Below are 72,089 nucleotides of genomic sequence, written 5' to 3'. Positions count from 1 at the left end.
AGCGTACACATGTGGTATTAAGAGACACTGGTATTACAAATTGCCTGTAAGTGTAATTACCCTTGTTGCTAATTGCGCCCCCGTGAAAGTGGCACTGCCCGTGCCATGACAATCCACAGCCACTTCAACCTTGCTGATCAATTATTTCCACTCTTGAATAATTAATAACAGCTTAATTGTCCACATTGCTCAGGGCCTCATTTACATCAGCGGTGGCACCGTGAGCTCTGGTTTATTCATGCTCTTGTTGCACATGATATTTTCACTTTTTTGAAAAGCGGCTTTTCATTACATCTAATTGCACAGATGTAAATCAGAGTGTTCACATGGTTATAATCCACAGCCGTTGTGACCCAACCGATCAATTATTAAAAGCCATTTGCCTTTGACTCAGTCACTGACACACTGCATGGACGGCGGGAGCGTGTAGCTACTAGGGGAACACCAGGGGGTCCCGGCCCCAGTGGAGCGTCGGGTTCAGACGCCTGCACACTTACTTTCAACCTGTCACTAGTAGTCACTGATGACCTTTAAAGCCCCCACCCCCTCCCGAGGCTAAAGTAAATTAGCATGTGTCTCCAAGGAGCTCCTTTACAGCATGTCTCATGAACGTGTGTTTGTCAAATGGAAGCAGAGCCGCTGTAGCATTCAGAGAGATTCAGGAAGAGCAGGCAGGCGGGTGGGCGGGTGGGCGATAGCAGGAACACTTAGGATAACGATGCGTTCAAAGGCTGAATGCAATGCGCCACACAAGCAGGGAGAAACCAAATGCAAATGCCATCATGCACGGCAGGTCAATGAATGGTTTGATGACTGTGGTGATGATGATGATGCCGTTGCCTTCACAGACTACAGATCTCTGACCAATTACAGAGGGAGCCTTGAACAACAGAGTCATAAGTATAAATCTAGTTTCCATTTGGCCGCCTGACACTGAGAACACTTGAGGCCTTGTGTCTTGACTCAGTTGTTGGAACCAGGCTGCTGATAAGATTACCTTTATGTGAATTTTTTTTATTGATTATTATTTACATAAAACATAAGTTAGAGTGATTAATTTTAACACTTCTTTGTAAAATAAAGCTTTCATTCCTTCTCCTTACAGGAAAATCTGGCAAAACATGCTAGCAAACAGAATAATTGAGCTTTTTCCCTTTTACACTAGCTTATCATTTGAACTCAGTGGCTCGGTCAAAACGCACCACCGTCCTCGTCCTTTCAGTCGTCATTTGCTCTGTAAATAATACTTGTGTCTGTCATTTCCTCATCAGCATTCAAACGCACAGAAAACCACTGAACAGCAGGACAGACGGGCCTTGAACGTACTCTTCCTCGCACAGATGTGCCTCGCCGTGGCGTCTCCCAGACAAACAGGCTAAGTCACCCAGAGACTAGTCAGACAGGAAATTACATGAGGAATAAGAGATAGTTTGTGTGCTTCTCTGTGTCGGCTTAAGGGAACAGTGGGGAGGGCACTTTACTAGACAGTGCGAGAGGTGGTGCGATGGCACTGGATCCATGGCAGCTGTTTCCTTCAATGTTTCATGCTCATAGCCACAGCTGCTCTCCAAATGAGAGTTAATATTGCAGGGTGGGCCGTCCACCCTGGGTTGAGGCTTGTCGCATGGCCTGAATGTCAAACTCCACCCAGCAGGGTGACACGGACTCAAAGGACACACTGTGTGATTTTTCGCCTCTCCCATTTTGCCCTATCCTCCCCGTTGATGTGTCTTTCTGCCTCACTGGATCTTTCGCCCCTTCCCCAAACGGACAAGGGTGAAATCTCTATTTTCCATGGCCGCACCAAAGTGGTTTCAGCATTAAATGAAAAATAAATGAGGAAATAAAAGACATTGTCTTGTTGCAGTCAGGAGGACTGCGTGTGGACAACGGGGTTTGACTTGTATGCGTCTCTGAAGGTCGTGGTTCATACTAATATTTCATAGGAAAGCCAGACCCCCCCCCCCCCCCCCGCTCAGGTTTTATTGTTTTCTGAGCGTCATTAGATAATGTTTAGATGCAAACGCAATGATGAATGTGGTTAAATCCACAATGCACTATTTGAAAATTCACATTTTTTACAGATTTCCATTTTTATTGAATGCATTCAATGGATGACACTGCATCTTATTTCCAACAATTAAAATTTAGACCATGGAGAATATCAATCTAAATCAAAACTAGTTTATTTAATATTATGGCTTTTGAAAATTAAATCTAGAATCCTAATCGCCTGTATTAGTTGACCTACCTGTTTTTATTCCAGTCAGAGGAGGGATTCTGACCTGGAAATGGACGTAGTTACAAGATAAGAAATGATATCTCATCCGTTTGTCCATCCATCATGAACAAAAGCAAAAGTACTTCATAAAACCATCCCAAATCTTCAATTTCCAATTATTAGCTTCTAGCCAAGACGCAGTAGCTATCAAACAATTCACATGGGGTTGAGCAGCAAAGAGATGGTTCTGTGGTACGAATGAGACTACAATTAGATCAATACTTTACTGACACCTGCAGGGAAACTATGACAATATGCAGTAAAGTGCAACAGGTGGGACTCACACTGGTGTTGAGGCTTTAGCCTTTTGTGTACATTGGGCATTGGCAATCCCAGTAATTTACAATCATTCATTTACTCGAATGAGCAAGTTGTAACGGAAATAAAAAAAACATTCACTTGAACTGATAATTCAGTTTTCAATCCATCTGTCTGACAGAAGAGAATGTGTGCTTGAATGTTCCCGCTCCTTCCAGAGCTTCTATTCTCCATATATGTGGACTAAACTCAGACGAAGGACTCCTGCATAGATTGCCACAGACCCGTGTTACTGTAATGATAATATCCATAGTGATGGAAGTAGGGTGCAGCTCGACCCTCTGTTGTGTTTCACTGCAACATCAGACACACACACTGCGATGGCAGCGATGAGCATAATTTGAAGTGTCCTGTCTGTGGCGGTGCAGCAGCATAAAGGAAACAGCTGCTGAAATATCACAGACGTCCTCCTCATGTCTCCCGGTATCTATCACACACACACACACACACAGCGGCCGTCTCGGCACAGAGAGGGAGGACATCTGCAAAATGGCCTCGGACGCTCAACCCTACTGATGTGTGCGCCGCTGTGATGTCGCCTCTTGCTGGCTGGATGACAAGCACGCTGCTGTGATGCGCCCCCCCCCCCCTTCATGCTGTTTTCTTTGTGTGCTGTGTGATGAAACAGAAACAGGAAACGGTGCTCAGAGTCTCCGTTTGAAGAGATTGTTCAGATGTTTCGTCGTCCTCTGGTCCAGGAATGGTCCAGGCCTTTTTTCAGGTCACCGTGCTTCCTGTCGTCCTCTCAGCTGTAGTTCATGTGACTGTACCTGGGATGGCGCTCTAGACCTCCTGGAGATGTCAATGCAGCTTGTGTGTGTTTGGCCTAGATGCAGCCCTCAAGTCCTCAGAGTTTGTCTTAATCAGCGTGAAGCTAACTGCAGCCGGTTAAAGACAAAATGAATGTAGGAAAATAAACGCCAATAAATAGCTTCAATGAAAGAAGCTGTCAAGCCTCCGTATATCGCCAAACATCTGGTTGTTAACACATAATAATGATTGCACCACATCATAGACCAGATGGAAAATGGATTGTTTCACCAGAAAGCACTTTTTGTCACCTGATCAACATTTTATTCTCAGTGGGGATTTTACATTTCCGGAGCCTTTAGCATTCCCAATATCGTCTCATCACACTCTGTGTGGAAGCAGAAACGCCTGCCAAGTGATTTCTCATAGAGCTCCATACATCTCCACACCTGCTGTGCTGCAGCTCCTCAGAGGGAAGTGCAACACTCCTCACAGTTACTTACAACAAGACATTAAAAAGAATGTAAAGAGAGGTCAATGGAATCTGGATCCTATTTAAGGAGCTCCGGTGGAAGGGAGCTCAACCTGATGTTCTGGAATCTGAATATCCAGAGAGGTGGAGTGTGTTATTTGACTGATGTCATAGTTTTTTCAGGGATAAAAATGTCGCTGCACACAGCATTTTTACTGATCTCTTTTTTTCCACTTTTTAACTTAAGCTCAGATCTCAGATGAGCTCACACTGTTCTGACATTGTCGCCTCACAGACATTTACATTTTTCAAACGTAGTTATATTAGTTATGTAGTAATTTAGAACATTCTTTTAACTTGGATATATATTTTTTTGTAGATCAATGCTGATTACAGATTTGTAATTTACATTGAACTACTGTACATACGTTTTAGTGGAGTATGTTGTGTTTCTGAAGTGTGAACTTCTCATCGTTTCCTGCATTGACATGGATCGAGTGGTGAAGCTTATTTATTTTCCACTTTGTTTCCACATACAACAATAAAAGATGAATTAGATGTCATATTCATCACACTCAAAAAATTATCTAAATTTCCTGCAAATATATTTCTGTTTTTTTGACACCTATTTCCAATCTTACACGTTGGGAAGATGTGACATTCAAGTATCTATAATGAGAAAACAAAGGGCACGATGATGCCGGGATAGTCAGAGTTGAATTATTTCTGTGGCAGGTATGTTGATTATCTAATGACTTCACACGGCTGCACATAAACCCTACAGTGGCTCCACACCCGGGTTCACCGGGTGCAGTCGTTTCTTCACGCTTCCTTTCACATATGGCCATCTTCAAAGAACAAGCTCTCTCCTAGAGTTGGTTTCCCATCAGGCCAGAGCTCACCGGGCGACGCTGAGCTGCATCAACAGTGACAAAGGTCTATTGAATAATTATCTTTGGAATTAATACATTAGCCTAAACTCAAGCAAATGTCAGGAGATCGGCGTGTCTGGAGATGAGATGGGAGGCGCTGGGCTTCATTAATCACATCCTCCAAACCAGTGCGGGCAGAAGAAAAGGATTCTTACAGAGAGCTGTCATTACAATCACATTGGTCATTTTCAATATCTAATTCACCATCACCATTGCGTCTCTTTAACCAGATCCGGACAGGAAATTAACTCCTTCACTGCTGACATGCTTTAGCGTGAATAATAGACAGGCATATGCAAAACAAGGAGTTTCAGCCACATGGTTTTACTGTCATGGTAATCTGCTCAAAGAGCAAGTAATCTTAGCTGCATGAACTCCGCTACACGGTAACCATGGGAACCATGAGGTTCTGAGTATGTTCTCAGAACATGTCACATCTGCTTAAACGTTTTTCAGATTCAATTGTACATTTGTGTAAAACTACAGTTAACAAAAGGTTTAACAGTTTAATATATTAAGATGACAAACTGGATACATTTTTGTTGCATTTTCTTTTAATCAGTTAACATTTTTTGAATATAGACTACAATTGTGAGATGTTTATTTACGTCAGTTACCACCGGCAACGAGGTTGTTTTCACCTGCGTAGGGTTGTTTGTCTGCCTATTAGCAAGATATCTATAAAGGTTCCGGACAGATCTGGATGACATTTTCATGAAATGGTGGTGAATCTTACCTGGAACAGTCAATTACGTTTTGGTGATGATCCACAAGAGATCCTGGATTCTGGATCACTTTGAAATGTTTGAAAACACTGCAGTCAGACACACATTTTTGTAGCTCTATTATCTCGGTTGATTATTGACTGATGGTTATGGAATTGTACACAGTCATGTAGGGTGGGGCTCTCTATCTCACCACTGAATTTCATTGCGATCCAGATTTTCCTCATTTGCATTTACTTATAAGGCTTTTTCAAAAAATTATATTGTAAAATATGCATTTAATTCACTCACCAAAAATCACAGTAGTAAAGGGGGCTGATATGCACTAGCATGCAAAATGTTTTCTGGATCTACTCCAGAATGAGGTCAGGAATAAATCTTAAATTTTAACATTAAACCGCATTTGTGAGGGTTGCTATGGTGACCTTTGCTGCAGGTTGATTTCTGCCCTGCACAGCTGCGGAGGCATTGTTGAACTGAACGAGAAGCACCTGTTACACATCTCACCTAATCAGCTGGACAGTTCTCTTCTAGAATATCCTCTGTTTCCTCAGTATTTTCTGGCTCTCCCGTTCTATGTGTCGTCCCATATTCCCTAGTTCTATCTTTAAAACCTGAGACGGATCCAGTTAAAATTGGGGTAGATTTCCGCAACAAACAGATTTGTTGTATCTTCAAAAGCTATGAATCTAGATCCGGAAGAATCTGCCATTACTGAAAGTGTACATTTTGTGAACAACTCCTAAACTAATAATGATATCAGTTTGTTTTCATGGTTAAGGAATGTAAAAATATACATAAAATAACTGTAGGGCCTTTATTTTTGGTGTCAATCACAATATAAGGAGAGTGAGGTGTTCGGCGGAGGTCTGTGCTGGACCTGGAATATAATGTAAATAGAAAATAGAAACTATGCAGTTGAAAGAATAAACTTTTTAATTTAATTAAACTCCCACTAAAGCATGATGGACATTTCCCATGACATGAACATCAGTTTGCCATGAGTCCCACACACCAAAACCAGATCCCGCTCGCTAAAAAGTGCGTTTACATTATTCACTAGTATGAATAAATCACTCCCGACTCTGGATTGTGCAGCATATGTGAGGTCTAAATTGTGTTCATCTGCCATGCCCAACATCTGTTGCGCCTGTGGAGCGCCTCTCAGTGGTGACCTCGCCCAAGCCAGGGATGTGATGATGAAATATACATGACAACTGCAGGGAATAAAACAGGATGGCTGGTGGGATATTGATGATCCTTCTTCCTGTCTCTTGCGCTGGTATTGCCCTTCCTTTTTTGTTTCCCAGGACTGGTCCTTTATTATGTGACGGTTCCAGGGTCAGAAGAGCTCACATACATCTCTGATCACACTCTAATTACATACAACAGCTGAAGATTACTTTGCAGAAGGGTGATTCTGGAAATGATTAACCGTTTAAATGAGGTAAATAATGTTTTACAGAATGACACTTATTTAAATGAGCTGCATAACACCAATTATTCCCATCTTTATTGATAAGCTAGATATTTAAGCAGCTGTCAGGCAAAAGGGCGAGGACAAAGATATCAGAGCAACAATAAGACAAGTAAGGATGTTCAGGAATTACTGTTAGTGATACTAAAAATCCACTCTTGCCAAGTGATATTTGCATCTAACGCATAATGTAAATCTAAACCAAGGCATCTCCCTTTTCCCATCAGGTCCCTGCAAATAAAAGCAACAGTCCCATAAAGGTTAAATTCTCACAATGTGACTACGCTTTTGAATCACATCTTTATTATTGTCACTGAAGAAAGCCGATGCTTACGGTGGGCTTTCTGCAGCATCTGGACAAATTCCTTTTGATGTTTTATCAAATTTCAACCATGGTTTGATCTTAGCACAGTGATCTGATTACCATTGATCCCCTACTGTAAGATTGGAGGTCACATAAGTGTGGTTATTCTATTAGAGATGGCAACAATATCTCTAGGAAAATGAAGGATTATCAAGCACATGCAATACAAATGAAAACACGTATGTGTTTTCAGTCTCGATAACATGCATGTGATCTTTATAGAGCACTGGTTCATCGCTCTGAGGATGAAGATACCTGGATTTTCCACTGATCCCATTGGCTGCAATCCCCTTAGAGCTTAGACAATGAGCAATGTGTGTAGAGAGTTTAGGCGATATAATGATATGATATATGATGAATTGAAATTTTCTACATGGTAGCTGGTAGCAGTAAGAAGTACTCAGTTTCATTTTTCACTGTCGGCATGATTAATGTCTCCACAATAAATAGACACACAGTGATTCTGCTGGTTTCAGATCCTAACCCTGGGGGGGCTTTATATCGGTGGCTGCCGAGATTCGAAGGTAAAGGTTGCTAGTGAAGCGAGTGGAAGGTTTCTGATGAGGTCGACCAGCGGCAAGAGGCTTCCTTAGGTGAGAAGATGTCGAGGGAACCCAGCGCTGGAGACGGATTTCTACGGTTCCCTGGGGGGACACTCTCACTTTATCTTGTCATTCTCCTTCATCCATCCAGGCAGATGAGATGACTTAGGCTGTCCCAGCCAATCGTCCAAGAAGGATTTGATAAAAGAGTAAGTCAATGAGCAGGAGAAATGTCCTGTGATAATGATGTATGTGGGGTAAATTATCCACTGTCAGCTTGTGAGGGTTGGTGGTGTAACATTTGTATTAGTTGCCACTAGAAAAGGATGGAAAGGAACAGAAATCATTGCTTTGGTAATTTTGGTGAATCATCTCAAAAAATGCATCTAATTAAACTTATAAGTACTTTGGTGAATGTGACTGTGCTGATCCTAACTGCATCAATGAGCTAGCGTAGCCTATAGCAAGCACTGTTTTTATTTTAAGACTTGTACAAAAGCCAATATAAATGTGACTTTGTGGTCTCAGGATGAGTAAAGTCTTGCATTCTTCTTCTTCTGGGAAATAGCTTCACTGTTGAGGCTGCCTTGTCCTAAAATGAATATTGGCCTCTTCACATTTCTCTTTGCACCCAAAATAAGTAAAGAAGACGCATGACAAGGTAATTATTGAAGTGTCTGTAGAGCGGGGTTGGCTGTTTCCAGCTAAATGTCTCCTGCAGGCTCCAGAATAAGAAGAGTATCAGTGTTGTCAGTCATTTACTGCATAGTTACAGGATCTGTAATCTGTATTTAAATGTGTGTCTTAAATGAAAATTAAAGAATGTAAGTGTAAAACATTTTAAATTGAATTGTATTGTCTCACTTAATGCTGCTCTTCATCCGGAACCAGAGATGCCAAAACTATTAGTGATAAAAAAAAATGCTACTACAAATAAGAGATTACTAAAGGAAATGATAAATAATTGAAGAATCACAAAAACGAAATAAAACATGATGCCATAGATGAGTAGTATATCATATCGTGGATAATGCATGACTGCAGCAGATTTAGATGTCACTGATCAAAGTTTTACAGTGTAGCTATGGTAAAGATATTTAGAGACTCGTGCTGATTTTTCATTTTGTGTTCAATTATTTATGTTATTATGCAAATATTAATTATGTAAATATGATTAGAAGGAAATTGTATATCTAACTTATCTAATATTTGGAATCAATGTCATAATTTTGTCGTGGTTAAGTCACTCACTTCTATGAATGTATACTTATACTCTGTAGGTGGAATGCGTAAAAGTTAGTTACAAAAAAATACATTTTGATCTTTATTTTTTTGCCTGAAAGATTAAGAAGTTCTATTTTCTATGCGTGTCCATGTTGAACATGCCAAAATCCTCTGCAGCTACTTCCTTTATAATCTGGTGGTTTTGGGAGTTTATTTGCAAAACAGGAGAATCTTAATTATTAAATATAATTGTTTGAACACACAACGGAGCTGAGGTAAAACAAAAGCAGGCCAGCGGGGTTAGAGGAGGAGACAGCCTGTGTGTGTGTGTGTTGGACACCAACAATCTGGGATCAGACGTGTGGTTTGATTGGGCATTTCTCGCTCTGAGTCTCCGCTGGTCGTGTGTTATGCTGTTGATCTGGGAATCTGACCTTGACATGACTGACAATACCCGTGGTATTAAACTGCTTCATCTATAGATGTCTGTAAAGCGGGGTGAAATTCAGGATGGGCACTCTTCACCACACACTTCAGATGGTAGCAAGCAAAATCCCGCCAGCCTCATGAATAAATCATTTTACTCATCCTCACGCCAAACTGTGCTACAATGAGCTTGACTGTGTTTTTGCCATTTAAATTTACGGAGCCCATTTTCATGCAAATGGGAAATTTATTGTCACAAACCGAGCAACGCTGGCAGTAACACCTAATCCTAATGAATCCCAAGTACGGCTGTATTTCCGTGCTGCAATAGCTCACTAATCAAGTTTTAGTTTGGAATGTGATTCATAAAGGTACAATTCATGGCCTCCTGACTTCCACTCCACCGGAGTCGGGGGGGTCTCGATGGCTGCGGCAGAGGGATTGATGAAGTCATCCATCAGCTTGATCGCCAACATTCGACCAAATGAAAATGATTATCAAATTACTGTGGTCGAGCTGTTAAGAGACCCCAGACTCATAAAACTTGGAAGTTTAGAGCGTTTCTGGACCCACTCAATTAAAAAGTAGGAGAGAATCGCTTATACGTGCTTTTAGTTTGAGTTATGGTGGTTAGTTAGCACAGTCGCTCCTCAGCGGTGCTCCTGAGTCCACGGCGTAATTACTTAAGCAATTACACACGAAACCTTTGAAAGAATCAAAGGTTTCTCTTCTGATGACCTTTAAAAAGGGCAGAAAAGTTCAGTGAAAAGTTGGACTGGGAGGCTATTCATATGAAACTGGTCAGATGATAATCCTTAAAGCCTCCCACAACTGACAAAAAATGTTTAGTCCACAAGCCAATTTAATCAAAACCTGAAAATGAATTCAGCCTCTTATCGTGTTTATCGATTTGTTTTTCACGTTTTTCACATCAGACGTATTCAACACTCGTATATTGTTTTCTACTGGCATGACTGGTTTTTGAATGCTTAAGCTTCCCTTTATAAATACACGGGATGTAATCGTTCAACAGTAATTTCATTTAATCCCTGGGTAAACAAAAACGATCCTGTCGCCACAGAGGAAAGTAAACGCCTAAAGTTATCTTAATTTCATCTTAATCTTAAACAAGTATTCAACTAGCGCATCGTTCAAGTCAGAGAGGTTATTATTGCTAAACAAACAAACACACACACAGGCATGACCACCTTCACACATGCAATCTGTTGTCATTGAGCTAAAGGCCTGATGCCACAAAAGCTAAACCATACAACAACAACATGGGTGTCATTAACATTTTCTAATGCTGCCGAAAGGTTTAGTTTTTCATTTAAAAATATATTTAAAAAAATGTCAAATTTAGCTAAATTAGTTATTTTTGTATTTTGCATCCTTCCAATAACAGACGAAACAGTAAAAGGTCGACAACTGATTCTCACATATTGATCTGTTGCAAACTGTAAATCTAACAACCCCTTCAGTAAATAGTTATTGTCTAATAAAAGAAGGTGATTTGATTCCTCGAGTTTTCATATCATGAGCTTGCTTTTCTATAATTGACCAGATTTTAATAGTGAACCTGCTTTGGTTCAGTTTCAACACAGTTGCAATACATTTGTTGAGTGAATTATTCTTTGACAATATTTTTTTTATAATGGTCAAATATATGCACTGCTTAAAACAAGGATTATGTGGGACCAGTCCTCTATTTTCAACATCAGCATATTCATTATTTTTATTTCATTCTTAAAATAATCTCTGCAGTTAATATTGTTTTACAACACAACTTTTAGTGAAAGCGTAAAATATTTATTTTAAACATGCAACACTCAAAATCCAACTCTGTACTACTGCGTATTTGTTTAATCCCTCCATAGATATGAAAACAAACAAACTTTGCAGTAGTTTGGAAGTTCCTGAGGCTGAATCCAGTTCATTTGAGACAAAGTTCATGAAACTTGAGAAAAACAATTCAATTAAATTAAAACATTCACCACGTGGAAGCAAACTGAGCTTTCAATTCCTGTGTTTGTTGTTTCTTGCTTTGAGGTCCTCCTTTCACCTTTAGCCAAGAAACCTGGTCTCAGGTAAGACCTTTAGCGCTAACTGATAACTGGCCGTGATGTGACGCTCCATGGAGGAGAGGAGAATGACAACAACAGGAATTCCCTGAGCGCTTTTGTCCCTTTGTTTTGAACAGCTACTTTAATTACCACCAAATGACCCGAGGGACAAGGTGACAAACATGTTGTTGACTGTTTGCACATGAAATAGTTTGCGTTCAAAAGCCGGCAGGCTGAGCTAATACCAACCAGCCTCAGCAGATTAGACATTTTGGGAGGTGTCAATCAGAAGAAGCCCTGCTTTGTACCTTTGTCCAGTCACTGACCTGTGGACCAATAAGAGATGAGAGCGCACCTTTCCCCCTTCGCTCTCTCTTCGCTGTGTCCTTCTCTCCTTCCATTCGCTGAGGATCAAGCCTCCATAATAATCCCTGGATTTTATATCCACCAAAACAGCTTGGGCCCATCAGCAAATTGCGGTGGCATATGGTATAGGTTTATGATTCATCTGGCACAGCCATAGCGATGAGAGCCCCGTCATCCACGAGCAAACACCAGGAAAATATCGTTACGCTCAACGATGCCAGCCATGGAGGGAAGGGGCACCGGGCAGGTGGGAGGGCCGCGTCGGCTCGGCTGACATTGTAAACAGCATTTCAGATCTGTCCCCCCCCTGCAGTCTGGACCGGATTAGGGGCTGTTGCTGGGAGTGGTCGCTCCAAGAGGGAGAAACGGGCGCGACTGAAAACCTCAAATGGCAAGTTTCAGATCTGTAATACATTTAGGATAGAAGCATGAGATGAAAAGATTTCATCATGACAAACTGCATTTACAAACATAGGACAGATCACTGTCGTGTAATGAGACTGAACTAGGAAGGACGCATGAGAGACCAAGCGGTCCACCAAGCTAATGAGGAGTTACACATTACAAAGATTTATCAACAGTTTTATTTTAAAAAAAATTAATCTAATTGACACTAGAATCTGTACTCTCATCCATTCATTCATTTTCTTAACCGCTTAATTTGAAACCATGGGATCTACTGGAGCCTATTCCAGCAGTCTGCAGCCGGGCGGCGGGGCACACCCTGGACAAGCCGCCAGTTCATCACATCGCCACACATAGACAGACAATCATTCATTCACACACGCACACACACACACACTCACACCTATGGGCAATGTAGTGGAACCAGTTCATCTAAGCTGCGTGTTTTTGGTTGTTGGAGGAAGTCGGAGAACCCGGAGAGAACCCACACAGACACGGGGAGAACATGCAACCTCCTCACAGAAAGGCCCCAAATTGGATTTGAACCTGTGACCTTCTTGCTGTAAGGCAACAGCGCTTCCCATTGCACCACTCTGCTGCCTCAAAACATTACTTTCTATAAAGATGGATCTTTATTTGATCTAAACATCCATCCATCCATCCATCCAATTTCTTTTGGAGGAGACAATCATCTAGTCTAAAGGTGCTTATCCACCTAGCGGGTCACGGGTGTTTCTGGAGCCTAGCCCACCTGACTCGGGGCGAGAGGCGGGGTACACCCTGGATGAGACACCAGCCCACCGTGAGGCCACTATAAAAACAAACATACACACACACTAACTTTTCATTGTGTGTTCATTTCATTTGAAGTGAAGCTGCTGGAGCTGCTCCACCTTCACCGCCGCCTAGCGTCATTGAATCTGAGACAGCGGAACGTGTTTCAGGAAGTCCATTTTAATTAATGTCCTAATGAGTTAAACGTCGGCCAAGACACAACTATTGTTCCCCGACTGGATATGAAGTGTGCCATCATAGCCAGCAGCCATTTAAACTCTGATCTTTATAGTCACCTGCAATTCCGTCTCGGGCGGGCGTCTCACATTTAGCACCCATGCTGGTTTGTTTCAGATGGAGTGTGAGCAGCCATGCCATTCGGACGAGCAACGTTGACGGTGTGAGGATCGTTAACAAGATAATCGAGTCGCACAGCTCAAGGGCTCCTGTGGACTGGTGGATTTGACCTACGCATCACCTTGAGTCTTCACTGATAGTCTCTTCCTTATGTGTAATCCTGTGTAAACACTAAAGGAGTAGAATTCCAAGAAACATTTTAAATCAGTTTCTATCTTATCTTCCACTTTCTCCTGCAAAACATGAAAGCCTATCCCAGCTTACTATGGGCGAGGGTGAGGTACACCTCAGACGCGTCGACAGCGCATCGTGGGGGGTAATCTATACTCAGAGTTTTTGAAATAAGATGCATCACTAGAATAGTGAATCCGACAACAGAAGGTCTTCTATAAAACGAGTTGGGGGCTTGCATCCCGAATACAGACAAACATACTGTACATGTGTATTTCTTAAAGGCCGAGTTAGCTCAGCTGCCATTAGTGTGCGTTCACCCGCAGACATGATCCACCACATTAGCACCATTTCCAAACATCTGCTGGGGAAGTCAGAAGTGATCTACTGCCTCCTCTGCCCAGGCCTCTCTGGACATGTGACGTGATTACACAGAAACACCTCCAGCCAAAGTTTCCCTCTGCCTTCATTAAAGCACGATGCAGAGCCTGCTGGCAAGGTGACTCCACCCGGGTTTGCCACAGCTCCACCCCCATTGCGCCAGCGCGCAGGGCTCCGGTGTGATTGGTCCAGAAGGCCTTCCATCACTGGCTGGGTCAGTGCCGGTTCAGACGGGGAGCAGCAGTGACCGTAAAACTGCCTTCCTGGATCTGCTGCTCAGAGGAGGGCTGCCATGAGCTGACAGTCAGTGTGTCGGAGGTTTATCATTAGCAGGCTCCAGACGGCTCTGCGACCCCTCCGGCCGGACAGGTGATCTCCAATGGCCGTCTGACTCAACATATGCCCCCCCCCCCCGCAGAGCTTCAACACACATATTGTGCCATCATTATTTCATAGCTAGCAGGAGCCTCTCTGAGATTTAGGTGCAGAAGCAGGTTGCTGTGTAGAGAGTTATCTTTTCTGAGCAGCAATAGGTGGGAGACGGAAATAAAATGCCAACATGGCATCTGCAGCCTTTCGCCTGCGCGGACCATCTGTTCATTTCAGAGCACATCCACACAATATTTCCAAGAAAGTACTAGAGGGAAATTATTTTTTCAGTTTAAAACTGGACATTGTGTTCCTGGCTTTTGGAAGAGATGACCAGATACCTTACTTGCCTGCTTTATTCCACATCGCCTCTCTAACCCGCCTACCAAATATGAAATGCTTCTGAACTGACTTTTAAGGTCATGCTATACTTTTCCCAGTGGTTAGTTAAAAGCTGCTGAGTTTATTTTTTATTTTTTTTATGGCTGCAGCTGAGGAAATACTTCATCATCCTCCATTGTTGATCCTGTTTGAATACCGAGTGAAGACACGGTTTTTCCTGATGGCTTCATGTGTTTTTGTTCTAATTTTCTTACTCATACAGTGCACAAGATTCTGTAAATCTTGTGCACTGATGTCTTATCATTATACTGCGCATAAATCAGTACCACATACATTCTTATCATGCTCTGTAGCAGCTAGTGCTACACACTATACTACATATTGCTTGATGCCAACTTTTAATCAACAGTTTTGTCCCGCAGGCTCCAATAGTCAGCACTGTCATTGGTTTAAAGCCCTTATGTGGCAAGTTAGATGCATGTGGGAGATGGACGATTCAGTTTTACACTTTTTCATCCCTTAAATGTACAGAATATGTAATAAAAAGAAGTCATATCCACTTAGATAGTAAAAGAAAATTAAATTGTCCGTAGATAAAATATTTGAGAAAATATATTGACTTGCACAATTGGTTGAAACAATTTGAAAGGTTGTTGCTTCATGGCTCATTGTGATTCCATTTTTACGGTGCACACAAGTACCAACATCTTCCGTGCAATATACTAGGACTTATATTACACACATTGTGTGTTAATGCTTACCTTCCTCCTCTCATATACGTGTGCACCATCACTGACATACAGTCTAATCATCTTACAGCAGCGCTAAATCTTTATCAGCATGCATATAGTATAATGAGCTTTAAAATTCACAGGGAACTCACAGAAAAAGAGCATCAACAAAAAAGCTCTGAAATCCCAAACCGTCAAGCTCTCCTAATCCCCCCCCCCTTGCATTCTCGCTGAACAGCAGCCCTGCATGTCGCCCGAGAAGAGGATTTAGTTGTAATGCTCTCAGAAAGACAATGCATAAAATCAAGTGTCAACTCTAACAAGCTGTTCTTAGGGCGACTGGTCTGCCGTCTCAGTCCGACAGAGTCTGAGCTCGGCCTCTGAAATGCATATTTGCAGTGTTTGAGCCCACAGTTACCCCAATTTCAGAGACAACTGTGCAAATGAGGATAACCTGGGAAGCCAGACGGGCTTTAAGAGGGCAACAGCTGTTTAAGTCCGTTCGCTGCCTGCCAGAGAAACTTTATCAGGGGGGTTGAGACTTTATGACAGCTAAGCCCCCCCCATCAAATTGCGAAAACAGAACCCTGTGGCACAGCTCAGGATGGATTTAGGAGTTTGTTCAGTGTTTTCTTCGCTGAGTATTAATATAAAAATAGGTGACGGCAAAGACCTTCGGATGCTGCTGTGCCAGCTTTATTCCAAAGAGCATGGGAGCCTTCTCATCGAATTCATTAGCAAATAAATAAACTCTCTCCTCAGAAATCAGACATACAATTCATTTTTCTTATTGTGTCCTTTGTATATTTGCGAATTTTATGCCTGCTCAAAAAAGAATATTTGCTGTGTCAAAGCTTCTTTAAACAGACAACATCTTCTGGGTAGTTTAGCTGCTTTCTTAAGAGAGAGAATTTAGTTTGTTATGATGTGTGCCTTAAGCCGTGGGCCTTCTCACGATTTTATTATGCTCGCATAATGACAATAAAGTGTCTTGAATCTTGAATCTTGAATCTTGAATCTTATTCTGCTCTCGAATGGCAGTGAAGGAGAACACCTACATATCACATGACGTTGAAGCTTGAATGGCAGAATGGCCACGCTGCAGAAGGAAAAGCAATGGCTGTCCAGTCATTTAGAAATTGTTTGAATCCTGTGTGCTTATTTATAATCACTTATCTTTAAATAAATATTTAGATTCATCTTATATTAACTTAAAAGCTCAACAAAATTCAGTATAGTAGCATTCAGGGTGCTGCTCTGTGAGCCAATAATCTGTTCTTCAAAGCATGTATTTAACTTCTAGCAGTGAAGTGTTGCTACGTTTCCTTGTGAAGGTGATGGAAATGAGGAAGACCTTTGTGCGTAAAATCACTTTCAGAACATCAGCTATTGTCTTTAAGGTTTTGAACATCTGAAATGTGGGAGCTGCATTTGTTTTTGTAGAAAAAACAAATGACAAGACAAAACTCAGGCAGGTCTGATCATTGTCAAAGAGGAAGTCACACTTCCCGTTCCGTGTCGAGACAACTGCCAATTATTGCTCTGATGTCTTATTTATTTGTCACAGCAACAGCTTGACAAAATGAAACAGCGGTCAGACTTTCAGTGGCAGAGATGAAATGAAACGTGATTAAAGAAATGTCACAAGAGGAGTTAGTGTTAGTTAAACCTACATCTGAAACTCAAACTTCAACGTAAAGGACAGGCGCACGCACGCACACACACACCCCTCAGCTAGTATCTCATCACAGCATGCAAATGTGGACAAAGCAGAAAGTGTACGGGCGCATATTTTTTACTAAATACAAGACCTCATTTTTGGGGCATTGAAGACCTTGAAGGGATTTTGAACCCATGAGGGTGTGTGTGTGTGTGTGTGTGTGTGTGTGGTGCCTCCGGTGACTGACTTCACAGGGGGAGAGGCTGTACCATGTCCACTCCTCTGTCCACACACACTCTGTATAATCACGTTCCCTGTCGGGCCCTATAAATCTGCCAGGGCCCAATTAAAGATTGCCTTCAGCATGTCCACCCCTACCAGCACACACACACACACACGCACACATGCGTGAAAGAAGAGAGAATAAACACTGCTCGCTTTTCAATGAATGTATATTTGACACAACAAACTGCAGTGTAAAACAATGACAGAAAATGTTTGACTACAAACAGAAACAGTGTAAAACTCGTAACAAAAATACAAGGCTCTGCTCAAAAAGTTGTTTTTGATATTTTGTTTTGAACGCACACAGGTGCAGCTTGTGTGACGTAAAGGAGCGCTGTGAAACTGTACAATTTTAAAGAAATAAAATCATAAATTACATAATATACAATTTACTTCATCCAAGAAAGCAAAGATAGAGCCACAAGTGTGGCGGATCTAGCGCTTTATGTTTTTCATGTTTTAGAGTGAAGAAGCTGCGAAACAATTAATATGAATAAATGTTTTTTTTTAAACACTTAAAATAATACAATAAAAAAACCATAAACAACAAAAGCGTCGATTCAAAGGAAAACACAAAGATACGCAACAATTTCCTTTGTTTTCTTATCGCTGACAACGGGTGTTACAAATGAACACGGTGTGTGATGATGCGGGGGGGGGGGGGGGGGGGGCATGTGATGTGCTCCTAGCAGGGCGGCTTGTGTTGCGACTGCTATGTAAATACGCCATTAGCTTGGGCTAATGACATCCCTGTGCTCTTGGTTGAGACACAAATACTTGATCTAGACGCTAAAACTTCCTGGTCCGCCGCCCGCCCAAGACGAGGCTGATGAGCCGACTAAATGTCAGCTTGCAAAATTATGCAAGAGGCTAAAAGCTTTTAGGTCAGACTTGAGCAACAGCGAACCCTGAGGATTTCACGTGGAATTATTTATGTTGCAGCAATCAGGAAGAGGGGGGAAACGACGCAATAATGAGAGCGCCATGTTGGCACCACCCTTCTCGCGTGCTCCCGTGTCTACTGGACGTGAGACGAGCACCCGTTCCCCCCCAAACTTGATGGTTGTTGAACTTATTTTTAGTGTCATTTGATAAGCATCCCTGCTTGCACGGAGACATCCCACTGACCCAGCCACTGGTCATTGTCTATACCGCTTCCCGTCAAAGCCGGTGCATTTTGTCAGGTTTCGACTCGAATATCCATTTTGCATCTGAAGTACGGTATCCGAAGTGACTGGATCATTCGAGCCTTTTTCTTCAGATGCCCCCCCCCTCCCCCCCCACAGTCCTTGCACTCACAATAACATCATTTGGGATTGGCGTCATGACAGCCGCTTGAGAAATCCACCAAATATATAAATATACATCCCTTGGTTTTTGGGGTGAGGGAGTTGGGGGTGGTGTGGGGGTACGTAATTTCTGGAAATGAACAATACTTATCCGTCCATCGCATCCGTTGCTTTGGGTTTGCGTTTTGGACTTGGAGCACCATCAGCATGGCACATTGTCCTCTTTTTTTTGGCCTGTGAATAGCAGTAATAGGTCATTCAATGTCAAAAGGCAAAAAAAAAGAGACAGCCAAGTCTTCACAGGCTGCTGCTTGCTGTTGCCTTTAATTATTTTAATTAAACTTTGATATTCCGGCGCTGAGAGAACTAGTGAGTTGAGACGCAGCCAGGAGCCCACTGTGGATTGAGACGGAGGGCAGAGGACTTGGTTGAGACAGCCGCATCTACATCTTAGAGGTCTTCCCGATAGGCCTGTTTCTCGGCTGAGATGTGCTATGCCTTACCGAACAGGGAGCAGACTGCGATGGAAACGGGGCAAAAGAAAAAAAAAACCCCACCAAGCGCCATGTCAAGGTCTTGAAGGCATCAATCCCTCAAACCAAGCTGGAGAGCATCGTGGTCAGGGGGCCGTCCTGCGGTCGAATAACGCTCTATTAATTTTCTTGTGCCGAGTGCATAATGAAAGGAAGGTGTCTTTAAAAAACCTAAAGTCTCGGTGCCTTTCAATACCTTGGGGCATGCTGTCTACAATTTGTCATGCGTGTGCAATTCTCAGTGTTAAAATGACAAGAGAAGCCAGTCAAAGTGCGGCCGCCAGGCACAGCACTGGCGAAGTTGGAGAGGGTTCGTGATGAGACATCGCCAAAAGGCAACGGACTTCTGCACTTGTGAGGCCCACTGGGATTATTCCGACTTCTGTGCCAAAGGCAGGAAGCCTCTTTCTCTCCTTTTTTTTTTTTAAAGATAGCGTCCGTCTGTGTCCATAAAATTAGGTTTTCAACAGAAGGCAAAATAAGGTCAGAATATGTTAAATCTTTGGTACGCATGAAAAGCTAACCGGCTCTGAGAGCTGACTTCTGGTTGCGTTGTGCTTCTGCTGGCCTTTTATTAATTTTTTATTATTATTCATAATCTAAAAATAATTTGGTAATGGAAATAACTTGATGAATAAGAGTTATTGTTTCGCCCCGTGTGCCTTAAAGCTTTAAAAACAGAGAATCAGTCAAGGAAGTTTGTGCAGAGCGGAGAGAACCGATCGTGGTTTCTTCCACAGCGTCCGGATAGTTTTCACACAGTCGTCCTACTGATGCTGCACACGGCTGAAATTCATACACCGACCCTGGAAGACACAGAGAGAGACGGAACATTACGCCTCTCACATTTGAGAAGCATTTCATATTGTAAAGCTGTTCTTCAATCACTGTAATTAAGATTTTTGACATTTACTCATCTTTTTCACTGAATCACTGAATTCACGTTAACATTTTGTATCTATAATGCAATAGTTGACCCTTTGATAACAGATATTAGTAAAAAAAAATACAGAACCAAAACAAACAAACATGAAATTAAAATAATATAAAATATGATTAAAAAAAAAATGTAAGTCTTTACATTTAATATGTTGTCTGCCTTTAAAAATAAACCAAACCATATTCAAATAATCACATAATAATGACACGTCATACAGAAATAGTAATAAATAAAGTACAAATGAATGAATATGAATTCTCACAGAGAGATTAATGAAAGCACCATTTTATTTAAGTTAATCAATACTCCAATCAGAAGAAATACAATTATTGAATACAATTTGGAGATATTCCTGTTTCTTCATCATCTGACTGACTGACTGAGCGCAGACACAAAAACACACCCTCACACAACTGGACCTGGAACTGTAATCAAACGGTATTATTACTGTTCACGGTCTCACCCAAACTGTGTGTGTGTGTGAGCGTGCATGTGTGCGTGTCGGCAGCTGTCTGAGCTGTCGGCAGCCTGCTCTCCAACAATAGGCCGACTGGCACCAAGAGGGAGCTCTAGCACAGCGAATCCCCATCAGCCAGCAGGCCGCCTCCGTCCCCTCCTGCCTGGTGCTTATAAAGGTAAAGGTAATAAGCTTTTAGTTTAATTATTAATCAGTATTGGTAAATGCCTCCCTGTCATTTGACTAGTTACAAATGGCTCTGTAGGGGATTGGTGTCCAACAACTGGAATACGCTTTAATGCTGCATTAGAAAATAGAATATCCACATCTCCCTCTTGCTTCTGGTCGCATCTCTGCATAAAGGTGAATGACAGTTGTTGCTAATTAAATTAGCAATGAACAAATCAAATACAAATTAAATATGTGCATAGTTTGTTATCCACATATTTAACGATCCTACATGTGGATCGTTTTCCCCATCGTTTCTGACAAACGGTCGGCAATCACGTCCAGCTGCTGGGAGAATCGGGGCTGACTTATCTACCTTCAGCTGAGTTCTGTGTTAACTGCTTCACACTGTGAACCACAGGAGATAAACGGGCAACTCTGCCTTTGCTAATCCACACCCTGCCCCTGTTTGTCTTCCAATTCCACTTTCAGGTTCCGAACCTGAGTTTGGGACTGCAATACCCCCCCCGCCCCCCCTACACCCACACACACAATCCAGGTGGATGCTTCCTGTGGTGTTTGAGCTCTTACACTATCGGCACTACAGTCTGGCTCTGGAGCTCAAGTGTGCAGCGACCAACTGTGATGAGGACCGAAGCAACTGGAGAATATTCCATTCCTCATTGTTTGGCAGTGCTGGTGGGTGTTTGGTGGAGGGGTGGGGGCTTCGCTCCATCTTTGCATAGTAAGCCCCTCGACGTGTACCCTCTGCAACTAATCTCACACAGTCAACAAATAAGGCACATCAGATGCTGTTTTGGCCGCGGCCATCAGAGCGGCTAAGTTCAGTGGATTTTCCGGGTTTTTCCAGGGTGGGGGCTTGGTGAGGGAAGAAGTGCTCTCTGCGGTAGCAGAATGGAACACGGAGAAGGGGGGAGCGGGGATCTGGTGAGAGGGCGAAGCAGGTGCAGCACAATACGGTCAAACCCATTCCAGGTCCCCTGTTCCCGGATGAGCGGGGCCTGACTTGGCAGGAAGAGTCGCCTTGTAACTGGGCCATGTTGGAGAGACGGAGGCCCACCTGTGCCACCCGGAGCAGCACAAACGATGGTCTGAATATGTCAGCATGAAATGTCAGTGAAATCTCATCAGACGGATGAGAGCGTGACTGCAGAGAGATGAGTCCGGTGGAAGGATGGAGAGGAGAGGAGGATGGGTCAGAGAGACAGACTTCCACGTGACGTCTGTGATTGATAAGCTTCATTACAGACGCGCCACTGACTTTCTACTCACATTAATGAGAATATATCGAATGGTGCTCTCAAACTAAACTGATTAGAACATCCACAGTGGAAATACTTGAGCGGCCCAAAACTTAGAAGTGGATCAAGTGCATCAAAGGCATGTGAACCGCTGCTTGTATTTATGATACGCTTTATTAAATATCAACGCATTGACTTTATTTTTAGTCAGTTTATAAAGTTTGGTCCATTATAGCTCCTGATGTCATCATCAGCCCCTTTTCCACCGATATTTCCAGGGATTTATGGACGTGAGTTAAAGGATTCCTGTAAATCTGCTTGGTTTTTGTGTTTCCTTAAGTTCTCTAAAATGTATTCCGATCAAGCTGACGACATACGTTGTTCCTTGTGTTTTATTATATTGCCAAACAAAACCATGCGATCTCCACGGAAAAGACAAGAGGCGTTATTAGCAAAGAGAATTGCAAACGCCCAAAGAGCGTTTTGGAAAAATAAGCGATTTACTGTGAGATGGATGAGATACATTTGCATCATCAGCCACAGAGAAGACCGCTACAATTAAACGTGTAAATGAAATACTGACAGAGAAATGTGTTAGGATTTGGTGCATCTTTAAGCACAATAGAGCAACAGACTGGTGGAAAACCAAACTCCCAAAGAACAGAATCAATCCACCAATCAGACTTCAACAGGACATAGCCCCGCCCCTCAAGAATCGAAGAAGACCACCAGCCCTTACTTGGTAAGTTTATCAGGGAAAGTGTGAGGTTGAGGGAACATTTATATTTATTTTTTTCCCGGGTAATTTCGGTGGAACCTTCCCATTTTCAAAATCCCGGGTAAATGATCATGATGAATATATCTATTAGACAGTGTTAGAGCAGTACAAGTACAGTCAAACACTCTGTCTAAGAGGAGCATTTCAAAAAAGCCCTTGCTGTCTTGCTAAACGATCTTGTGGTGGGAAAGGGCCTAAAAACTGATCCAACACGACTTTGTCAGGTTAATTAAAAGATATCACAAAGAAGAAGCTGAAACATGCTGGAACCTGTTGAGCATTTATTTGATGGAATATGTGGAATGGAAGCTGTGGATTTACGACTACTTACTGCAAAAACTTTAAGGAGAAAAAAAAGTTTTAATGCTGCAAAACATTTATTTGACTCATTTGTTTCTTCCGGTTCCTTCCGTCCGTTTGTCCGGCATTTTGAATACTGAGCTGTCTAACCAGATTGCAAGCCACCTACACTGAACTCTTCTCCACGCTCTACATCTTGATCATATCTTTGACTGCAGGGTTGCACCTCTAGGGCCGCAGAAGTGAAATGGAGAGCGTGCGACTGCACGGGTTTGATTCAGATTCTCATCCCTCCCAGTGTTTCACGTCCTTGACAGCCCCGCGTCCTCCAGAGCAGAGTCTGGTACATATGATTATCCCTGTTGTGAAGGACGATTTGAGTCAAGTGTGTCTAACTATGGCTGCATAATATAAACAAGACATTAATTTTTCCTTTCCTTTCCCTAACCGTCCCTGTCCCACCTTGTCCTGTTAGGAACAATATTCCAGACATATTCTACAATCTTCAAGGTAAACAAAAGTACAAATGAAAAACTCCTTTGCCATGTGTTTGTCATCGTGATGCTTTGCTCAGAACAAGTTTGAAACAAATCTACACAACAATTTTTGGGAGACAAATGTCAGGAAATAAACACAGCTGATGGCGAGCTAGATCCCTTCCAAATGTTTGTATTGGATTGTCGTATTAATTGATTGTATACTTTCTACCATTTGCAATATGAAATACAAAAAAAGACATCCATCTATGTTACAGAATGAATCTCCCATCTGGACCGAAGTATGAAAACCCTTGCAAGCATGAGAGTTGTAATCCAGTTGCAAGATGCTAATTTTGCAGTGATAAGCTACAGGCTTTGAAAGATTTTATTACCAGAACAGAGTATTTCTCCCCATTAGAGATTTGCCTATACTGTATCTTAGTTAATCTAGGGTTTACTTAATCCAACAGCAACAAGGCAAACGCAACACTCGTCACTTTAATGAGCTAAAGAGCGAATGTGTACTGTAAAACAAGCTTAGAATTCTAGGTATTCACATCTTACCGCATCTACTGCTGGATATATTGATGAAAAAAACATTTGTTGTGCTTATTCAACTAAAATCTTCAATAACAGAACGGACATCCAACAAGCCGTCTAACGGCTGTCTTCACTTCCGTGACCAAAAATCTTTGACATTATTTTCTAAACAGACGGAGCGAGAGGCACGTTTTGGAAGACTAATAAATAACGTGTCTTAATAGCACATGTCACGTAGAAGGAAACAGGAAATGGCAAAGAAAGGGATGTGATATCGCCGGTGGCGGAGGCCAGGCAGCAACGCAGCTCTCTGGTTCAACAATACTTCTATGAATTATAGCTCCAAAACTCGAAGTCCAAAACCTTCTCATGAAGAATTTAACGATGCTTGTTTTGATCTGGGGGGGCGCAGTGGCAAGCGCTGCTGCCTCACAGCAAGAAGGTCACAGGTTCAAATCCAACATGCGGCCTTTCTTTGAGGAGTCTGCATGATCTTCCCGTGTCTGTGTGGGTTCTCTCAGGGTTCTCCGGCTTCCTCCCACCACCGAAAACATGCAAATTAGGTGAATTGGTTACAGTAAATTGCCCATAAGTGTGTGTGTGTGTGTGTGTGTGAATGATTGTCCAGGGTGTGCCCCGCCCCTCAGTGATCATTTTCATTCGGCCTGGATGACGATATAATTGTGCTGAACTTAATTAAAGCAATGTTTAGCAAAATAATGATCTAATCATCCCTGCAGGGAATATCCACCCCAACTACGAGAAGTAACAAGTAGTGTGATCGATCCCCGTCTGCAGGTCCTCAGCACCCAGACGTGTCCCGTTTTACTCTGCGTCCCCGGCCACATATTGAACAAATTAAAAGTTCAAGTTTGAGGAGAAGCACAGCTGCATGGGGACAGAGGGGGGAGCCAGGGTGTGAGCAATCGTCCCTCCGCGAGGCTGCTGGCCCACACACACACACACACACACACACTGCCCACACAGCGCTGCCATCTGGCCTGCTGGGAAATCAGAGCCACCTGAGACTCAGCCAAATACATGATGCTCGCTGACAACTCTGGCATTTCTCTTCATTGTAAAGAGATGAATAAAGATGATACATGGGAGGACTGCTTTTTAAAGTTACCTTTTTTTTTATTACTGTGAAGTTTAGCATATATCCTGAAAGCTGGAAGCAATTAACGTTTACTTTTTCAAAAGAGCAAAAAGTTCCCGCTCAATCCACGGTATCCATGCCTTCGTACTTTTATGGACACACAAGACTTGGTAGTGTCAAGAGCGCTGAGTGCGACCTCAGCATCTGTGGCGCTGACACAAACCGATGAACTACAACATCCAATAGTACATGGAACCCGATCAGTAACGTTACTGATCGGGTTCCATTTGTGATAGTGACCCAAACCATGGGCAGTAATCAGCTGCTACAACAGCCTCCCCTCTTGGAGTGTCATGCTTTCCAGCAGACTGAAAAAACCTGGCTGCAGGAATTTGCTCCCATTCAGACACAAGAGCATCGGTCAGGTCCAACACTGATGCTGGACGTGAAGTTCCATCTGGCTCGTAAACGCCGTTCCAGTTCATCCAACCATTCTGGATGACGTTAGGGCTCTTTGCAGACCAGTGAGGTCCTTCCACACAAGCCTGGGAAACCATGTTCCCAGAGTCGTGTCTTTCTGCACAGGGGCGGTGTTATACTGAAAAGGACAAGAGACTAACATAAACTGAAAATAAAATGGGGGGGGGGGGCGATGTCATAGTATCAGTGCATTTTAAAGGTTTTCTAATTCCAAATCAATGCTGTTGATTGGCCAATTATTTGAATGGTAGCCTACCATTGGTGACATTAAAGGTGCATGTGTATGCTCTATAATTGTCATTTCCATTTGCTCATTAAGGGTCATTTCCACATCTCCGATGTTTTTACTTCAGAGTTTTGCTAAATGGCACTTCAACAGGGGACAAGAAGGTGATTTGACCTCACATAACGCGAGCGAAGGCCACATTGCTTTGCTTCATCATTTGAATTTGCAACAGTTCTATTCTGTTTCCTGCTAACCTCTGCCCGCTCACTCAGGCAGCTAGTCGCTGTTAACAAAACCACCAGCTAAATATCTGAAACGGAAGTGCTCTAGACCGTCAGATGTCTGTTGTTGCAGGAAAAAGTGCGCTCTCCTGAAGCTTGAGCGTGGAGGCTACAGTGCTGTTGGCGCAGCTGTTTCTTGCCAGGGCTTCCTGCTTGCTACCCCCCCACATGCCTCCAACCTCTCTGGTTTTGTCAGAGTAAGTGCACATCATTGGCAGCTAAAAGCTCTGGGCACCGTCCCTCTGGTTGTTCCAGAGAAATGCCAATCGTTTTGGCGACGACAGGGCCTTCACAGAAGGCGCAGGAAGGCACAGATGGCACTAATGGACGAGCAGAATCCAACCGAGGGACCGGGACAGAGCCACACCGGAGCGCCGTCCAAATAACTGTAGTGTGAATGTACTGTATGGCCAAATGTGCTGCTCTGCTCTAGTGGGTATGATGCCGCTGCAATGCAGCATAAAGAATGCAAAATGATAAAATAATCATAAGCGAAGGAGCTGGTGGGAGGATTGGTGTGGAGCGGCGCCAGAAGGATCAGACAGAGGAGAGATTGTTCTTGGGCTGATATGTGCCGCAGAGAGTTGGGTTTGCAGCTAATGGACTGAGTGAGACGCTGTCAAGGAAGAGCCAGTTTACAACACGCACCTTCTACTGCAACAATGCTACTTTTATACGATGTGTGTGAGCCAACTGATAGCCTGTGAGGAAATAGACTTCCATTTAGAATGTTTTTTTTCCACGTGATGCCCACATGCTGCAGATCTTGACCAAAAAAAAAAAACACACACATTCCTATGCGCACCAGTCTCTTTTTTAAGCAGATGCTTGTAGGAAGAACTAGTCACAGCTTTTAAGAGTTGCAAAAAGGTCACTGAAAACCTGTTTGGAGGTCTTTTGTTCTTGTGAAAGAAGTTTCTATATTTCTGAAAGGTCAAAGGACCTTAAATTTAAACCTTTTTCTGCCAACTGTGTGTTTTCTAAAAATGCAAGCGGCCCTTCAGAGCTGAGAGGAAAAGCTGATAGGTGGGCAGATGGGATTCAATTCTGGAAAAAAGCAACACAATAAAAGTTATTTAAGGTAGTTTGTAAAATCTTAAGTCTTCAAGGAACACAAGCAAGATGCTACACCCTAATGCACTTCCTGTGAAAAGAGGCGTCCATCAAACAGAAAAGAAGCCAGCTCTGCAGTGGACACGCAGCTGTTCAGTGTCCCAAAGCTGTGGATGTGCAAACCTCCTCAACAAGGACTCCAAACACAAACCCAAAGTGAGGAGTGGGCCATTTGTTAATTCTTTCGTCTGCACGCCACAGTGAATCAGCATCCTCAAAGAGCCGGTGGGCTCATCTGTACTCTTAAATTATGTGTCCCCGCCACATGCGTCCTCTCAGAGACGCCAGGAGACAAACCGCAAACATTCCGAACTGCACTCAAAACATAAGCTCACATCACGTCTGCAGGCCACGACCACGTCCACAAACGGTTTGTGTGTTTGGCTACAATCTGTCTAACATTAAAATGTCACCATCAAATTGGCCTGTTTCACGAAATATAATGCAGCTTGCTTTTGCTGAAACGACAGGGTGTTTAAATGCACACGGTTATGTGACCTGCTCAATAAGAAAAAATAGCAAATTAATCAATTTCTACAGATCTGAGGAAGGTACAGAGGATACAGCAAATGAAGAAAGACGCAGCTCCAGTTTTTGTGTAACGGTAATTCAATCTAACTTAGCTGGCATGTTCAAATGGTTGGTGCTAAATTGAAACGATGAGAATATGAAGGGCGATCTGCTTCATGTAACCAAAGGATGTGTGTCAGATGACAAATGTCCATCTTTCCTCCAGCCATCATGCAAGACAGTGCAAGATGTGTGAAAATGAGTCCAAGTATAATCTATACAAAGAGGTTATCCACAGGAGGAGTTATAACAGAAGGATAATTAAGTATCGCATTGACACGCAGCACCGGTAGGCCTTCACCCTACGCCCTCTTGCTGAAATTGATAAATGATAATAAAAATTATAGATCTTCAACAACCTGACTGTAAGCTAAGGTTTTTAAATGACTCATTAACAGTAACACATTTTAATGTCTTTCATTTTTTTTTTTTTTTTTTGAGTACGCACCTACATGTTATGGCGCTTTACAAAATGTACAATCTGCAGCACTAATTCGATGTGTGTGATTGGGTGTGTGCTATTACTCCTGTTCCCTGCATGGTCCCCCCTCTTCCCCCTCCACCAGCGGCATGCTGGATGGGGTCACATGTGATCTGCTCTTAGCGGAGATGCAGGCCATGTGACAAGGAGGGCTAGTAATTGGAATAAGCTGTCAAGTTGGGGTGGTGTTATTGTGTGTGTGTGTGTGTTGAGCACGTGCCAGGGATGCTCCCTTCCGACAGGGTGGCACACATTAAAGTCCCTGATGAGACTAATGCAGGCGGAAATGGCTCTGGCATTGCGCCCGGTCAAGAGGTGAAAAGGAAGGCTGGTCTGGGTCAACCATGTCCATGAAATTAATAAAAAATATATATAAGATGAACACAATAGTATGTATTTTGTCTTTGTGTGACATTCTTAATTTTAATGTTTTTAAATGTTTCTCTGAATTTGATTTTCAATAAATAGTTACATTGTTTCCAAGTTATGTTATTCACAACTAAATCCCAACATCTCATATCTGTGAATCATTGAGCCTTCAGACACACAGAGAGAGAGAGGGAGAGAGAGAGACCTCTTTAATAGTTCAACAAATCAAAGATGCAGATTTTGCAGCTAATAATGTGAAGACATAAAGCTGAACACTTTCCTGCGGTTGACATGATGAGCGACAATTATAAAATAGGTCAAAGAAAATAATTAAATGATAATTGTTTCTAATCAATGGCACAAAGGAGATGATTGCATTGTGTGTTGACTCATTAATTATTGGTTTTTTCTCAGAACGTTTTGATTTCTTGCACATTTGCAAGCTGCCTCATCGCTGTTTGGGTTTGGAAAGTTTGGAAAACACATCATTATTTAAAGTTTTTAGTAGCCCAATAAATGATTTTTTTTTCTGTCCCTGCAATAAAAAAATTTCAAATATTTAATTGATTTTCTTCAATTAATTAAAGATTATAATATTTGAAAGAACATTATATAATTGTATTATCTTTTTGGTATCAGTGTGATCAGTGTTGAAAATAGCATTTTGTGATTGGAAAATTACATTTGACAATTCCTTTATTATGGTGTTTTGACTCTTGAATTAGACTTTCATGAACTGCAGCAAACAGAATCAAAGCAAAACACACTCAGACTACCCTACATGGATATTGGACAGATACTCCTGGATTTCTTTTAAAGCAATATCAACTTTTTGTTGTTGTGCTGTACCATATATTCCAAAGTTGTTTTGCATATTTAGCAGGGTTCATAGTTGATTTACACTAAATGTTCTGGCTTCATAATTCACAACCAAAATCTGTCTGCGCGATCAAAGTTAAATCAGATTTTACAGCAAAAACTGCAGCTTTAAATTTCAGATGGAGAAAAGTTGATATTTACGAGGCTGTAAACTAACTGGGTGCAAAATCAAGCAAGCGGCGGCGGCCCTGCTATGCCGGGTGAAAGGGCTCGGCGATAAAGCATCTTGTTAGCTCAACTGAGGAAAATATGCTTATCATGCCGCATTAATACAAGCAGTAAATAATGTGATCATCAGCCAGCGATGCTGGAAATATAACAGCGCGAAGGAGCCTGAAGCCACGCTGACTACAGGGAGGTGTTGTGTGTGTGTGGTTCTTTTTTAAAATGGGTTACAAACTGTGAGAACTGGGTTAATGTGACCTGAGCAGGGAAGACATTAGCATCAGCACACACCGAGTGGACCGTCAACAGGCATTTCACAACACACACACATGTGCACACCTTAAAAAAAAAAGCTCACACAATTGTGTCGAGGCAGGATCCTAGAGTAAATGTCCTGATAATGTGATAAATCAATGGACAACACAGATGAGAGAAAAAATAGTAAGTCGATACTTTGATTAGTTGCCACAATCAGGTTGAAAGCAATAATGAGCAGAGATACATGAAGAAATTCACAAAGATAGTTCCATTGTCCATTTGTTACGAGTCTAATAGTGAATTTTCTGTAATGGGATATTTGTGTGTTACCCTAGGCAATAAGTGGGCAATAATGGTTAATTGTTACTTATTTAAATTTATAAGCTAAATTCTAATGAGGTGATTATTTTTTTAACATTAATTCAGGTCCTTCAGAAAAGTGAAATTATTTTCTGAAATTTTAAACATAATTATTCATTCATTGTCCCAACCGCTTATTCCGTTATCGGGTCGCGGGCCAAGCTGGAGCCAATACCAGCAGTCAATGGGCGAGAGGCAGGGGACACCTTGGACAAGCCGCCAGTTCATCGCAGGGCAACACAGAGACATACAACCAGCCACACACACACTCGCACCTACGGACAATTTAGCCTAGGCTGATTGGTGACACTAAACATAATTAACATAATTATTCTATTTTTATTACCATATATGTGAAACGTATATCCGTTTTGAAATATATGTCAAAGAATTTTATAATAAGATGATCTTTAAGAACTTTGCACCATGAATGTCAGTTCAAATGCTTTTGTGAGAACAGTCCGATATATATTTATTCAACACCTGAGGAAACTCTTAAACTGCTTGATGTTCACCTTTCTTCACCTGATATTTGTGTATTTGATGACCAGTGCTTGGTTGGGGAGAACTTGACTGATCATACATGCATATTATGCAGCTGCAGTAATAAAAAAAAATGAGGTGGAGTGCTTCAACTTAAATTTAGCTGCTGATAAATATTAATTATTTTACAATTTATCACGGCTCTGTTTCTTTAGTGACAGTCTCCTCTGGAATGAGCAACAATCATGTCGCAAAAACTTTCCCCGCTCCAATGCATTCCAGGGCTGTCTACCTCTCAGCTTTCCTAAAGCCTTGCTAAAGAGGAAATAACACATAGAATCACTGAATGGAGAGAACAGAAAACAAATGAACAGACTGGAGCTCTTCAATTTTGATTAAAACAAACCAACAAATTTAACACAGCAAGCAAATACTCCTTGAGAAGAACTGTCTGTCCTTGTGAGCTTTTTAAAATCTTCTCTTAAGAGCACATCAAATATTATAGCAAACAAGTGTTGAGTTTCAATATCACCATGGCCTGTATGTGCAGACAATACCACAATTTGGATGTAATACATTGTGTTTGCAATAAATCTTTTGCTTCTCATTTTAAGTCCATTTGTTTCTCCATACTTTCACTAGTTATGACTGCAATGGACCTTTTCAGGAACTTTTTAGGAAGTCAGAAACTTGACCTGCAATTGAATTTTCCATCTCTACATGTCTCTTTTACGGCAACCCCGAGTGCTCTCTCCACTTAAAGATAGATGGTGTGGAGTTTCCGAGATTGCTTGTTAACCCCTCCCTTCCCACTCCATAATGCAGGTACAATGGAATGTATGTTCAATACATCTTCAGGTCGCCCTGCACTTGGTGGAAGTCTTTGGGTTCGCGTCAATGCAATCAATCGAGCTAAAGACAACAGATGTGCAACTCTGTGGTAGATCTGCTTTTTAAGAGACTCTTCAGCAGCACTGGAGTTCTCAAGGCGGCGGTCCTTAACATTCTTGGCTACAATCAAGAGAAAAAAAAGATACGTTAATGTCGGTTGGCCTGGGACTTAGAGGAGTGGGGGTGGAAGTCTTGATATTCAGTATGATGAATCATTGCAAAGCCTTCCCAAACCTTCCCTGAGGCCCAGCAGTGAAATTAACTAGTTTGGCAGGCCGGTGCTGCCCTCTCAGGCGGGCGCTGAGTGTTGCTTTTGCGAGACGAATGCAAGCAATGCCTATTTGTCTCAATGGAGACAAATCTTGAGCAGGCTGTTTGTTTGGGGAACGGGTGTGAACGCTGCATAAGTCCATCAAATCAATTAGAGTCTTAGGCAGAGATGGCCTGGCTTGGCCTGGGCTGAAGGAGCTTGGCCCGATCTTTTGTGAGGGGTTATGTGAGTCAGTGTTGCCACAGCCAACAAGCATGACTCTTGTACTCACAACACCAGTATGAGCAGAGGGAGGAAGGGTGAAAAGCTTGCATATGGCCAGAGCCAGTGTGTCACATTTGGGATAGAGTTCCCTTTGGCCTCAGACGCTCACACCCGTGAACTTGTGAGGACTGTCGATCTGCAACACTGTGGTAGTGTTTGAGGGTGAGATTCACCAGCTTGGAAGGGATGGCTAGAAAACTGTGGACAATAATATCCAAAGGTTCAACTGGATATACTTACGTTCTCCTGCCTCCTTTTATCCTCAATACTGCAGACACTGTATGTGTATTGGTTCAGCTACGATGTAACATTCAAGTATTCATGGAGGGTTGACAACAAGATGCCTACATTTTCTGAGTGGAATTTCATCGGATTTGCATTGCTGGAAATAAAGCATAGGAAGGAATGTGTGTGTGTGTGTGTGTGTGTGTGTGTGTGTGTGCACGATTCATAATTATTTACCATATTTAAGTTAAATGTGAAATGATTTCCCTTTTGACAAAAATTGACTCAGAAATACAGGAGCTAAAAAGTAAAATGTGGCAATTTTAAATGCTAAAGGCGTTCAAAGAGCAAGTTTTCATTGCATTGAGAACATAGGAACTTAGCAGCTAAGGCTAAAGTGGCTGAGTTAATCTGTTCAGATGCTGTTTCTGTAAGAGCCAGATAGGAAGAACCTCAGCTTCAACGCTAATTTAGACAAATAGTAGAAAGAGGAAGGGATAAAGATGTTACAAGATGTGCTGAGGCTTCGAAGGATGTGTCAAGTAACGTAAGGGGGCATTTCCGTGAAGCGGATTTATATAATCTAGCTCTTGCATTTTGCGACACGCCAGGATCTTCTCTACCTTGTGAAAGGGTGTTTTCAAACGGAGGGGAGATTGTGTCAGTCAAAGGAAACGGCTTAAAAACAACTGTTGAGAAACAGTTATTTCCTTTTAAGGTAACATGCATGCTAATCAAGCGCCTCATTCGTTAGTCTGTTATTATGCGCATTTCAACACAGCATGTCAAGATTATTTCATCTGAAGGAAAAAGCCAGCTGCCATGTTTTATGCATTTGATTTTCAGTTCAATTTCACCTTTATGATGCTCCTAAAAATACAGCGTGACTTTCGCTTCATCTCTTTTATGTTGAGAAGTACAGGTTTCACCGATGCTCAGACCTTGATCGCATGGAAGCAGACGAGTCTGCATACACGATGACGGAATATGACACCACTGTAGGGTCCGAATGGGAGTGTGTTGGGATGCAGTTTAATTTCATCTTCATCAAACCAAAACCATTACGGCAAAAATGGGTTTTTTTTCCCTGACTGGGTAAAGTCTGAATGGTTTTGAATGGCATAAATTAATGATTCCAAATGCCTTGAAAATAATACTAAGGTAGAATAACATGTGTGTCTTAAATATTTATCTTGTCTGCAAGCAGACACTGAGCTAATGACAAAATATTTTACATTACAAGTCTCAATATTCTATAAGAATGACCTGATAAGTCACTTTACTGATATAACTGACATGAAATAGAGCTTAGAAAATATGACACTAAGAAAGTCATAATGATCATACACACGGGCAGCAGACAGCAGCACTGTTGAAGGTACGGTATGAGGAAACGGACCAATCAGTCTAAGTGCAGGGCAGCGACTCTCACGCACTCGATCTGTCTAATTGACTCAAATATCCCAAAGGCCTCTGGAGTAAAACACACGCACACACACACGCACACACACACACACACACACAGGTCTCCTTCCTCCATAGCCCTGGCTTCATTAGCAGCGGTTTGCATCATCCCCAGTGAAAACGTCACATGTCATCAGTGACTCCATTCTTTATCACTTTCTGCAGTATAGACAGTGTAACCTTCAGAAACCTGCTGCCCACAGTTTTACGTCTTAATTAAGAGCACTGTCAGAGGGGCCCAGTGCCCCTTGTCCCAATGTGAATGGACAGAGAGCGATGGAGACGGAGAGGTAGTGTGAAAGACACAAAGGAGGGCAAAGTCAGACACATAGGCAGCAGACAAAGGCGGTGAAAGAGGAAGGACACGATGTGAAGTGGAGAGGGGCAGGCAGAGACGGGGTGGGCCTATGTGAGTCATGACAGCATCCAACAAAAGAGACAAGTAAAGAAGTAACAAGTAGGTCAACAATTTCATGTGAAGAAAAGCATCATCACAAAAAAAATGTGTATTTTGGCTCAAGCTGCTGTGATTGAAAAGAGGAGTTAACAGTCAACCATCTGTAATTTAGACACATGAATGAAAAAATATCAACGTGAGCAGCAAAAACACAAAAATAAAGCATCAAAAATCCATCCCCAAAGACAAAAACTGTGTGGGCCAGGTGTTCGAACCTCTTGAATAAAAAAAAATAAATGGTGATGAAACCATTTGCCAGCGAAACAGTGGGTGCTTAAAACCATGATGCTCCTCTAATCAACTCGTCAAGTGCAATGCTTTTCTGAATTCATCTGTGCCAAAGAAAAAAGGATTTTCATCTGGAAAGAAAAGGAAAAGATAGAAAATGTTTGTGTTTTGTGGAAGCAGCCGTCAGCAGGAGAAAAGGAGGAGTGTGGTTTTCTGTGGAACTTGTGTTGGCTGTTTGCTCAGCGAGAAACAGTGAGAATCCGGCTTAGCGGGAAAAACACTGGAGACTCTTATGTCCTCAGTTTGGGGACAGCTGATGGGTTAACACTATTAAGGCTGCAGAGAACATGGGACTGAATGTACATCTGTGCTCCCAAACTGTGGGATTGAACACAGCGACGAGGGCGTTCGCTCAGCCGCACACAGACAAACACACACGTGTTTCTTTTCTAGCCTTACAATGAATCATTTTATAAAAGCGGATCAATACAGTTCACTCTGCATCCTCATCATCATAAATATTTAATCCTTTTTGGTTTCATTAGCTTTGCATTATATCTGCCATTACAACACTATTTCATTGCATTACTGGCACATACATCCTGAATGGACGACCCAAGAGTGAACATCTGCAGTGTTGAAATATGAACAAACAACAAATTGTAAAGGGAAACGCCACCGAAGCTGCACTGAGTCGCTGTACGGCCATGAAATAGGAGCACGCGAGCATCAATTAAATCCATATAATCATCGCTCAATATAATTAAAGATGAGACAACCTATCAATTTCAAAAGACCACACTGTCATTAAGGTTAATAAGCTGTTTTATAAACTATTGTCATTATCATCAGATCCATCTATTATAATGATAAATGACATATTGATGAAATAGGCAGCTCAACTGGCATCTTCTTCCATGATGGCATACAGTAGCGTGGACGAGGTGAGACAAATGCGACTTAGCGACTCATCAAGAGGAGATGTTAATTCCACACATCAATTAAGAAGAAAAGAATCAGCGGATACATCTGGAAGCCCTTCAAGAGCTCTTTCAATTAGACGCTGTGCCTTTTTGCCAACGATTGTCGCATCTACAGTTTATTTTATTTTCTCTAAATCATTTAGGGGATATTATCATTTATTTGTAATATCCAAAGAAGACGTCCGCTTGAATCATGGGAAAAGTAGTCGTCTAAAAGAAGTTCGATTTTAACTCGGCCACAGGTAAAAAAAAACCCATCTTATTCATTTCCTAAAATGTAAGATGCGTAAATCCAAGACGGGGATATTTATACCTGCCACAAATCCTGTTTGGGCAGCAAGGAAATCTCAGAGGGTTTTTCCACCTCAGCTGAGGCCATTTAACACATGCCGGGAGGGGGGGGGGGATAATTAAGTGTCAAATACAAATTAAAACATCTTCAAATAAGTGTTAAGCCAACAGTAAAGGATTAAACAGGTCAATCCATTTGCATGCTGAAGCTCATTAGCATAATTAAGATCATGTTTAAAAAAAAAGAAAATGGCAAAAGACTGGCATTGAAGGAGTTAACGAGGTGGAGCCAGTAATTGGACGACGAGTGACCCTTTCACAGCTCATGATGGGGATGCAGCTAATTCACTTAAATGGTCACTGGAGGCCGAACCAAATGGAGACAATTAGCATCTCGGGGTGCCTGACTGTTCTTAACAAGCTCCTGGGGTGACTGAGATATCGATCTCTTCAGAGATGTTTGACCGTCTTCTACAACAATGTGATTTATTGTTCTATTTATACAATATGTACCTTTCTCAGGCGACTGTGTCCCCATGAGCCAGACAGCATGTCCACATTGAAAGCAAAGCTGAGAATAAAGCTTTGCACTTCTTTATTCCAGTGGGGCAGATATAACGAAACAGTGAAGTGTTTAGTGGTAAGTCAGAAAATCTATTTTGTAATATGCATTTTCCTGCAGCACTATGCAAAACGCAGGTAGGAAGTGGGCCTGACGCAAAGATCAAAACGGCACGAATATGATTTCATGGAGAAATAGGGAAAAAGAAAAAATGTTGCTTCTAGTGGAGTTCGCTGATGTGGAAAGAACTTCACCTCTCTCACTGGAGAACGCGAGCAAAATGATGCCAACACAAACTGTAAACGCATTAGATGCACATACGTCAGTCAACGTGTGTGAAATTTAACTGTATGTCGATGTGGACAGAGTAAACACCATAACACATCCACAGAGTACACTGCAGCTGAACTACAGAAGCCTTGCTGGAACAATAATCACTCTGTCATTTAGAGGTTTACAATTATCGAATTATATTTACCAGCTTTACCATCAGAGAGAAAGAGACAGAGAACGGAGGAGGAGGAGGAGGAGGAGGAGGTGCGTGTGCGTGTGGTGGGATGGTCACGAAGACTCAGGCCTGCAATGAATAGAGCCATATTAGTGACACGTGACTGCTCTTTTCACAATAGGAGAGGATCAGTGAGGAGCGATTCAGGGGGGTTTACAGGAAGACAGCTTATTTTTACCAAAACAGATCATAACTTAGGAAAATAATTGAATTGAATCAAGCAATTCAAAGCTGTAGGCAGAGAAGGAACGTGAGCGTCTGAGGTGCAGTGGCACATGTTTACATGTTTATTCATAACGCACATCTGTCATCGAAGCAAAGCATTTTAGATCAGATAATATCGCTTTATGCGACGGCCTTTCACTCCTCATTAGCCGGCATGACACACCATTGCATTTATGTATACAAAATATGAGCTGGCTAATTGAATATTCACTGTGAACATATTCCCCACATATCATTACTCCCTGCTTCCATCTTTTTAAAAATTCAAATCAATGGGAAGAGATGTCAGGCACATTAGAATATATTACCGCAAGTATATGTGATCCTCCCCCCCCCCCCCCCCCCCCCGTCCTCAGTATCCCCCCTCCTCTATATGTCTGTCAGGAGGTGAGCCACGGAGAAGGAGGAGGTGGAGGAGGGCAAAGTGCACACGACAGAGCCAGGCTCTGCAAAGCTGACGTTAACAATAATGTAATTTAATTAAAGCCAAGATCCCAGCGGTCCTCGCCAAACGACGGGCTTTGATTTTAATAGGTGATGAAGAAAAGGCTGGGCACTGCCGCTGCTCCAACCAGTCTGAGGGGTTCTGGGGGAAAAGGCACCGGCGTGACATCAGTTCAGATCGAATCAGGAACGGGGGGGGGGGGGGGGGGGGGGCGAGGGTGGTCGGTGCAGGTACCAGCCCCGGCCACCCAAATACAACAATGGCGACCAGCTAATGGAGAAGAACGGGGGAGGTAGTGGTGGAAGTGGTGGGGGTCCAGCACAGTCCCAACAACATGAAAGACAAAAACAGCCCGATGGAATCAGAAACTTAACTTTGAGGCCGAGTGTATAAAACTGTTTTCAAAGTGGATTTCCAAAAATGTGAGGTTTATAAAAATTAATCCAAATCCGTAGGGGGTAAGAGTCACAATCCTCACGTATGTACAAAAAAAGAAAATCTTGTTATATTTGTCTCTTTCCAATGACATCACAAACACTGAAAGCCTGGGCTTTATGCATTTACCATTTTAAAGTACACATAAAAATATACTTCAATAAATACAGACTGTGAGCCTTTAATTAAACTCCAGCCATTAAAGTTTTAAATATTTATTCTGCACGTATTTGAGTGCCCCCTTGAATTAAGATGTAAACAATCACTGTCCATTTTAAAATATATATATATTATCAAATAATTAATTGAATCAAGAATTCAAAATATGAAAAAATTGACCTAAATACGATTAGAATTAGATCCTCTAAATGGGATTAGAATTAGATCCTGATGCCTGACCGATCAATTTCTCAGCGTTTTCCCACATTAGGTTACTTTTCACTTAACTCCTCCAACCAGTCGCCACCGAAAACAATTAGCTTCCTTCTTACTGATAAAAAAAATAAATAAAAAAAACACGCACACACGAACACACAGGAAGGGGTCCCCTCATTGGTAATCCTGTTACCAGCCGGGTCTGGATTCTCCCTGCTGGGACATGGATGAAGAGGGGAGGGGATGGAGGGACTGGGGGGGTCATTATAAAATTTACAACCAGTCATACAGACATCTGCCCTACTTTTCCTCAGTTAATGTAAAAAGAACTAATCTGGTTTAAGAGAGCACGGGCACGGCTCATAAATCGGCGCCGCTTTCTGCCATAGTTAAAGCTGTCACTTCTCTTGTGGGGGGAGCGGCGACTGAATGGAGTTGTCAGCTGGCTACTTGTTAGGACTAACAAGGCCGTCCACTGATAGGACTAATGAGGCCCAAGGCTCGCCGCTACCCCGCTCGACCCACCGCCACCACTCCTGCTGCTGCTGCTGCACGATTTGCAAAATGCATGAAGAGATCAAAAACGCAAGAACACAAAGATGAATACGTACACAAAGGAACGACGTCCACCTTAAGACTTTTAATCTTATGTAAAAAAAAAAGCATCTCTGTCGCTTGGACTCGGCAGATACGGATTTGATATTAAACAATATTGCAGGTTAAGATTACATTACATTACGTTAATTAAAAAAACTGAGACTAGGCAAACGATTGACAAAGATGGTGATAAAGATCAACTTAGACGTTTGTATTTTCCTGTCCTCAAGTCCGTGATGTAAAATCATGGACTTGAGGACAGGAAAATACAATACATTATCTGCAGAATGACCCAGTGTGAAAGGCTGTACATTATCGTAAAGGATCAAAATGAGTTAAAGAATTGAGCTGTGACTTTATGACAAGTTGATGTTTCTAATATTATTAACAGTTCAGAAGTTATCATCATCAGAAATGACCACAGATTTGTCTTCCTGTTGCATAGAATTCACACAATTTACGGACAGTGCAACAAAGAAGTTTAAGAGCATGAAACGACCCGATTCATCCTTGGGCACAGAGAGATAAATATGGTTGTTGGAGGGTAAACATCAAGCAGGAGTAACGCCTGATCCGATTACATTGAGCTTTTGCTTATGAGCGCCATTTCCTACCGAAGCCTCGTCTCTTCTTCAGACGCTTCACTATTTGTGACGCTCTGGTTTCATCCCAATTACCACTGTTAAGTAGAATATCTGATGCTCTCTGATCTAGAGGTTTGCTTCAATGTAATGACATTTGCTTGGTTGTTTACCTTTGATCAAATCCTTTTATTGTGAAATGAAGTTTTATTTTTGTTTCAACAATGTATTAATCTGTCTGATGGTAAACATTGTGAATAATATCAAACTGTGAGATGCACTACCCCGCTTATTCTCTATTAATAGCGGCTGCCCACTCTTTATTTAGGCATTGATACCCCATTGGTGCTCTGCTTAACTTAACCAGACATTTAGGTACCAAATTATTCCTGTTGACCCTTGTGGGGAAGAGAAATGCGCTTCCAGGAATACCGAATATGATTTTTATCATTGTTATCTTCAAATAGCATGATTTGCATTCTAAGACTAACCCAAACGGACCTTCGTTAACGCATATGAAGAAATTAATCTGGTTTACGTTCTAGTTTGTTGTTTTGCCTCTGGATTCCATCACTCAGACGGTGATGAATAACACTTTTCAGAATTGTCTGCCCTGATGACAATCTTTATTTAAACCTAAAAGGTATATACAATTCCGTTTTCAAGAAGACTCCACTTCCCATAATTATCCTCATTTATAGTTACAAAGACATGATCGGATAAATGCCACTCTATTTCACTTTTCTGAAGAACGTTTACATGTTGGAAATTATTTTCCGCCATCATCTGTTCTCTACGCGTCCATCTGCCGTTGAGCTGAACACAGAGAAACAAGTGGTGGAAGAGGATTTCCCTTTTGACCTGGTGGTGCACAAGGTCAAAAACCTAAAAAATTGGAAATGATGTGTAAATGTCTTCATCCGGTTTCCTTTCTAATGTTTCACTTTTCTGTATTTCCATGCAAATGTCACTTTGCATTATCCTAATTAAACCCTGACAAAAGCAGCAGGTTCTCCATTAAGCTGCGAAGGAAAGGGCAAGATGAACCCAAGCATGCATTGCTGTGACCTCCACGGACAGCTCTGCTCTACCACACCGTTCTAAACCCGGCTGTGCCAAGTAGGCAGACTGTCACCTCTGCCCTCACCATCCTCAGATTATGTCAGCCTTGGCCTCCATTTTACATCGCTTCTCGCTCTCTCCTCCCTGCATCTGATTGGACTCTTCCAGGGCAGGTCCATGGACTCCCTCTGCTCACACTCACTTAATTAAACGCTCCCACAGCACTATTGACAACGTGGCCGACGGCTGGTAAATTAAGACTCTGGCGCAGCCAGCGCACCGTGCAGTGGCAGGGTGAAGGAGAGATAAATCAGCCTCGAGAAGGGCGCAAAAAGAAGTAAGCAGAGGCTGCCTTTATTACTTGTGTGTCCTTCAAGTGTCCAGGATTTTTTGAAATCTCTCCCGTCTTACTCCTAAATTCAGTTTGCTTCACTCTGCACTTTTAAGAAGACTGTCCGTCAGATAAAACTATTATCCTCCAGCAGCAAACGCAGCCCACACATCCCCTGGTGAGATCAGGAGGGATGAGCAAACATCCAACTGGAAATCTGCACAGACTCACAACAGCTCTGAGGCCCCCCCCCCCCCCCGCATGCATACTTTTCTTTTGGAGGTCACAGACATCCTCCTTAATGTATAGCAATAGATATTTTGGCAGTGCACATTTTGTTCATCGATTTTGTGGACAGCTGCATTCAGAAAACTATACTGAGTGTGAAAGCTTGGGTGTGTGTGTTGGGGGGGGGGGGGCATTGAAAGAGTAAAAAGAATTCTGAGAAGAAAAAACACAGAGCCTGGGTGACAGAGTAAAGCCAACCTCCCTCTCTCTGCCACCATCATCTACCTGCTGTCCCCAGTGGATCTTCGGCAAAACTTGGCGGCAGATGTTGCCGTGCTAAGTTGGCTCTGAAGTGCCTCCCCGGCTCCCCCGTCTCACCGACAACACAGTCAAACCACATTAGATCTCTTTATTTGTGCCTGGGGCAAGTTCGGCGCCGCAGCTGTGTCCACCCCCACTCTACCTTTGGTGTTGAAGGCCCGCCGGCACCAAATGTGAGACCACCAAAAAAAAAAAAAAAAAACCTGTTTCATTCTCATTTTCTGTCTCTCTTCTGCATCTGCTGACAATCCAGCAGTCTGGCTCCGGGCAGCGCTGAGGGAGAGAGGGAGGGTGAGGAATGCAACTGCTGAGGGAAGGGGGGGGGGGACGGCATGGACACCAGGGTCCCCGTACTGAACAGATGTCGGTGACAACCTGCTTCCTTACACCTGTACGAGTCCTTGTAACCCCACGGAGGCATTCTTCTGAAAAATTCATGACCCTCGAGGTTTCCTGTCGACCATCAAAGACCGCTGCCCTCCCTTGCCTCCTCCCTCACTCCCTTGTTGCCTCTCCTCTCCCTTCTCCACGCCACTGTTACCCACTCTGCCATATTCACCTAACCTCCCACCAGACAGTTGACACTCCTCTCACTTTGATCAAGTCAAGTTCATCGGCAAGCTTAATATCAAACGCATGTGAGGGCCAGGCTGTGAAGAGCACAGTCATGTTCTCAACATCAGCTCTGCAAGCGGACAAGGAACAACAAAAATGAGCATATGAGAAAAATAAATGAACTTTCTTTTTTTTTTTAGTTGCACAGGGAATTGCTGCTAGAAATCTGAGTGTCATTTTCAACAAGAAAACAGCAACCTTTCCAACAAACGTAATGCAGGAAAATGTGCGCTTGCTTCATCCTCAAAATTTGTAACACAAGCAGCAAGGCATTTACCAGATTGTCAACATTTTAATTTGTAAACCAAACACACATCGTTCTTGAGTCATTTCTGACCTTAGAGTACTTTCTAGAATAAAGGTTTATTAGTTCCCTAGCATGCACCATTCTAGAGAGGACGTGCAGGAATGAAGGGTCAGCACAGGAACAACGAAGAAAAGCGACTCTTTTGTTGAAATGTTGTTGATCAAACTTCACTTACAACCTTTAAATGTGCAGCAGTTCAAAAACGACATGTTAAAATGCTGTGAAATGTTATTCAACCAGTCATTACACACAGCCTCAACGTGAACAAATGATTAAGGTGCATTCACTGGATACCTTCCCAAAGTCCTGTCAGACCAATCTTTTGAAAACTATATTGGTTCTGTTCTCAAGAGGTCTGTGGAGTGGATGAGAATCAGAACATCTTCAGTGATAAGAAACAACTGTAATCTATTTTATTCATTTGGTAATTATATATCTCAGTGTCAACAGCAGAAGTCATGTTTTGCTGGATTGACGGCACAATCATAATATCTGGTTCACGCTGACTTGGTTTGTGTGCAGCAGGCCGTCCTGACCGCCTGTGGGAGGTTTAGAGAAGTGTGTGCGTGTGTGTGTGTGTGTGTGACCATATTAGGATGTGGTTGTCATGTTCCCTTCAGTGGGTCATTACAGCTGCAGCTCACATCAACATAGTTAGGTAAACACAAGACAACGATGAAGTCAGGCCAGAAGCCTCCTCTGCTAAAAGGTGGTCCACAAATTCTGACCGATACAAACAAGTCTCTCTGGGTATTAGGGCTTTAGCCGTCGTCAATAAAGAGGAGCATCCATAGAAATACCCTGTTTGTATCACTGAATACAATAAACTGTAGTCATGAGACCGAGAAATGTAGGTCTCTGTGCACATAACAGACCAAGCCAAGACTAAATGTTGAAGTATCCTGCAAACACCCAGCAGATCAAATATTCACCATCAATCGCGGCCATTTTTAGGCGTTTTGGTGAATAAATGATCTGCGGGCAACAAACAGCTCGACACCATAAGGGTCTATCCACAAACCTACCTTGTCTTCAGATGTTGGTCGCATGAGGGAAACTCTGTCGTACTGCCGCCTCAGCAGAGCCCACAAAGCATCAAGACGACCCTGAGAAAGAACAGCGGGTTTTGAGTTAGCAACGCGTTTACTGACTTGATGAAAATAGTGCCTGTATTGCGATGAGCTGTAGCTGCATTCAAAACAGAGTTAGGGCCTAGGATGGTAACAGGTACCGGACAGCAGGGCTCACCTTGATGGGAGTGTACCATTTGTTCTCGTTTTGACTGTGGGTGGGGGCAGGTTTGGGGTTGGGCCGTTTGGTCATTGGCTCCTCGGGGTCCTCCTCTGGTATGGTTACGATGGCATTTTTGGCTTTCTCCAGCCTGGCCCCCTCTTCTGTTGAGCCCTTATCTCCCCAGCGTACCTGGACAAATAAAACAATGCACAGCACTAAGTTTCAGAGGCAATAACAGCTCATTCAACCCGACACTTCCCATAATGCAACTTGATTGCATATACTGTATGCATTAGACCAGACATGGGCAAACCCAGGCCCGGGGGCCATATGCGGCCCGTTGGTCTTTTTAATCCGGCCCGCCAAACTTGTCCAAATTATAGCATTAAATTAAATTGTATTATAATTAAACCTCATTCATTTGACCTTTTCTCTGTAATGCTACCTGTAAAAGGCCAAATCCTTTAATGCAATAGCTTTCATGTGTCATTTATATTAGCTCACACAAATACTCCATTCATCTGTTCTCGGTCCGGCCCCTCTGTCAAATTTTAGAACCTATTGTGGCCCGCGAGTCAAAACGTTTGCCCACCCCTGCATTAGACCCTCGTTGCTTCTTCAATGGGTATTTTTGAACCTCAGAATCAGAATTTGGTCTTTTATACATTTCAGCACTTAGTTGATACTCGTAATATTCAGACAATATTTAATGCCCTCCATAGCACCAAAACATGGTAGGAGTAAGAAAGGAGTTGGAAAAGTGTTATCACAAAAACCCCTGAAGAACTTGAAATAAACTGCTTTGATCAATAAGCATGTACACATCGAGCATAGTATTGTGTGTGTGTTGTTGTTGTGTGTGTGTGTGTGTGTGTGTAGGCCTGTGTTAGTTAAGCTGTCCCGCTTTTTAATTGAATTCATCACATCTGTTGCAAGGAGGAGATAAAAAAAAAAATCCTCCGTCACATGATGGGGAGAGGTGATTAATTAGCGACACCGTTTCCAAGCTGTAGGTTAAGCCGTGACAATATAGAACAGCTTTTCAGAATCATCTCTGGGACGCATCCCTGGCCTTCGCATCAAGAAAAGAGAGGGATGCGATGAATAAAAGATACATTCTCACCTCCGCCGGCTCAATATGCGTTTGAAATATTGGCAGCGGCAAAGCGGTGGAGGTGGTTTTCTCAGCATGGTGTCTTAAATGTTGATGCAAAGGAGGGCGCATGTTGATCTTAACAAGTACCTCGACTGAGGGAGGAGCTCCCAGAGGAGACCAGGAAATCCCCGTCAACGCCACCAACTTCCTCATGGCTGAGAAGCAGGGGGGCACAACAGAGCAGCAGGAGCAATGAGGAGGGGCAAATTGCCTTTAAACCTGAAGTCCCTTTGGAGGAGGTGGACAACAAAGGGTTTGGGATGTGGTTGTGGGGGGTGAGGTGGATATGTCAACTTGACAGAAGCACTTCATCCGAGCAACAACTTGATCCAATCAGGCCTGGATGGCCGAGGACGAGATGGCAGGAGCTGTCATGTTGGAGGCATCGGTGGACTGACGAGGACAGCAGCCCGACTAGTCAGTCAGTCAGTCAGTCAGTCATTCAATCAGTCATCCCACCCTCCTGCAGCCTGTGTAACTTCATAAACTTCCCATCAGCAGTTTTCTCTCAGCCTGATGCTGGTTTTCAGGATAACAGCATTCAGGAATGCTTCATTTCCTGCCATCTAAGACTTGATAGCTCTGGAGCTCTTTTGTGTCTTTTGTGCTGCTTGGATTAGAAGGATTGTTCTAAAATCTGAAAATGTGCTTCTCAAATCTTTTCACTGAGACAACTTCAAGAAGAGCCATGTGGCAAACGTAACAGAGGCGGCATGGCTTGGGTGAATGTAATGAGTGTTTTATTATAATAGTCCAGCTCTGACCTCCATGCGCTTGATTCCTCCAGCTCCTCTTCCTCCATAGTAGGAGGCGTCCACAGTCGGCCATTTCTTCTTGGGCAGTGTCTCTGGTTCCTTAAAGACACAAGGATTTTAGGATAGTGAAACTACATTATAAATGTCCCTTTATATTTGCAGCAATAAGAACAAGTGCATCCGACATCTAGTGCAGAGACAAAAAAAGGTGTAGCACAGAACTGTGTTCCTGATCGTTCTATTATTGCTTAGTTTCATTTGTCAAATGTTGACTTCATTTCCTGTCAACAGGAAAAGACTTGCTGGGAGGAAGGAAGAGACACTTATTTCCTTCTTCCTTCTAATCTAGGTAATCAGCCTAGATTAGACTGAGAGCTTGGAGAAAAACTAAAGTAAAAATATCAATGAACCACCCCCCCTAAATGTGAAAAATAGAAAATAAAGACAGTGTTTATGCTAAGCTAGGCTATGAACATTATATTTTAGGCTCAATCTGATCATTATATTCGAGTCTAGAAGCTGTTTCTCAAGTTTTTTTTCCATTATTTTGTGTAATGTGATGTGTTGTACGCACAGGCGGTGGAGGACGGGAAGGTGGCGGAGGCGGCGGAGGATCTTTGATGACCTGGATAAACAGAAGAAGCAAAAGAGCGTCAGCACAAAGTCCATCGGGGGACATATACCGACACACACAAACACATACCCCCAAACCTTGTCAAGACAAGTGCAAACAAGGCTGACAGGGGTGATTCGTGACAGGTGACTGAGTCAAACAGAGACGTCCCTTAGCTCGTCACACAGCAGAGACAACCGCCGCTGCCAGGATGCTTTGTGACTGCAACTGGCACGCCATCACCCCACTGACTACTGATTACAAGAATTCTGCTTGTAAACCAACATCGGGGACAGCAAAATAAAGAAAAGCAGAAAATCAACTTGTTGACAGGGGAGTCTTTGGGGCGAGATCCGCTGCCCATTTAGCGCTTAATTAATTGGATGGGGTTCAGTGCTCCCAAGCAATCCCCCCAATCATAAAGTCCTAAGGAGTTAATTAGCTCCAATGAGATACAGAGGAGGAGGCCCGGGCTCGGCTCCAAGCCCCGTCTGCCTGGAAGATGAGTGGCGGTTTAGACACACACACAAAGAACAAAAAAATGCAAACCCTGTTACAGCAGCACGCCTCTCACACAGCAGTGGCGTTGTTCATGACGACGCCGAATGACACGGCACCTCAGGTGCAGGTTGTCCACAATGCGACTCCACTCAAGGACAAGATGCCTCTACCGGGATTTTCACGACGTACGTTGCAAAGCAAAGAGCAGTCTGACAGTGGCGTTAGTCAGGCGTCAGTCACACAGTTCACAACTGACGTGCAACTTTTGTACTGCAGGATTACTGAAGACACCACTGCCAATCACTCCGTCTGCAAGAGGCATCACTCCGGGAAGGGCGGGTGCCAGGCCTGGTGTGCTTTCAGGATTTACGATTAGTGGACACATTTCTGGTAAATAGCGACTACAGAGAAGAAGGCGGATGCTTCAAAAACAGATCTGGGATCCGAGTAACCTCAGAGGCAGGCCGAGACTCCTATCCTACATAGGTGCCCCAATCTTAAAAAAAAAATCAAACAATTAATGGACAAAATCTTAATTCATGTGAAAATTTAGAAATGATATTGGGGTTTTGGGTTGCTGCCGTGTTTACCAACTACATTTATTCAGGACTAAATGATGATGAAAAGAATAACGAAGTTCTCTTTCATCTCACTGGCAGAGGACGTTTGCTGTTACTGTTCAATACGTCTCCAGTGCAAATGTGAGTGAAGGGCTCCCTTCGAAGTCCACCTCTTACACAGTGGAGGACACGTGCACTACAGCCAGGGTCTATAAATGCTGTACATATAATTACAGTGAGGACATAGCTCTGCTTGAGGTGTGCCGCAAAGTGGAAGGCAGACACTCTGTCCATAAGTCACCACAGACAGATACTTCACTGTCACCACTGGTCATGCATTTACTAAATTGGTTCTGGAGGGGGAAAAAGAGCAATGTAATTATGGCATATCATAGATCCTAACAGCTGTTTTATTCACTGTTAAGTGCAGGCATACCATCACACACACGTTCCGCATACTGTTGTCATTAGAATAATGAAAAATAATCAATTAGGGTTAATTAATTGCTCTTTGACACACAACTGGCTGCAGGCAAATCCAGAAAAGCAGCATTGGTAGCCTCTCCATACGCTGATTAACTTCATTTCAGCCACACCTTACGGTTACAGGATTATCTCCTTTTTTATTAAGTAATTATGCATCAGATTTCCTGGACATATTGTGGGATAAATGCAACGTTATAAAAATGACGGGGCTTTGCTGGCCTTTCCCAGCTACCTGATGGGCAGATGTGAAGAGACTGATCAGCGATTTAATTAAAAAATAAACCACATGATACTAAGCTGGGATATCGGACCAATCAGAGGCGTTGAGGGCCTCGTTCCCATCTGGCCACGTCTCTGTGACTGTCCAACTGGACGTCCTAATCTGTCCGTTCCCAACCTCAGTTGAACAGTCAAGCTGTTTCAGGGGGTTATCCTGATGGATCAATGACAGGCAGCATATTGGGAAATGTATAAATGCTGGTGAATTAAAAGCAACGAGAAGAAGAAGCTCGGAGAGCAACAACGGCAAAGTCAACTTTATAGTCAGAGATTATTATTAACCGCATCTCGGCAGTGAATAATTTGTAAACTCCAGAAAATGACAACTTTGAAATTGCATCTTCAAACCTGAATCATTTGAACTTAAGACCATTCCATTCTGAGTTGAATTTCCAAACAAATCATAAACAAAGAATTACCACTCCACAGCTTGTATGACCTATCTCCTGGCATCAATCCACGTGGGAGAGAGCTAGAGCGAGGGATTGTGTGTGTGTGTGTGTGTGTGTGTGTGGCCTCATCCTGATTTCTGAAACCTGGCAGACTGGGGGTTTAAATATTAACAAGCCACACATGGCCCATCTCTTCTGCCACGTCCCTCGATGGAAGGCAACAGCAGCTCCCTCCACCAAGACAAACACGTCCACGGCCAGACATGCTGCAGGGGGTTTACATTTTAATGCCTTTGTTGGTTTTCCAAAATATGCTTCCATCTCATCCTGGATGGGCTCCCTCCAGGTCCACAAAGCCAGGTGACGTCTATCATTTAACGGGTGGCGTGGATGAGAGGGAACAGAGGTGTGGCAGGGAAATGGGTTGACAGTGGCGGAGGGTACATTTGCCTTTATCAGATATCAGAAGAAAAGAACAGAGAAGAGGAAAAAGGCCAGGACTTTCCGTCTGTAGCCCCGAACAATAATCTGTTGTGGGTTTTTGTGGTTTAGTGGGTGAGAGAATATTTCTAAAGGGGGTGATGGCAGGAGGACTTAAGAATATTTTATTTGCTGAAATCCTGGTAAAAAAAAAAGAATAATAAAAGTTTAAATAATGGATCAAAGGGGAAAAAAATACCCTAAAATACAGTTAAGTTATTCAATTATATTGATCAAACAGCCTCAGGTTACATTTTGACAAATGGGAGCAGTAATATGTGGTAACAAGTGCTCCTTGTTAAGTTCTGATCAATAAAGAGCAGGTCTGTGTAAAACTGGATCTGTGTATGCAATAACAATAACCTGCCCACGTGGAGCTGAAACGAAGCACCGACTGACAGGATTAGTCAGAGAATTGTGTTCACAAAAACAATCTAAGTATGTTACAGCATGGGCCGATTCAACTGTGATTAAACAATGGAATCTCTGTGATTATTAATAATAACTGTCTTCCGGAGGTAAGCCCGATGTTAGTCCTGAGTAGACAGAGATTTTGTTAACTTTAACACAATCTGTCAATCCTATTCCTCGCCTGCTAATCTCTTTCTGTGTTTTTAATGTAGTTTTTTCACATGAAGAAGTGACATCATCCCCTCTCCTTATACAGAATCTACAGGATGTGGGCTCTTCACTCCCTCTTTGATGCATTTCTTGCTGTGCTGCTAGGCCATCCTGCATGAATGAGGTAAACTGGAGGTAACAGGGTTGAACAAATGCTTAACCCCACTTCTCTGGTAAGCAGCCGGGAAACAACTCTGCTGTATCTGAATGGACGTGGACACAGTTAAAACAGGGACTAACCTGCTGGTTAATGCTAGTTTACAGCTCCAGCTTCGGGCTTAAATATCACGTTTTACACTTCATACCGAATTTAAATTGGATTTTCTGCATTTGCAACAACAGGATATTTTGAGCTGTCAAAATAAGTTTATTGTTCGCACTGACGATTTTTGCATTTTATGGGATTATTATTTTTAATTGACATTTCAAGTCTTGTTATTGTCACCAGATCTAGATTTTGTAGTTTCGTTTTAGTAAGTCACCAATATCTGGTAATATTTGACTTTTCCCCAGTCCCTCCTGCAATTTTCCATTCAAATTCAGAATGAAAGAATTACCAGTGCATTCTGGATGCACAAAGCTAAATATGTTGGTTATGAGCAGCCCAGTAAGACTCACCACTTTGCAGCAGAGGGGCCAGAACCACCACATAAGGGCCAGGGCCAATAGGACCAGCAGCACCAGGAAGACGATGGCCACCACCAAACCATCCGACTGTACGGAAGGCAATCACAATTAATCAATGTATTATCTTCAAATACATTTTACGTGTACAACTATAAATAAAGAGAGAAAATAATGAGAACAGTTAAACATAGCTTGGTGATTCTAGAGAGCAAAGAAGATGTCTGGTGTTAAGCAGGTGGACAAATAGAAAAAAACATACAAATACAGCAAACATATATTTTAGTTTATGGGTGTAAGAATGGCCAATGAAGAAGTCACCTGTTATTATTATATAAATCTAAGTATGTAAAAAGGATTATTACTGAAACGGATGACCAGATCTGAGCATCATTCCAGATGTTTTCGTTTAGTTTCAAACTTGAAGGTTATTCACACTCACACATGTGGAGGCAGTGACGGTGAAGGCGCTGGAGATGAAGGACTTGCCGTTGTTTAGGCTGATGTGAACGTCCATCGTCCTGTGAAGAAGACATTGTGTAAGTGTCACAGTAATGAGTACTGTGTCCAGTACGGTAACAGTATGGGGTATCCAAACTGAACAACCTGGACACCGAGATTCACTCTGTGTTAATCCAGACTATTATTCTGAAATGATTTAGCGTTCTCCTATTATTGGTAATGATTATGTTGACAGGTCTGCTCCGAAGCGTGAAGTGTTTGGGTTACGCTTTATTTTCATGTATTTTTGATTTTATGTATTATTTACATTGTGCATCGTGGCCACATTTTTAAGTGATTAAATATGATGAGAAATAAATTAATTATGGCCAAAAAAAAGTGAAATGTGAATGTTGAAGTAAGAATGGCATGTGATTTACCTCTTTACATATCAATATCAGTGTTTTCATCAAAGTAATTATACATTAAAAAATATTATTTAGACAAAACATGTATCATGAGTTCCAGTAACAGAATAGAGTATACTGTATTACTGTTTAATATTTTTCACATAGATCCTGATAAAAAGGAGTCCACATGTAGCACGACTACACAGAGAAAAATTCCTAGTCTGTAAACCCTCATTGACAATGGCAATAAACACCTTCTGATTCTGATTCTGGTCTGCATTAAGCTAGACTTGTGATCTGCTACGAGTTATTTAGAAGAAAAGAAGAAAAATGCAAAGCCAAAGTGGACACAATTAAAGCCATAATGATGAACGGCACTGCAATTTCCATATGTCTAATACGCCCAATCCAATTACCACATTTTTAATGAGAATATGGAACAAGCGAAACGCTTGAAATCCTCTGTCCAAAACAAAAAAAAAGCGGCGAGCGAGAGAAAGAAGAGGGCCAGCTGTGAGTGTGTGGCAGCATCGAGGGGAGGCCTGCATGGAAACTGGGGCTGCAGAATAATAACAAGAGCGCTCTTTGCTTTGCTTTGGATCCCGCCTGAGGCAGAGCCCCGGGCCGCCAATTCTCCTGTGGTTCAGAACAGATGAGCAACCGGACCATGTGTCCATTACTATGCGGTGTATTCTAAATATTCTAAACTGACTCCTTTGTACCTTCCCTAATTTACCGATGCTAAATATAACAAACCAACTCATGGAACTTTAGAACCAGAAGCACTTTGACACTCAACTCAATAAGTCCTCCACTCATCATTTGATGTGTTTTTTCTATTCTATCTTGTCTTATTTGATATAAGATGTGGGCTTTTATATTTGTCATTTAATCTTTTACTGTGAAGTAAAGCTTAGCTGAAGACCCCCCCCCCCCCCCCCCCGACATCGCTGGACATCCTTAATGCACCACAACCCAACCATAGTCAGTGAGGCCTTGAGACGCCGATGCTGATTTAATGGGTTAATGTTGGGGAGGAAGACTCTGCTCTGACACAGAAGCATAGGACATTAGAGCGCTCGCCCTCATTTTTGTCCTTTGTGTTCAAGAATATTAACGAAAGAAAGACGGCATGGGTTAAATTTACCTTTAACATGGTCATCTCTGAGTGTTGAACAGAAACCCAGAAGCAAAACGGAAAGAAAACAAGAGGAAAGAGTCAAGTTGACGACGCCATCGTTTAACTTTTCCATGGTGAAAGCCAAGGAGTGACACTAAGGAGAGAAGCACAGCTGCTCGGTGGGCCAATGCTTATGTTTGATTGAATAGATGATGAGAGGGATGCTTGCCATGAGGCCGAGGAATGACACGGACAGAAGGCTTCTTCGTGATGCAGATCTCAGGCCCCACCACGTAAAAACTTTGTCCCCTGGCTCGCTGTAATCTGTCCTAAAGTAATCCTGCCCTGACGCTAAGCTTTGCTGATGTGATACAGCTGGAGTGGCTGACGACGGTGACGCTAATGGCTTTCAAACTTCTCTTAAACATGTGAAAATTGAGGAGGCTGAATAATTAAAAGCAGGAAATATGCGCCGCCTGTCACTTGGCGTCGTGGAGTTATCACTCTGTGTGAGTTTGTGTGGCAGGAGTTCTGACGAAGGGCAGGAAACTGGAACGATGGCGCCCCCCTCCCCCCAGCTTCACATCACGAAGCCTGGGGACCAGATGAGTTGCATTGAGTCTGATAAATAAAGATGTGATGATGTAATGGCAGTAATTACATTAAAGACATAGACAAGATGTGAAATTATTCTGAGTATTAGATTACCAGATTATATAGATATTCTAATTAAAATGTGAGAATAAACTGTTTATATTAAATACGTATTGTAGCATCAAGTAGGAGTGGATTTATTTCAAGTGGCCAAGCTGAAAATGCTATTCTGATTGGAGCCTGTATGTGTGATAAATGTCTCACAATATGTCGTATTAGGATATTTATAAAACCAACTACATTTTGTATTTTATCCACAGATTTTATCTTCAGTTTTTATACTGATCGTGTTGGATTTAAAGAATTTCTGTGACAATCAAGCAAATACAAGAAGAGTTTTGTAAATGTTATATTTCCGTTCAGTGCTCGTAGTTTCCAGCGCCGAAGGGAGAGAGAAAGTGTTCCAGCTCCAACTTCAATCATGCAGCCAAGTCCAGCGTCACCATGTGACAGGAAGTGAAGAGCATTATCTGACATGTCTGAACAGAGACGTGTCAAACAGCAGGACAGGTCTATCATAAACACATTCATGCCCCCCAATGGAGCAGATGGAGCAGGAGCCCTGGGATGGCCTGTTTGAATTATTGAGCATCATTAGCATTAGCTACTGTACTTGCTTTGTAAAGCAGGTGTCGGCTCTCAGTTATTTTCTTATTGTTGTCATCCATCATTATTGTGAAAACACCAGGTGAGGACATGCTGTGTCAAGAATGGAGCCACTTAACCCTAGATCGCTGACCCAGCGGGGTGTCTTGGGTTTCCTAAAGGGGATAAGCAGCAGGGGGGGGGGGGCTTCACAGATGCCAGCATTTCAAGCCTGATGTCGCAGCTGTCATCGCAGATGATGCCGTCAATGTGAGCGCTCCCACACAGTTTGATGAGCAACTGAGGACACTGTGATTCCTGTACATCAAGGCTAGATGTAGAGCTGCGTGCCCCAAGTTCCCGGTGGGACAGGAAGCTGCAGCTGAGCACCTCAACTGGGATGAGTACCGGATCTGGAATATGTTCCCTGGCAATCAAAGATGCTCTTGTCAAGAAGCAGGCCTCAAGTGTAACAAAACAAGGTTGAAAAAGGGGAAACAGGGAGGAAAGTAAAGTCTTCTCCAGCCCAGTAGAGTCATGTTAAGGGAGCGCCTTGTGCTTCGGGAGTTGTGATGGAGCAGAAGTAGACAGATGGAGAGAGACGGAAGTTTCTGGGCTCCGTTGTTCCACGCAGGTGGTCCTGGGTGCCGGGATTGTCAGTGCATGGTGAATTATTTAAATAGAACGCGTGGAAAAGGGAATGGCTGCATCTGTCGCACATCCTTTTAAAGCCCCTCCAGCAGATGTGTTTACTCTCCACCCGTAGCAGCTAACTACTTATTGGGTCACTATCGGAAGCCAAGAGTTAATTAAGCAGCCCTTTTGCAAATGGTGAACGCGCAGTATCAGCATCAGCGCCGGACCTGTCAGGTCACAGCAGGAGATGTAGGTCTGTGTTTTACAGATGCACTCACTCAGTTCATTGTTTTATTACATCCTTGGTGAGTATGTTGAAGGGCATCAGGTTCCTGAATGATTTTTATTCTAAAAGCAAATTATGGAGAAAAGGGTGAATTTCTATAGCAACTGCTACTGGAAGACGAGTTGTGTCTCACCGATGAGACAAAAATCCATCGCAAAGTTCACTGCAAAAAGGATATGACCAGGAGTGGGAATGAAAAGGCAGAAGGAAGAACTGTTTAAAATAAAATTATAGGAATCAGTTTTTTCTTTTTTTTTTCATCTATCATGATTTGCAGCTTTCCTGAGGTGAATATAAAATGAATGAATAAAATCTGTTGTATTTGGATTAACTTGATGGAGTATTTATTTGATCCACTGAGCTTTTTGGCTTCATTAGAGTGATTTCTGCTGTCAGACTGATGATACACAAAAAAATATTATTTTTCACAAAACGTTTTTCTCTCCGGGAACATTTCTACGCCGTATAAAGTGTGTATTGACAAATTCATAAAACATGAGTCTAAAAATAAAAGTCCTTGCTATTTTTGGCCGAGTTTCCCATTTATACATCAAATGTCTTTATCGAACGCTTGTATTATAAAAAAATTAAAAAACTGGAAGATGTACTAATTTCAGTATTGATCACAGGCTGTCTATATCATGTACTATGCATTTTTTTTGTTTTGTTTAAGAGTGTATAATATGTAGTAAATAAATGGATCTATACATCTTTCTCCAAGCCATTAATTTGTGCCTTAAAAGCTAGAATTTAGAACATGAGTGCACGTCTACCTTCATGTCCTCTGGAACTCACATTCCTTTGTCAGCCCTGCCATCTGACAGAAAAACAAGGCGTCCTGAGCAGTATGGGCATTAACATGAGGGGATTATCTGAGGTGAGCTTCAAGTTGATTGGGAGTAGTTACGGCATCACCGTCATTATTATGATACATAATCTGTTTTAAAGCTAAAAGACCTTCAGGAGCCAGCGGCACTCGTAATCATACATTTTTGATTGGATTGCAGTCATGGAGGACATTAAAATCTGTTGTTGCATCGAGAATGCCTTAGCGATCATCTGTTATGGTTTGGGATTACGAGAGATGACGTTAAAATCAAACAATAGCTACGCAGCCCGGAATAAATCCATATTTACACTGTTTTCACTTAAATCTTTGGGTTGTATGTATGGGCTGTTTTTTCTGACAGATTCCGTCTACAGTGTTTACCGCGTTTTTAAGCTACGATCAAGCCTTCATCCCTGCATCGACTGTTTTAACATACAGCTGATTTAAAGCTTAAAGATTTGTTTATATGCACAAAATCCAAGCAGGAATGGAAAGCATGAAGAATATGCATGTAAGAACAAGAAGTACTAAGAGGGCTGAATCACAGTGAATACAAGAGATCTGGGAAAGGCAAAACTCTAAAACACAGCATAAAGTAGAGCAGCATGAAAATAGACTGCTGATGTTGAAATTATGATAAGGAGGAAGCAGCTGTGTGTGTGTGTGTGTGGGGGTGTGGGTGTGTGTGTGTGGGTGGGTGTGTTTGTGTGTGTGTGTGTGCTGGCTTAAACAGGACATGACTCAATCAGTATATTTCTCCTTTTCTTGTCATCACTTTGGCAACGAAGGGTTTCACCAGAAAAAATATTTGCTCTATGTAGCTGCTCCATTTATAGATAACAGACTGATAGGAGAGTTCACAAAGAGACAGGCCTGTTATTAAAACATTTCACGTGTCCTGCCGTCCACATGCAGATCAAACCTTTTGTCATATATATCTGTCATTTTTGGAAAAGTTTGAGATCACTGCTTTATTTAGATTTTTTTTTTCTATTTGCAGCACAGCACTTTTTTTTAATGTGTCAAACTTTCTTTAAAAAATAAATTGTTAATTATACAGTAAAATATATGTGTAGTAAAATAGGGGGGGGGAAATGAAATATAGATTTATTTTTCTTGAACTTTTTTTGTCTTGACACTTTATTTCTACTGTATGAGTGATTAAATGATAAGAAAAAAACTGCCATACTTTCACTACTGCTGTATCTTGGCAGAAAACATGGAGATGACAAGAATAGGCCTACACACAGTGGGAGTTATAATTCTAAAAACACTACTTGTTCAGCATTTTATTGCGTCAGTTGATCACTTTTGTATAAATATGTTGAAGTCGTCTTTACTTTGGCCTCGACCTGCCGATTATTTCCACATCATGCCAAACGTAACAAAAACAAGTAAATATAGTATGAACAAAATTCTGCAATAGGTTGCTCTGTTTAAATAGAGATTTGGTGACAGCCAGACATGCTGACATTAAACAGTAAACTCCATAACTGAACTCATCTGCTGGCTGCTGGTGCATTAAGATAGAATAGAGCCAGACTCGGCAGCATATGCGGCTCTAACAGGCCTCGCCAGCACTCCCATAAACAGAAACCCCTCAGTCCACTTACTGTCCGACTTCATAGAGCTTTGGTGCAGGACACAGCAAGTAATCATTTCGCACAACACTCGGCTTATTATCTGTGAGAAACAGAAAGAAGACAAAACAGTGTTAAATAAGATTATTGAATCAATTTAAGTTGAATGAGTTCAGTCAGAATTTATTTTTCCAGATAAAGCTGGAATAATGAAACCTGGAAAAATGGAAAAACAATATTTTGGCAGCAGCAAGAGAAAACCAAAATTGGATTATTGTGTGCATGTGTGGGTGTGGGTGTGCGAGAGAGAGAGAGAGAGAGAGTTTGACAGAGGCCTGAACCATCTCCAACCATGGCCCTTGTTTGGATTATTGATTTTTGTTTTTTGCTCATCAGCTCAGGGCTCCTAATGGTTGATGATTGGGAAGACTGTAGCATCTGTTCCACATATGTGGTGTGTGTTTCATAGCTGCCATGACGCCTGTCCATAATTATAAGGTGCCCTACTGTTAAAAAGGTCTGGGCAGAACACATGCAAAAGCCAATGAGGGAATAAATAGCCCCAAGTGGGCGAATGTGAGACAGCCTAAACTGAGAAAGGACTAACAGGAAGACATCTGCTAATGGCCACTTCCTGGTTCTGATGAAGTTCTTTTTGAAATAAAAAAAATAAAATAAAAAAATATGCTTGCGCTTTAGTCAAGTTGAAATGTTGAAAATCAAAAATAACTTGTCATAGAGGGAAGTGTTTTCATTGGCAGTCATTGAAAGATCCCCTGGCCAAACGAGAGCTTGAAACGATTGGCTTTCGGTGCCAAATCGCGTTTGCTTCCTGAAAAAGGATTTCTCAGCAGAACAGACTGCAAGCTCAAAATAAGAAGCACAGCAACCTGCAGACCCTCCTCTCTCCTGCTGAGCTCCAGCCACATAGACAGAGAGCTGCTCTGAGGTAACACACGGGGGCCGCATTTTCATTTGACCATTAATATTATATCATATTAATCAAACAACAATAGTGCTAAGTTTGAAAGCCGCATCACATGTAGATAACGTCAGCAGCAGAGTAAATCATCAGGTAACAATGGATGCCTGCTGGATATACAATTTATGAGATAAAGTTCTACACATGCACCGGGGGGTTTCCTTGGATGTGCCTGGAAATGCTCCAAAGTGAAGCTCTTTGGATTCATCCAGAGCTGCAGTTTGAGCCAAAGGAGCCTGATCTCAGTCATTTAAATTCTGTAAATGTGACAAACTGAATGCGAGGTGTCCTTTAGCTACCGCTAGTTTAGACCGCCTCTATACTTACTGAATGTCTGCTGATCCACGATGAAGCTGCAGACGACGCCTTCACTGTTGCGGCCGCCTGTGAAGCCGTTTCCTCTGAGGACGATGTCAAAGGACTCTGTGGAAAGTAAACAAATGGGAGATAAGAACATGCACGGAGTTTCTGCCTGTATTTATCTGCAGCTTCTCCAGACTGACAGGAACTCTGCACAGACACACCGAACCAGCGATGAAGGGTTAAAAGCCAAAAATGGTTCAAAACCAACCAAAGGAAAAAATGAGGTGGAGAGTTTAAGCGCTGGATTTCAAAGGCCGACATTGATCTACTTCTTGTCTACAGCACCACTGAACGGAACCGAGACGCCTCTGACTGATGCCATTAGTTCCGTAAACAAGCAGAGCGAGTGAATGTGTGCAGCGCTCCGGCGGCTGCAGGAGGATCGCTCACCGTTCACGCAGACGCTGGAGGGCTCCACACTTAGGATCTCCGTGCACGACCGCTTCAATATCTGGAGGATGAGAGAGAGAGGAAACACTTAATGGGTACATTATCACTTGAAGGCCAAGAATAAATACATCAACTGTGGGCCTTTATCGGCTTTGTCAACTCTAGGAAACGGATTAGGGTGCAACACCTGAGAAGCGTCTCACAACGGATCGGGGGGGCACGGCGGCTAAAGGAGAGCACAGAATATCCGAGGCGAGGAGAAATGGCAGCTGTGTTAGCTTTTATGGGGAAATTATGCAAGACTATTACATTTTTCAGTTCTATTAAAAAACCACCGGGATCCTGCATTATCATATAAAGAGGGCCTGCGTGAGCCCACTGTCATGGAGTAAATCAACAAAGGACAAACTATGCAAATCCCAGAACACAGTCGGTAAAAAGGAGCATATTAATGGCGATACAGGACACTGGAACCCTTCATTTGATGTTGGGTGAAACTTCAACCCGAGGAGTGGAAGAGAGAAGTGTTTATGGCAGTCTTATTAAAGGTGATGGTTCGATACGGCGTCATTGAACGGGGAGAGGGTTGTAAATGACAGCTGGCCTGAAAAGGATCTGCTCCTGTTCCTCTGGGCCACAATTCGCCCCATTTAATTACTTCCTTGGCAGTGAGCAGTGGGGAAAAAAAGGTCAAAAAATCAAATAAAACAAAAGTGATTGCTTCAGACGACGGAGCGACCTGGTGAATGCCGTCACCGAAAATGTGACCGCGCCGACGTGCCATTTGAAAAGGTAGCCCTTCCTCTTTAAATGCATCTAAATATATTACCCTACAGTGGCGCAAGGACAAATTAAGCAACTTGTTGGGTCACAGAGTTCGAAAATCAGCAGTCAAAGTCCCCGGTGATTTTGGAAATATCATATAACCTTTGAGAGACAAACACTGAAGGAGCTTTACATTTCTCTGGTATCTTGTGACAAACATTTACAGGCTGCAGAGGGAATAGGAGGCAGTCATCCAAGAGGTGGGGTTTCAGAAAAGATGAGGCTGGCTTAGTCATTTTGTGGAAGTAAATTAAGTCAAGTGAGGACGTTTCTGTCTGTCAACAGAAACATCTCCTGAGATAGCATATAGAGAGAATACTGGATTAGGTGCAATGGCAAAGAGGAAATTCATTTTAATTATGTGGTGGTAGTTTTTCCACAAGGCCCAGTGTATTTATTTTTTAAAATAAAAATAAAAAAAACATGGTGTCACAGGGTGTAAGACACAACTCCCTCTGGTTGTCTTGGCGAGTTTTGTCCTACTGGTCGACAAGGCAGCGAGGGAGGATCCTGCAGCAAAGAAAGGCTGCACAGATGAGCTCAAATCCTCAAAACCCTGCAGCGCAGCGCGGAGGCCAACAAACCGAAGAATCCAGCATTACTAATCAGAGAGGAATGCACCACGTTTCATTTACATGCCTGAAGCGTCACGGTGCTCGGCCCTGCCACGGACTGCGTGGATGAACTTTTCAGTTGCAGTGTTGGACAGCTGTAAAGCGTCAAATAAACATACATGACTAATGGAGAGGAGGCGCTCACGGATGCTACTCTCTGGATAAAAGCTCTTTAATTAGTATAAACATATTTTTAATAAGTGATGAAATAAATAGCACTTTCTTTTTTCTGGCTGCAGTCTTGGTTACACATATTTCATAATGACCCACCAATTATTACACTAAATTTGAATAGTTTCATTATTTATTTAGTTAGTTTCAAAACCTGTACAAGGTGAGCCAGAATCCTTTAAGAGCCCCACCCCCTTCTCCAGAATTAAAATAATTGACATACATATGACGCATACATTTTTATAACCACAGTAATAGTCTATGTAGATTATTCCTGATGAGGAACATGGTGAGAGGCATTATAAAAATGGCTCCGCTTTTACTTTACAGCCATGTTGGAGAAAAACATTTGCTGTTCTTTGAATCACACAACAGAAACAAGACACACCCTTTGGCTTTTACGTCTGTGCAGCCGCACGTCTGAAAATCCCCCTAAATACCGTTGGCCTTGCTGAATCGGACGCAGCTGCAAGTCCGGCTCAGGTCAGCAAACCCCACGCTGCTCCACGCTCAGATTCATGTAACAAAAAAAATGTTGCCGCACTAACCTCCGCGTTGGCTGATGGCACGTCGGCTGGACGCCGCAGCAAATGGAAAGGATCACTAATTGGCTGTCAGTGATGTAAACCTTGCTGAAGGGGCTTTTTACTCTGACACCTATTGACTGATTGCAGAACTGACACAGTTCTTGAAAAAAAATAATAATAATATTAAAGTATTAATTGCACTGAAGCGCTGCTGCGGCACTCAGTTTAGTCTCTCAACACAATAAAACATTGTGAAGAGGATGTCAGATGGACAGGGACTTACTGCCAAACTGCTCCCATGTCTAATTTACTACGGAGCGCTTCAGGCATTTCCTTCCCCATCAACAACTGAGGACACAACAAGCAGTGTGTTTCTCTCTCTGAGGTAAGACGCTTTAATCTGTGACAAAAATCAATGACGCTGAAGCACAAAACATTTTTACCCGACCAAACCTGCGCCCTGTGACCGTCTCCATTTCTCTAAAGTAATAGCCAAGCGATTTAATTGTGTTCCAGTTGTGTGAATTAAATCAAACTATGATTGCTTATCTCAGACATCAACCGCAAAGCTGAGGCAAATCAAACTCCAGCAACACACACACACACACACACACGATCACACCAATACGAACTGGGTAAACTTACAGAATTGACGATGCCTTTGAGTGCGTGGAAGCCATCTTTGACAGGAAAAACTTGGTCTTTGGTGTCCGCAATATCAGCAAGCTGTTGGTATCACAAAGCAGTTTAGCAAACTAGAAGTGGCGCTTCAACGCTGCCGTCTTCTTTTCCGTTTTCCTCTTTATGCCTAAGCACCGTCTTTCCTTCCCTATCATGGGCAGGAGGAGACGTGGCAGATGGCACGACTGTGACAAACACTTCCATTGCAGCACAAACTGGGACTCAATAATGTCTTTGGATTTTTGACTTCATTATTGCAGGGCGGTGAGAACAACAGTTACCGGGAACAGGCCACAGTGGTTGACAATGAAGGCTTCAGATGTCGCCGACTTTAGACGGAGAGATCGTGATTTTGATGAAGTTGTACATGAAATGTATTGATTTGATCAATTGTGCCAAACAGCACATCAACTAAAGCCAGTCTCATTTAATGATGCAAGTCTGCAGTTTCGACATAAAACAGAATGCAGCACACAAGCAAGCCTTGAAATCACAACGCCGTTCAATACCCACGTGTGAATAGTACCCAACACTCAAACTACACTGTGAGAGTGTGTGTGTGTGTGTGTGTGATTTTTATCAAGAAATGCGTGGAGAATTGTTTGATTGAAGATATTTTACACCTTTAGCACCAGAACTCGCTCATTTGTCCTCTGGCCGATGGATAAAGTTTCAGAAACATCTTTTTTTAAAGGACAACATTATTTACGGAGCTTCCACAAAACACAACATTATCTGTTGTTGTTGTTGTTTGTTTTCCCCCAAAGGGCAATAAATAGTCTATATAACCTCAAAAGCAAACAAGACCATCAGAGAGACCTGATATTTATTTATTGTTAATATCTGGTCCCAGGATCGATTCCCCTCCCTCAACTAAGCCAGGCAAACATGTCAACAAAACGCTTCCATGGACACAGAGTCCATTTGACGATCCTTCTTGGTTGGAGATAAATGTAGCCTTGAAATGAACGATCGACTCTTACAGACTTAGTGGTATCTGAATTTTACTCAAATATTCCCACTTTTGTTCACAGAGGCGGCCAGAATAATCCCAAAAATGAAAGTTTCTTTCTGTTAAATGCGCTTAATTATTGCGGCTGATGTCCAGAAACACTTTCTGGTTGTTTGGGGCGAATCAACACATTATTAGTTTGAAACAAGCCAATGAAATGTCACGTTTTAATTAACCTGCAGTGCACAACTTCGATTTCCCCTTCTGGCAGTGACAGTCATTACAAAAACAAAGCTGGCATGCTGGAGGTTCCGTACTTTTATCTACTCCATCCCCCCCCTTCAGCTTTGGGAACAGTTCAGTGCGCTTCCGTGTAAAATTCATCACTACCAGTGTGTGAGTGCAGAAAGCCGCCACACACACGCCACGCTGAAAATGCTGGTGCATTGTGAAATACAGATTTATCTTGCAGTGAGGCTTCATCGGCGTGAACTCATTTGGCAAGCACTTAAATGTAACAGGCATTCTTTGATATGAAAATAGTCCAGCACTCCAGATTTCAGATTTAGTTTCATTTATTAATTACTTATAACTGTGTCATGAGGTGATTGTGAAGTACGTCTTCTACAGCATGCGAGATTAGCAACCGCTAATCATCAAGCGTCCAACAGCCAAGCAGTTAAAGCACTAATTACTTTCCAGCAAAGCTCGAAACATGACAGAGGAACCCAAGAACGTAGAAAGAACTCTAGTGTTGTGATGGAAGCGCCAAATTTCATCGCGCAGAAAGATCAACTGTGGCGTCCTGCACTTTGAACATGAAGTGCATGAACACTTCAACCAGTCTGCACCCAGTTAACTGCGTGTTGCAGATGAGATGTTTGATTATAATACCCCTTAAAGATGGGGATTAGCCATACAGGTAAAAGCTCATTACACATGTTTAACGTCCTTGAGAGGATTCCGACGCAGCACCTCCTTTGTATAAAATGTAATCGTTCAGCACATATTCCGTATTCAGTGAAGCAAAGCTCTTACCTGCTGCTCGTCAAAGTCCTTAATACCCACACAGTAAACACGAGCGCCGTATTTCCTCGCCTCATCAGCCTGCAGAGCAAACAAGAGCAGTAGATGATGCACAGCATGCGGAGCGAACAGAAGGACCTGACTTCACGCAGGATGTCAAAATGTGTAAATTAATTAAGCATTCCACATCCTGAAAAGCGTCGACAACGTGACTCGGACCTGTTTCACTGTCAGCTCGTGAATGTAAACGGCGAGCTTCCCGTCCGTCAGGGCCAGAATGATGCTGGAGGACTTGGTCGTCTGTGCACGAATCTGAGCCGAGGCCTTGAGGTGAAAGATGAATGAGAAACGGTTTATTAGATTTAAAGATAGCGTGAACGTGTTTAACCATTTATAGCCAAACGTGTCATATTTGATACACTTGGCTTTTCTGGATTTTGAGACTTCTACTGATGGATACATTTTGTTTTTTGACAAATTTATCAGAAAGTTCCATTAAGACTTTTTTTTCCAAAAATTTAAATTTTCTGACGACGATTAATTGATGGTTTGGTCTTTAAATGGTTAAAATGCCTCTGACCTGTACATGGATTGATGTGAGCAGGCACACTGACCTCTTTTATTCCCTCATGCATGTACGTTTCTCCTGCTGGTTTCACGTCACGCAGCCGCTGCAGCCCTTCTTCTATCTCGTATCTTAAAACAAACAAACAGTGTTAGCAAACTATTAAATGGAATCCACCCTTTTATCAGAACAGCCTGCATGTTCTACTGTAACACGAACATGCTGCTTTTCTTTTTTTTTTTGAGATTAAATATATTTGCACAATTTCTGTAAATTATCTGTAAGACTTTTTCTTCTGTGTTCAAATGTGAATAATCAGTTATTTTTATATGGGTCTATTTCATGGAACAGAAACAAAAGAAAAACGTTTTGTTACACATATTTGTTTTCATTTGGCAATATCATTATATAAATATACATTCACTAAATACCTGTATATTACAATTTTCTTGAAAATCAGAAAGATTTTTAAAGCAACAAGACAGGAATATATATTTGTGTTTAATCTAATAATCCAAATGACAAATTGAGACACATCATCCTCAATAATCCAAAAATCATAAAACTCCATTATGGCATGACACGTTTTAAAAAAAGGAGTTACAATGGTTTATAGCATCTCATAATTGTTGTTGGTATGGCATAAAACAAAATGCCACCACTGAACAACTATTGTTGGAGGGGTTAAATACCTGTCTCCGGTCAGAGGCAGAAGGACTGTGGCTTTGCCCGAGAAAACGATGAACGAGACTCTCATGCTGGGGCTGAAGATGGAACACAAACATAAGAAATACGTAAGTAAATAACTATTATTAAAACAGGAAATATACATCCCATATAGTTCCTGTTTGCTCCCCCTTCCACTTCCGTCCAATCCCCTTTATCGACAAGCTTCACACAACACAACATGTCAAATCCTGAGCTGGCTATAAATAACACGCATAAATAATTAACATACTGCCCTCTATTAATGTCAACTAATATTAGTGTAGGGCGTGAAACGGCTTCTGTGGGGCTGAAGGAAGTGATTAATCAATTCACAGACAGGAAGCATGTTCTGGTGATGAGTCACACACAAATACAAACACACACACACACACATCCTGTTAAACAAATATATACTTTGTATCTGTGACTTTACAAGGGTGTGAAGTGACTCTGAACACTGACTGTGGCATCAGAGCGTCTCCTCTGCACAGCCTGTACTGTTTACATTCAGCGTCCTGCTGTCATGCTACAGCAAACCGGCTAAACATGCTAAATGCCAACAGCTGCTTTATTAGGAAGTTATTTGTCAGATTAAATCAACACGAAGATGAAGAAAATGTAAAGTTGTACCTTAAAATGTGATCACAACTAATACAATTTAGAAATGTAACACAAAGAGCAAAAAAAAAGATATTAAGAAAAGAAAAACAGGAAGAAGTAAATGTAAATGAAAGATATGATACAAATAAAAATAATGAAGCCAAAATAAGGATGAAAATATTCATATACATGAAAGATAATATCTAGTTAAATTATAAACTTATTGTGTTTTACCTTTCTTATAAAAAAAATCTGTTTTTTGTGTTTCATAATTGTATGACCCCAATTACGAAAGCTAATGACAAAATACCACAAAGGAAAAATACTCCAACAAAAGTAAAAGTAAGAAAAAGTCAATGTAGAAATGTTGAAAACGGAAACAGAATGGAAAATGTTTTTTCCTCGACATGATAATCGTAACGATTTTCTTTTTAGTTTGTGTATTAATGGGATTTTTAACAAGTTTTAAGATGTTGCACAATATATTTCACAAAAAAATACAAAGATTAAAACAGTAGATAACATAATCAGGATTTAAAACAACACTGAACAAGCATTCAGCGCAAGACAACTTTCAAAATGTTGAGTTATTTGATTATTTTGAGAAAAAAATAATGAACCTTTCATTCGTTCATCTTCTGAACCGCTGTGTCCGTTACCGGGTCGCAGGTCGTGCTGGAGCCTATCCCAGCAGTCAACGGGTGAGAGGCGGGGTACACCCTGGACAAGCCGCCAGTTCATCGCAGGGCCACACAAAGACAATCACACACACACTCACACCTATGGACAATTCAGCGTAATTTGCATGTTTTTGGTGGTGGGAGGAAGCCGGAGAATCCGCAGAGAACCCACACAGACACGGGGTGAACATGCAAACTCCTCACAGAAAGGCCACAACTCATATTTTAACCTGTGTCTTTCTTGTTGTGAGGTAACAGCGCTAACCACTGCGCCACCGTGCTGCCCAGTTTTTACGTATTTATTTCATGAATCAAGAATCTGAGATTGTATAACATAGAATAGTGGGATTAAGTTAGTAAATTAGATGTGACCTGATAGAACCAATTCAGCCATGGGTGAATACACAGTAAATACTTCATTTCTATAAAAGGTGTAAAACTGAAACAACAAACAACAAAACTCACATCTGCACAAGTGTAAACAGTAAATGTGTTTTCATCTCCTGCAGCTCAAGAGCTTTGTGCATGTGCACGCTCTAACACCAAGCATTCATGCACAGGTGGACTTTACGGATTTTAAATTGAAAATCAAAGAACGACACTGGAATCGCAGAGGATCCGAGCCTCGAGCTGGGAAGCTGGCGACTCCGACCTTCAGGAAATACTGAGCCACTCAACGATGTACAGCACTGAAGTCCTACCGCTGATTGAAGGAACTCAGCTACCCCCCTTGCCCTGCTACAATCGCCAAGCACATGGGCGCCATCCCACACACTGAGATTTAAACTTCAGATAATTAAGCACACAACTGTTTGAGTCGCAGATCTGAAGCCTTTGGAGCATAAGGAGAGGTGCTGATATTTCTCACCCACATGACACATGCCCCAGTCGCGATCCTCCCCCGCAAACATAGCACAATCTTTAAGCCACACGGACAGATTTGGCAGGGACCGGTAGCAGTCGTGTACGTCCACATCCTGTCTGCAAGTTTCAGAGTCATATGTGGGCCCACACGAACCATGTTTAAGTCACAGAGGATAGACCGTGGGAGGTGGCTTCACATCGAACTTAAGGATCTCAGTGGAGACTTGCCTGCATGTGTTGCCGCTCTGTTTCTAAGACAGACTACGGACAAAGCGGCACCGATGCCAAGGACATTTCAGAGGGTGTTGGTGGTGGATTTTCTTTTTTTTTTGTTCCGTAGAGGGATTGGGTGGGGAGTTGATGAAGTAGTCCAGTTCGCTCCACATGGCGTAACAGAAGAGCTCTTGGTGAGTGAGCATTGTTTAGCAGATTGTGCTCGTAGCCTTCCAGTGTTCTTTTGCTTCACTTGTACATTGTCTGCCTGTCGGCCGTTCTGTGGCGGAAGCAGGGGATAAGTGTGGAGCCGGACCCCCCGGTGCAAATGGCCATTCTCACAGCCCAGAAGACTGCTCCTCTCCGCCACCCACTCCCACCTGGTGCCTTTGCTATTTTCCTTCAAGCAACCACTTCGTTCTGGCTGGGTCGCTACCGTCTGTACTGTGCTGGCAGGCACAGTTTGACTCAAACGTTATGCAAGCTGAGCGTTTCAATCCTGTTTCTCTGCTTTCATCTTTCTAATGAATTATGTGTAAAAAAAAAAAAGATGGACACCGTTGATTTTGAAATTTCAAGAGGTTGTTTAAGAGGTGGGAAATGCTTGGAATGTTTGCCACAAGCTGAAGTTAGCATAGTGTGAGCTGTTATTATAATTGTTTGTCTACCAAAAGAGGCATTATAAAGTTAAATGTGAAATAAAGGGTCCTGAAGTCCAGATATAATTTCGAAGAAATGCTAAATGCCTCATGTGGGAGAACATTCCTCTTAAAATGACTGTTTATGTAGCCGATTATATGTAAATGTATCAGAATTTGTACAGGTCTAAATTTAGGGAGATTCATTTCACTTCATGTTATTGTCATTTTGAAAGGCGAGAGAAACCCTGAGGCCGTTCCAAAAAAAAAAACAATGTTTGATAGTAACTATAGCAACTTTGCACTCACCTCACAAATCTGTCAGTAAGGTTCCTCACAAACGAGTAAATCTCAAACCAGTCAGCCGAGACGCTTCCAGACCTGAAACGAGAAAATACATTCACTTTACAGCTCATCAGCGGCAGCAGGCTCTGCCCTGGCAAGAAAAAAGTACTGTAACAGTATTTGAGCTTTGTACTACAACCACAGTTGGACATTAACACCAGTCAGTTGGATGGCTGCGCTGATAATAAATCTGTATTGTGTAGCAGAGCGGCTGTGAAAAAACCTTAAATGTTAAAGGGAACTTATTTATTTAAACCTAGTTTGTTGGTATGTTAAATTTTTTCAAACAAAATATGAGTAGAAAAATCTCAGTAATGATCCTGCTCTGATGATCCGGAACTCGTCAGGTAGAGGTAACTAAGTAGAGTATTTCTAGTTAAATAGTTCATTCCTTTGTGCATTATCTGACTTTTAATGTTGAAAACAAAGCAGAAATGTCTTGCTGTAACCAAGGGCAACTCAATAGTACGTCGGTGGGTGTCGACCTGCAGCCTTTGGTCCGTGCCGCCTCTCGGTAAGTCAACCCGACCACCACGAACACAAGCGAGTAAAATGTGCCCTTGCAGTAACGACGAAGAGGTAATTAAACCAATAATTACTATTCAATGTACTGCGTGTGTGGAGAGCATAAAACAGAAGACGTTGACCATTAGGAAGCTCATCTTTCATGCCGCCTCTCTCTCCGCTGCTGCCCACAGACAAGGTCACACAGCAGAGCGGAGACACCGCTGCAAGGCCAAAGGCAGGTTCCACTGCTCCTTGACAATACTGGGGCATCAGTGGGTAACTAGCAGGGGTTAGCAGCAGTTTGATTTGGTAGAGTAGTCGAAGCGTGTTGCTCCATTACACATCTGTGTAATCTGTGTAACGGTGATCGGCACAGGCCTGCTAAGCGTTCCAACTATCCGTGATTTGCATCCCTCTAGCACCTCTCTCGGTTCAGAGGTCATTATTATTAACCTTTTTTGGGCAAAGCAAAATGACCTCTGATGTGATGAACCCTATAAACTCAACTCAGATTTTAAATGACAGTGTCACAAATGTGCATTAATATTTTACCTTTATTTAACAACTCAAAATAGCGAGTCTACGATTTAGTTACTTTTCAATTAAGTTTAAAATAATTTTTTGTCTTAATTTTTTGATCATTATAATTAGGCCCGAGCGCCTATCCTAGGCGTAATAAATGTACTTCTTTTTGAAAGAAAAGCACTGTTTTTTTCAATGCTAACTTTAAACTAATCAGAAATACACTCTACACATTGCTAATGTGGTAAATGACTACTTTAGCTGCAGGTGTCTGGTTATTGGTGTATCGAGGCCCATTTGCAGCAACCATCACTCCAGTGTTCTGATGGTACAATGTGTTTGCTCATTGCATCAGAAGGCTAATGGATGATTAGAAAACCCTTGTGCAAGATGTTAGCACAGCTGAAAACAGTTTAGCTGATTAGAGAAGCTATGAAACTGACCCAGCTTCCTTTGTCTGGCTGAACCAAAACTTTTGAACGTTAAATATCTGTCCATGCCATTACGTTAGTATTCTTACAAGCTGTTGTCTTATTTTACTGAAAAATGCCATGTGCGCTATCCGATCTGTGGAGACATTCCAATCTGGAATATTTCCAGAATTCCCTCGCTTAATTCACCATGGAAATTTACTCGAAACTTACTGGAAATTTACCAAATATTTTCCGCCCCTGTACAACCCTACATACAGATGATGAAACTTTTGTTTAACGTTTTAGTAGCACTATTTGGGATTGTAGCTGTTCTGTGAACTGACTCGGGTCGTACAGGTCAGCAAACAGCTGTGAACAAGCGCGATCAGGAGTTCTTGATCAGACCATTTTCCCTGAATAATAACATTAAAATAATATTGCCGGAAGAAACAATACCTCAATACTAATTTATATGCATTTAAAATTACACAATGTCACATTTATGACTCAAAAACATTATCAAGCAGACCCCAACTTCAACTGCAGAGCCTTTTACTTGTCATATCTCAAATACTTAATCTACATAATCGGTCAACCTTGCTTCAATATTCTCCGTCATCATCCTGTAACACTGTAATTAAGATAAAGCTTTGGAAATAGGTCAGGGGAGCAGCGTTTCAACCGAGGAGCCCTGAGTAGAGGCACGTTTACAAGAGGGGGGCAGATGGGATTGAAAACAGCTTCTATAAACATTTTCGCTGCAAAGTTCTGCTAAACAGAAACCAACTGAGCAATATCTCTGTTTAATGTCTGAGGCACGTCTATAAAAAAAAAAAAAAAAACACCAACAGTGCGAAATTGTTCCCCCTTTCTGTCCAGAACGGGGATTTTTACAAAGATGATTACGGCAAGGACTTTGTGAGGATGTCATTTATTGCACTTTTTTAGTGTTGTGAAGGAAGAATATGTGACAAAAAGCCATTCTTCCTTTGTTACACTCAATCCCTGAAACATGAAGGATGTGTCATGGTAGGGAAACAATACATGCACAAAGCACATGACAGCATGTGATAAAACTTCTGTGGATGAAAAAAATAGGAAAGTGTTAGAAAAAGGGTAAAAAGTTTCATGACTAAACTTTGTCAGAGCAGACGCTTCCTCCAATCCAAACACTGGGATTCACAGGACTCCAGCCAATCAGGGACAGGCCTCAGTCATCAATCAGGTTATCCAAACCCTAACCAGATCCGCTCCAGTTTACCCGTAACACACTGATCATGCACACCTTTGTTGTGTCCATAGACTAAAGACATTTGTCATTGCTGCTGTCTTATAATTCTAGAAGCGTGCCGCAGCGTTGCCAAAAATAAACTTTATCTGGTTTTTCAAACGTTGAGTGCAGGACAAACCGAGCCGGAAGCCTTTGTGAACCCAAAAAGTGTACAAACGGAAGTTGGTGATGATTTGTCACTGCTGGTACACAATTATAAATGTTTTAAATGTTTGTGTGGAGAACAATGTTTATTTTACCTCTTCTTGTTACATGACACAGTTTTGCACCGCCTCCATCATCACCCAGTTTTCAAAGATTTATCAGCCACCACCACCACCACCAAGATGCTGCTGCTCAGGATAGACGCCCTTTGAACTCATTCTACATGAGGAGTCGATGCGCCAAAGTCTTCTAACTTTCTAATATATCATTTGATCTAACAAACAATTGTATTTACCTCGACTACTAGTCTCTTGTGACTGAAATACCGCCTAACTCCTTCACCTTGGAAACATGTGTTAATCATCAATTTATGACTGATCACACTAAAATGTGATTTTCCAAAATAACCTGGACACATTTGTAATCGTGCCCTAAACCAGGTCCTAGAATCGATGTCCCCCTCTGTCTGTCCCAGAGGCCGGCCTGAAACCAAACGTTCTCTTGACTCACTTGTCCAGAACGAAGTAGAGGTCGTAGGCTCCGTGACAGGACGGTTCCTCTGCCCAGCACGCCGACGCGAACCAGCCCAGGACGATCACAGCAACCGCCGCGGAAGTCCAGCCTCTCCTCCGCCGAACGCGCCCGTCCTCTGCGGTGGAACGCCGTGGCAGCTTTTCTAACATTTTTTTTGGCCTCAGTCGAATCTCGTCCTTGAAAACGATCAGTAGTGCAGAAGTTGCTGTTCACAATGTGCGCATCGATCATCGATCAGTGTCAAGTTGCTCCAAAACAGCAAAGTTAACCGATTGACGAAGGAAGTCACCGTGTCGACGTCATCACCTGTTTCCTCATCTCCCTGAGTCACATCCTCAATAACTGACTTCTGGACTCGCGTCCGGTCCCGTCCAGAAGTTACTAAACCACCGCTAGACGCAAACTTCACAGCACGGGTCTCCACTCCCACGGAAACCTTATGCTGCTTTCAGGACCCCTCTAAAAGCTCGTACTTTTGAACGCTCGCAGACGTGTAAACATGACAATAGTTACGTGACATCGTTCTGTTAATGCTTGGTCTGCATGTGTTGCGCTGTTACGTTGTAATAAAGTAACTGAGTGCTGCTGCTTTTGATAGTAGAATGAGGATAAATGTTTTCACGAAAAATGCATAGATTTATAATAATAATATTATTATTATTATAAGGAACTTTTTTTTACTGAATCAGCATCATATGCATG

The 72,089-nt window shown here is 42.2% G+C and overlaps 1 protein-coding gene across 1 annotated transcript; it reads right to left on the bottom strand.

The window, feature by feature from the left end:
• Nucleotides 1-17,570: 17,570 nt before the first annotated feature.
• antxr2a (ANTXR cell adhesion molecule 2a) lies at nucleotides 17,571-71,660 on the bottom strand. Its single transcript, XM_068760980.1, has 17 exons — nucleotides 71,364-71,660; nucleotides 67,941-68,012; nucleotides 64,621-64,692; nucleotides 63,978-64,059; nucleotides 63,583-63,687; nucleotides 63,376-63,444; nucleotides 61,350-61,430; nucleotides 58,568-58,628; nucleotides 58,142-58,237; nucleotides 56,866-56,935; nucleotides 50,734-50,812; nucleotides 50,286-50,381; nucleotides 46,310-46,360; nucleotides 45,745-45,834; nucleotides 43,840-44,013; nucleotides 43,617-43,697; nucleotides 17,571-20,043 (listed from the first exon to the last, which is right to left on the bottom strand). The coding sequence occupies exons 1-17, from the start codon at nucleotides 71,534-71,536 to the stop codon at nucleotides 20,005-20,007; spliced, it is 1,491 nt and encodes a 496-aa protein (XP_068617081.1). The 5' UTR covers nucleotides 71,537-71,660; the 3' UTR covers nucleotides 17,571-20,004.
• Nucleotides 71,661-72,089: the final 429 nt, after the last annotated feature.

This window comes from Brachionichthys hirsutus, chromosome 4 (assembly GCF_040956055.1).
Source record: "Brachionichthys hirsutus isolate HB-005 chromosome 4, CSIRO-AGI_Bhir_v1, whole genome shotgun sequence".
NCBI classification, from domain to species: Eukaryota; Metazoa; Chordata; class Actinopteri; order Lophiiformes; family Brachionichthyidae; genus Brachionichthys; species Brachionichthys hirsutus.
The sequence above is the reverse complement of the archived record's forward strand: the minus strand, read 5'-3'. Positions and strand labels throughout refer to the sequence as shown.

Coding starts and splice junctions, on each gene's coding strand:
- antxr2a (XM_068760980.1), bottom strand. CDS start 71,536: ATGTTAGAAAAGCTGCCACGGCGTTCCACCGCAGAGGACGGGCGCGTT. Junction 68,013..71,363: donor CTCTACTTCGTTCTGGACAA/GTGAGTCAAGAG, acceptor TTCTCGTTTCAG/GTCTGGAAGCGTCTCGGCTG. Junction 63,688..63,977: donor TGCATGAGGGAATAAAAGAG/GTCAGTGTGCCT, acceptor TTTCACCTCAAG/GCCTCGGCTCAGATTCGTGC.